This window comes from Oryctolagus cuniculus, chromosome 13 (assembly GCF_051225735.1).
Source record: "Oryctolagus cuniculus isolate XC-2025 breed Fujian yellow rabbit chromosome 13, ASM5122573v1, whole genome shotgun sequence".
Lineage (NCBI taxonomy): Eukaryota > Metazoa > Chordata > Mammalia > Lagomorpha > Leporidae > Oryctolagus > Oryctolagus cuniculus.
In genome coordinates this window covers 24,015,229-24,087,317 of record NC_142879.1, presented here as the reverse complement: position 1 = coordinate 24,087,317, position 72,089 = coordinate 24,015,229, and positions in this window count along the sequence as shown.

The following is a 72,089-nucleotide window of genomic DNA, read 5'->3' as shown; positions in this document are numbered from 1 at the left end:
TGGCCGCCATGACCGGTGTGCTACGGCCGGCGCACCGCGCTGATCCGAAGGCAGGAGCCAGGTGCTTCTACTGGTCTCCCATGGGGTGCAGGGCCCAAGCACTTGGGCCATCCTCCACTGCACTCCCTGGCCACAGCAGAGAGCTGGCCTGGAAGAGGGGCAACCGGGACAGAATCCGGCGCCCTGACCGGGACTAGAACCCGGTGTGCCGGCGCTGCAAGGCGGAGGATTAGCCTAGTGAGCCGCGGTGCCGGCTGCTTTTACATAGTTTAAAAGCATGCAAGGTTAAAGAATACATTGTTTAGGAATAAGAATATATGTCATGAAATAATGAAGACGAGCAAGGGGTACATAATGGAAAGTGCAGGGAAGTGGTCTCTAGTAAAACAGGGAAATGGGTGTGATTGGTGCTACCTACAGACAGCTTCAAGTCTTAGTCTTTCTTAAACTAGGATGTGCACAGGTGGATGTATAACAAACGTACACAAGACACATGTTATTATGAAAAACTTAAAGATTTCAAAACGTTTTGCATCAAAATATACTTATCTTTTAATTTTAATTTTCCATAAACTTTTTGAAATATCTCTGTGTGTGTATACATATAAATTTATATCCACTCAATAATGAATATAAAATGAAAATATATATTCTAATTTGTCTCTTGGAAACATTTATTGACTTTCTGGTATTCACAATGATTCTGAAAGTGGGAAATCTGTCTGAATCCCACTTCAGAGAACAACTTAACAAAAATATGCATGCTGCACTCAGTTCTCCTCTCTCAGCCTATTTCCCTGTCCACCTCACAGCCTTTGCTCTTCCTTGTCAACCTAGAGTTCTATGACAGAGAACTTGGGCACTTTCAGGAAAAATGATAGAATTAACTTTTTTTTTTTTATTTGACAGGTAGAGTTACAGACAGTGAGAGAAAGAGAAAGGTCTTCCTTCCGTTGGTTCACCCCCTAAATGGCTGCTATGGCCGGCGCTGCACCGATCTGAAGCCAGGAGCCAGGTACTTCTTTCTGGTCTCCCAGGTGGTTTCAGGGTCCCAAGCACTTGGGACATCCTCCACTGCCCTCCTGAGCCACAGCAGAGAGCTGGACTGAAGAGGAGCAACTGGGACTAGAACCCAGTGCCCATATGGGATGCTGGCACTGCAGGCAGAGGAACCAAGTGAGCCATGGCGCTGGCCCCTAGAATTAACTTTGAAATTAATTTAACTTATTCTCTTCAAGTGTTTCTTTTGAAGCATGTCTGTTTTCAAGGCCCTTACTAGTGGTTGGCTTTTTAAAATTATTATTATTATTATTATTTGATAGGCAGAGTGTACAGTGAGAGAGAGAGAGACAGAAAGAAAGGTCTTCCTTTTCTGTTGGTTCACCCCTCAATGGCCGCACGCTAATCTGAAGCCAGGAGCCAGGTGCTTCTCCTGGTCTCCCATGCGGGTGCAGGGCCCAAGCACTTGGGCCATCCTCCACTGCCTTCCCGGGCCATAGCACAGAGCTGGATTGGAAGAGGAGCGACTGGGACTAGAACCCGGGGTGTCGGCGCTGCAGGCGGAGGATTAGCCTATTGTGCCGTGGCGCTGGCCAACTAGTGGTTGGCTCTTGATATGAACTGGCCAATCAGCATTTGAATTCTCATATTGGGGTTGAGCCTTTTAACCTCAAAGTATACTCCTTAGTGTGGGGAGCAACTCAGACTAGACTGTTAACTCGAATTAAGACTTATTCTATGCATCTGCTCTCCCACAATATGGCGCTGGGAGAGGAGGAAACAGCTTCTACACAGCTGCCTCCAGTTCAACCAATAAACAGCAGGACCTGCTCCTGATTGGAGGAGGGCAGCGTACTCGGCGTGTGGGTAGCAGAGTTGGGATTGGTGGAAGAGGACTATAAAGGAGGAGAGAGACAACATGCACCAGGAACATCTATCTGAAGGAACACCTGAGCAGCCCCCAAGAGAGCCGGCCGGCGGTGTGCCGCTCCCCCGCGGAAGTGGGGAAAGTGGCAGGGGGAACTGCCCTTCCATGGAGGTGGAAGGGACGGTAGCCAACCCGGGAAGAACCAGCAGCAAACCCGGGGAGGGCCGAGCAGACAAAAGAACAGCGCAGGGTCCTGTGTCGTTCCTCCACGAAGACGGGGAGCGACATAATGGTGCCGTGACTCGGATATGAAGCCTAGGCAGGGTCTAGTGTCGTTACTCCGTGAAGAGGGGGAGCGACACTTAGCACCTTAAGAGATTTTCTTAATGTCTGGTCTCAATGGAGGAATGTCTACATAGCAAGTAGGGAGGTGATAAAGAAGTTGTATTATTTGAAACATTCTAAGGTTGAAAAAGTTCAAGTTATCACTAAGTATCCCTATTTCATAGATAAGGAAATGTAGGGTAATAGAGAATATAACGGCTTTGTTTTGGGTAAAACATGGAAGAGGACTGGTCTCAGAGTATGCTGACAGTAGATGTCTTTCCCTGAAATAGGGTCAATATAGGTCATCCAAGTTTATGTCTTTGTAGTGATTCTCCCTGCCCCCCAACCCTCTCCCATCCGCATCTCTCACTGTGTGTTCAAAAATAAATAGAGGACCCACAATGGCATGCACCCTGCTTGGGCACGAGGTGGTCTGCTGCTACAGATGGTGGTGCAAAGGAAACAGCAGTGGGGCCAGGTGATAGGAGACTGTGAAGGGTGAGAAAAGAGGACCGCTCAATCTCAACTCTTCTTTTTTATTTTATTTATTTATTTATTTTTTATTTTTTATTTTTTTATTTTTGACAGGCAGAGTGGATAGTGAGAGAGAGAGACAGAGAGAAAGGTCTTCCTTTTGCCGTTGGTTCACCCTCCAATGGCCGCTGCGGCCGGCGCACCACGCTGATCTGATGGCAGGAGCCAGGTGCTTCTCCTGGTCTCCCATGGGGTGCAGGGCCCAAGCACTTGGGCCATCCTCCACTGCACTCCCTGGCCACAGCAGAGAGCTGGCCTGGAAGAGGGGCAACCGGGACAGAATCCGGCGCCCCGACTGGGACTAGAACCCGGTGTGCCGGCGCTGCAAGGCGGAGGATTAGCCTAGTGAGCCACGGCGCCGGCCTCGACTCTTCTTTTAACTTCTCCATCAAGGAGCACAACCTTCAAATGAAAAGGAATAGAACAAACATTGCTAAGGAAGAATCAAATCCCCAGAAAGGCTCGGGGTGTAACACAGAGAACCTTGATACTCTAGAAAAGTCAAGGTCTCAGGTTCAGCAAACCACTGGAGCTCTGAAAGAACGTGTGTTGCTGCTTACCAAGAGGTTGTCCTGCGTCTAGGACCAAAAATATCTTCTACCCACGCTCAGGAAGAGGGAGAACTACTTCACTCGGGCACACGAGGGAAAAGCAGGTGTGGTAAGCTGACAGCAAGCTGAATATGAATCAGGCGTATAATAAGAGACGTCGGAATGACTTATGCAATCTTTGGCTGTGCTGCTTTTCGTATGATGCAGAGACGAAGAAAGTTTCGTCCCATTCTGCTTACTTCTGGCATTTTAAGTACAACATTGATAAACGGGAATGTGCTCAAAGGAGATTAACTGCTGGAGTACTGGAGGACAATGCCCCAGGAGGAACACATGCTAGCTGTGTCACTCATCACGGGCACAGACAAGTCTGAGCCATGAGGCCGGGGCCCAACAGCTGCCTTCCAACATTTCAAGGCTTGGAAAGTACGAGTCAAGGGACTTCTTCTGCATAGCTACAGAGGACAAAATCGAGAACCGTATTTAGAAAATACAGGGAAAGAAATGCCATTCAACATAGGAAATCTAGCAGTATCCTGGATTTACATGATGTTGTATAATCCACAAGAATTCTCACGGGCATCACTTTTTAGGATGAACTCCCAGGCAGTGTGTGACAGGATGAGCTACCAGACATGTCATGAATCACACTAGACTAGAAGAACTTGGACTGTGAATCAGCCTAGAGGTGCTTCCAAGACAGCTTCTAAATTGAGGGGAACACAAGCAATAGAACTTTCCATTCATCCTTGTCTGTCTCACTTTGTACTTTTCAAGGAGGAGAAAAGTGAATAGAGGAGACTTTGTTCACCATATGGGGAACTAGTTGAGTTAGGCATCTCCACCCTTCACGTAACTCAAGGGGATATTGTCTGCCTCGCTCTGACTGGGACTTTCTGCATTGAGTAGGAAGATGGGCCGCATGAGCTTGAGGTCCTGTCTAACAATTCTGTGAAAGCAGTGTTCGGCTCTATGATCAGCTTGGAGGAAGTGGTTTTCGCTCTCGGGGCCTCAATTATCTTTCCTATTACTTGAGCGTAATGGACTCTGTGATCTTTAAGATTTTTAAAGAACTCATATTCTGCAATTATAAAATTTTATGAAAGCTTTGTGGAATTATAAAAGCTTTGTGGAATTATAAAAGCTTTGTGGAAATGTCATTCTTCCACATTCTATCAAAAAATAATTGATCCTAAGTTCTGCTCCTGGGGAGATCATGATAGAATACACTTTCTGAATCTTTCCAAAACTCCTCCGGAAAACCAAATAGAAAGTTAGCAGAGTGTGAGAAAGTATGAAAAGTCTTCAAAAAAAGTTCATGCAAATGCATATTATGAAAAAACTATGCATGGATTTCAACCTTTTTGCACCAAAACAATTTCTTAATTCCATTTCCCCATGAACTTTCTGCAAACTCTTTATATGTATGAACTGTGTATTTTAAAATGTTAGGTGGAAGCCCCTCTGAACCCTAGAGTGTGGGTAGCATATAGCAACGGTATCTACAGCTATGATGTGGAAGTGGCAATTGAACGTGGCAGGGAGATTGGGTGGTTCAGATGATGAGAGGTAGGAGAGATAGGGAAAGGCAATGATGAGCTCAAGGGAAAACCTGTGACAAGTAATATATGCTGTGGAACCCAAGATCACCTAAACGTCCCTTTGAGAGAAGATGGACTTAACCTAGCATGAAAACCTGGGCAAGCCTGAGAGTACCTGTGAAGCTAAAAGTTGTTAAGTGCATGATTTGCAGGTGATAACTAACAAAAGCTTGCACATTGCATCGCCAGGAGAGCCAGCAGTGCTGGAACAGAGCAAACCCTGGTGATGTCCTGAAGATCCAGCCAACCTCTCCTTACAGAAATGCCGAGTCTGATCCCAGGGGAAAAATTGCCAGAAGCAGGTGAATTGAGCAGGGCAGTCACCCTGGACAGTGGAGGTGGTGGATTCGTCGACTTTTCATGACTATGACAGTACCTGAGACAGGCTGCTGGGGTTTGGGTATTAGCTTGTGAATCTCCAAAAGGTGCATGATTAATGACTTGGTCCCCGAGTGGCACTACTGGGAGGTGGTGGAATCTTTAGGAGGTGGGGCCTAGTGGGAGGTGCTTCCGTCACTGGGGACATGTCCTCAGAGGGGATGGTGGAACCCTGATCTCTCTCTGTGACTTCCTGTTTGGTGATGTAAGCTCTCCACCATGCACATGCCCCTGCTGTGATACAGCTGCAGCAGGGAAGCTGTCAGAACTGGACCAATGCATGTGTCTTGCCCTTGAACTTCCAAAACTGTGTTAAGTAAACATTTTCTCTTTATAAAATTAACTTCTGTAGGTATTTCATTATAGCAATGTAAAGCGGGCCAACAATGTAAAGCATTATAAAGTAAAGAGGTTTATTTAGCTCTCAGTTCTGGAGGTTCAAGGGCATGGCCCCTCGTCAGCTCAGCTTTCATAAGGATCTCTTGGCTGATGGCAGTGGCAGGAGCAAGAGATCACGTTGGCAGCCAGGAAGCCAGTGAGGAACTATAGGCCCACAGCTGCGTCCAAAGCCATGCTCCCGGCTGACCTGAGGACCTCCCTGGAGGCTCCATGTCTCAATGGCCCCACCTCATACTGAGGACCAAGCCTGCAACACATGAAACTGCAAGGGACGAACCACACCCAGACCACTGCAGATGCTAAGGGCTTCGAAGAGAGGCTGCTGAGCCCAAAGGCATCAGATCCCAGGAAGTAGGATAACCACAGAGGGAACGAAAAGGAGAGCCCTGGGAAACACAGGGCTAAGGCGGCACGCCTCCCTGGCCAGGCTTAGGACCAGCAGACAGGTGGGAAGTATTCTGAGTCCTTCCCAATAACCAGAGAAGAGGAAGTGTGGGCTTGAAAGCTGAGAGAGCTGATCTAGTTCACCCTCTGGCCCCATCGACCCCCGGAACACCCTCTCAATAGTGCAGGAAAAGTCATCTCATTTAAACATGGAGGCACAGACATGGTATAGACTGATATAATACAAAGTTATTATAAGAAAACGAGCTAACAATGAAACAAACAACCCTAGGGATAACACAGAAAAATGTGGACACGAAGCAGAGGGTAACTGTAACACGCCAGTGCAAAACGAGAGAAAAGAAATTAAGGAGACAATAGACGCTGAAAGAGTAATATAAATCAGAAGTAGAAGAGACCGTAAAACAGCCAGTGGCTAGGAACTGAGGAATCACAGAACTCCGGAAAGAGTTATTAAAAAAAATAACAATAGCAACTTAGAACTCAAACATGTAGGAGTACCTGGGAGAAAATACAGTATGGAAAATACACTGTGAAAACCAGAAGACAGAAAAGGAAATCAAACAGAAATAAGAGAAAGGGATTTCAGAGAAAATGAGAGCTAAGAAGACAGGCAAAGATAATTTCTAAAAATAATGAAAAGTACAAAAAAGGGCCTAACAAAGAAGTCCCTGCTGCAAGAAAACCAGAGCTAAAACTGCATCAGGAAGGTTCCTGAAGACGCTTCCCCATCTGCACATTGATTTACCTGGAGCATCGGCCCCTCCCAGTCAGCACCCAGGGACTCCCAGGGAAACGACTGCACTTGCAGATCCGGAAGACACACCCTTCAGCATTTAGACAAGGGCTCACCCACTGTAAGGGGGAATCAGACTGGAGTCTGACTTCTCAACGGCGACATTTTCCGTTAGAAAGCGGGAGAAATATCTTTAAAGACTCGAAGATGACAGGAGTCCAGGTCCTTCTGAGCTGCCGCAGAATAAAGAGTGGGAGATCGCACCCGGGGGATCTCAGGGGATGGCGCTCGCCCGGCGCCTCCCGAAAAGCTGCTCCAGACAAGCAGGGAATCATCCAGAAGCTTCACTGATGTCCTCGGGGGTGAGCACGAATATATTTACCTGTGGAGTAATGACTTACAATGGGAGAAAAGGGGAGTAATGTTGATGACATGCTCTGACGATATCAAGTGATGAAACTAACAAAGCTGGAAAGGAAGCAAGCGAGCGAGTGAGGACTCGGACGCACGAGGTGGGCGTGAGAGGATACCAGTGGAGGCTGACATTAGAAGTGGCTGAGCTTGGGCTTCCTTTTTTTTTTTTTAAGATTTATTTTGTTTTATATATGAAAAACAGAGCTACAAAGAGAGGTAGAGACAGAGAGAGAGGTCTTCCATCCGCTGATTCACTCCCCAGATGGCCACAATGGCTGGAGCTGTGCTGATCCAGAGCCAGGAGCCTCCTCCGGGTCTTCCACGTGGGTGCAGGGGCCCAAGCACTTGGCCCATCTTCCACTGCTTTCCCAGATAGCAGAGAGCTGGATTGGAAGAGGAGCAGCGGGGACTAGAACCGGCGCCCATATGGGATGCTGGTGCTTCAGGCCAGGGCTTTAACCCGCTGCACCACAGCGCCGGTCCTGAGCTTCCTTAAAATGTATCATGACTGCTAGCGACAAGCTGGGGAGTGGAGGGAGAGAGGGGAGAGGACCCACAGAAAAAGTAAACAGCTAAAAATGAAAACACCACAAGATTACAGAAATGATTATTAGTTGAGATAATTATAAAGTAATTGCCAGAACATAAATGAAAACCTTTGTAAATATCAAAAGAAACAAATATAAGACAAATCACAAAGCAAAGGGATTTAGAAGTATATTGTGGGGGCCAGCACCGTGGCTCACTTGGTTAATCCTCTGCCTGCGGCGCCGGCATCCCACATGGGCGCCAGTTCTAGTCCTGGTTGCTCCTCTTCCAGTCCAGCTCTCTGCTGTGGCCCGGGAGGGCAGTGGAGGGCGGCCCAAGTGCTTGGGCCCCTGCACCCACATGGGAGACCAGGAAGAAGCTCCTGGCTCCTGGCTTCAGACTGGCGCAGCGCCAGCCGTGGCAGCCATTTGGGGGGCTGAACCAATGGAAGGAAGACCTTTCTTTCTCTCTCACTGTCTATAATTCTACCTGTCAAATAAAAAAATTTAAAAAAGTGTATTGTGTCTGTGTACAGACATCAAAAGTTACAGATATACAGTTTGGTTCACATATGGAATTAGCATTTTTGTAGGTCATAAACAATACACTATTGGCAATTTCACACAGTTTAACAAAGAACTAACTTCTAAAACAATCTGGAATAAATGGGAGAAAATATTGGTTATATCAATAAATGTGAATGGACTTATTTATAAAAGAAAAAAATTTCACATCTTGACAAAAACAAAATCCAACTCCAGGCTATTACGTAAGACATACAGGAAAAAACTGTGACTCAGAAAGGCTAAGAATAGAGATAGAGAAGCACCAGTCAAGTAAAACAGCAAGCAGCGGACATGAACTAAGCGTCAGAAAAAGATATAACCGTGCCAACCAACGTGGAAGGAGATGAAGGCCACTTTATAAATCTAAAGAGCACATGGCGGACGGCACCGCGGCTCACTAGGCTAATCCTCCGCCTTGCGGCGCCGGCACACCGGGTTCTAGTCCCGGTCAGGGCGCCGGATTCTGTCCCGGTTGCCCCTCTTCCAGGCCAGCTCTCTGCTGTGGCCAGGGAGTGCAGTGGAGGATGGCCCAAGTGCTTGGGCCCTGCACCCCATGGGAGACCAGGAGAAGCACCTGGCTCCTGCCTTCAGATCAGCACGGTGCGCCGGCTGCAGCGCGCCAGCCGTGGCGGCCATTGGAGGGTGAACCAATGGCAAAGGAAGACCTGTCTCTCTGTCTCTCTCTCTCTCTCACTATCCACTCTGCCTGTCAAAAAACAAAACAAAACAAAAAACCAAAAAAAAAAACAACCAAACAAACAAACAAAACAAAGACAAAGGTATTTAATAAGTGTTGAGAATAAGAACCGTGGAGCGCACTTTCGACCTAGTGGTTAAGACATGGGTTAGGAAGCCACATCTCATGTTGCAGTACCTGAACTCAGTTCCTGGTTCTGGCTCCTGATTCTGCTAGCTTCCTGCTAATGGAGACCATGGGAGGCACTGATGATGGCGCAAACATTTTGGCTTCTGTCACCCAGCTGGGAGATCTGGATTGAGTTCCTAGTTCCTGGCTTCTACTCAGCCCAGCCCAGGCCATTGCAAAATTTGGATAGTGAGCTAGCTAACGGTGGCTCTCTCTGCATCTGTCTCTGTCTCCCTCTCTCTCCCTTTAAATGAATAAATAAATAAATAAATGTAAATTGAGTTTCGGTTAAGTTGGGATGAAAAATATTAGCATCAATAAAACTTACAAAAAGAAATCAATGAGGTATAGATACAGCTGCATATTAAACTCTGAATAAAAAGAATGTACATGTATATAAAAGGTTATGCTTTCTTTTGAAGTGTATTTGTGCCACTTATAGACATTTACCATATATTAATACACAGAAAAAAACAGTTAATTTCTGAAAATAGAAATAATAAACCAGGTTTTTAAACCAAAAATGCAGTTAAATCAGAAATGATCAAAACTGGTTTTTTGTGTGTGTGATTACATTGTCTGCCTTTTAAAAAAGGAGGGAGAGAGAGAGAGTGAATGCTCCTGTTCATTGGTTTACTCCCCGCAGTTGGTGTTGGGCATTTGGAGTAAGGAGTCAGAAACTCAGAGTCTCTCAAGTGAGTGGCAAGAGCCCAGTCATTGCAACCATCACTGCTGCCTCCTCCTGGCTAAGCTAGCAGGAAGCTGGAGTCAGGAGCCAGGGCTGGAGAACGAACCCAGCCGCTCTAGCGTGGGAGGTGGGCGTCGTAACTGATGTCTTAACAGCTGGACCAAATGCCTGTTCTAAACCCTTCATTAAGAATCTTGGCTGGATGGCCAGTGCCACGGCTCACTAGGCTAATCCTCTGCCTGCGGCTCCAGCACCCAGGGTTCTAGTCCCAGTTGGGGCACCGGTTCTGTCCGGGTTGCTCCTCTTCCAGGCCAGCTCTCTGCTGTGGCCTGGGAAGGCAGTGGAGGATGGCCCAGGTGCTTGGGCCCTGCACCCGCATGGGAGACCAGGAGGAAGTGCCTGGTTCCTGGCTTCGGATTGGCACAGCGCACCAGCCATAGCGGCCACTTGGAGGGTGAACCAACGGAAGGAAGGCCTTTCTCTCTGTATCTCTCTATCTCTAATTCTGCCTGTCAAAAAAAAAAAAAAAATCTTGGCAGGGAGGGGCGGCGCTGTGCCATAGAGAGTGAGGACACCGCCTGCAGTGCTGGCATCCCGGCATCCCATATGGGTGCTGGTACGAGTCCCGGCTGCTCCACTTCCCATCCAGTTCTCTGCTATGGCCTGGGAAGGCAGTAGAAGATGGCCCAAGGTCTTGGGCCCCTGCATCTGTGTGGGAGACCCCGGGGGCAGCTCCTGGCTCCTGCCTTTGGATTGGCCCAGCTCTGGCCATTGTGGCCATGAAAGTCAACCAGTGGATCTCTACCTATCTCTTAGTCTCTGGCTCTCTGTATCTCTTTAATTTATTAATTAAATAAATCTTTAAAGAAAAATCTTGGGTGACAGATAAAAAATTATAGAATTTATAGAAACATATGTATTTATAATAAGGAAAATATTACATAATTTGAAAACTCAAAGATAACTAGTCAAAAAACTGCTACAGACAATAACAGAAGTTAGCAAAATATTAGTAGCACAATCGCTACTAACAGAAATTAATAATGTTGTTAAACATAAACCATAACTAGTTAGAGATTTTAATAGAGAAGGCAACTCTATAATAACAACCACCACCACAAATAACTAGGCATGAACTTAACACAATGTGCAAAACTTATATCTAGAAAACTTTCATTCCTTTTTAAAATATATAAAAGTACATATGAAGTATTTTATCTATTTAAAAGGAGGGGGGTGCAGAGAGTGAGTGAGTTCTCCCATCTGCTAGCTTACTCCTGAGATGCCCCAACAGGTGGGGTGCCCTGGGCCAAGCCAGAAGCCAGGAGTTGGGAATTCAAGGCAGGTCTCCCACATGAGTGGCAGAGAGCCAGCACTTCTTGCTCCCAGGGTGTGCATAGGAGGGAAGCTGGAATCAGGAGTGGAGCTGGGAAATGAACCAGGCACCATGTTATGGGACGTGTACACTCCAATCAGGGTGTTCCCTATGGTACCAAAACCCTGTCCTTTGCCCTCACTTTTTAATTGGGTAAATTGATGCTGGATGAGGTAGAGTTTTGCCCAACATCATGAAGCTAATAAAATTCTGATGAAACCAGAATTTTGACTTTGAATTCTTGGCTTCTAGAATAATTAGTGGCTCATTTTCCACCTTTGAGGATATTCTAAACTGGATCGCTTGACTTTGCTTCTAGAATCCTTTCCTCAGGAAACCGTGTCTTCCTCCCTATCGAAGACCCTCAAAATTCTACCCATCTTTCATGGTGTGGATATTAACTTCTTGATCCCTGGATATGTATATGCAATTTTTCTCTCCTTTGGGCCAGCAGAGGATTTCCTATGTGTTTCAGAGAACTTGGGTTCTGTTATTCTATGTCTGTCTGTCTTAATGCAGAGCCTGTATCTTACTCACCTTTCTGAACCTTCCAAGTTGCAAGAACAGTGACACACAGTAGGGATAATCCTTATTTTTTTTTTTTAAGATTTATTTATTTACTCGAGAGGCATAGTTACAGACAGACAGAGGAAGAGACAGAGAAAGAGTCTTCCATCCGCTGGTTCACTCCCCAGTTGGCCGCAACGGCTGGAGCTGAGCCAGTCCGAAGCCAGGAGCCAGGAGCTTCCTCGAGGTCTCCCACGTGGGTGCAGGGGCCCAAGGTGTTGGGCCATCTTCTACTGCTTTCCCAGGCCACAGCAGAAAGTTGGATTGGAAGTGAAGCAGCTGGGACTTGAACCAGTGCCCATATGGGATGCTGGCACTACAGGCGGCCACTTTACCCGCTATGCCACAGCGCGGGCCCCAGTATGGATAATCCTTAACAAGTGTTTCAGGAACCATATAGAATTCTGCTTAACACAATTTAAAGACTTCTCTTCTTCCTGAAAGAGATCTTATTTTTAAAATGAACTCACATGGTTAATAGAAACTGTTTTTAATAAGCAGATTCATGTAAAGGATAAAGTAAAATAATACAGCTAACAGTGATAATCGGTGACACAATAGCCGTGGTACTCTCGTAGCCTTGCATCATAAGGCTCTTCCTCTCCGGTTATAATAATTCATGTATCAGCCTCATTTATTTTTCCAACCTGCCTTTAGCCAAGCAAAGGGTTATTAAGAATGGAGACTTAAGAAAGACAACTTTGGACGCACAGTTGTGTTTAGGTGCCAGCTCCTCCACTTGTTTGAACAAATTATTTTATCTCCTGAAATATCAGTCACGTCTTTACAAAACTGAGATAACAAAATGACACAACCTGTAAGTTTATTGTGAAGGCTCCATTAGATTAAGCAGGTAAAGCTCTTGGCACAGCATCTGGTGTGTAGTAAGCACTCATTAAATGGTATCAGCTTTTCCTTAAGACAATGAAATAACTGAAGTAGACTAATTTATTATTATTTTTTTTTGACAGGCAGAGTTAGACAGTGAGAGAGAGACAGAGAGAAAGGTCTTCCTTTTCCGCTGGTTCACCCCCCAAAATGGCCGCTATGGCTGGTGCTGCACCGATCCGAAGGCAGGAGCCAGGTGCTTCCTCCTGGTCTCCCATGGGGTGCAGGGCCCAAGCACCTGGGCCATCCTCCACTGCACTCCTGGGCCACAGCAGAGAGCTGGCCTGGAAGAGGGGCAACCGGGACAGAATCCAGCGCCCCGACCGGGACTAGAACCCTGGGTGCCGGCGCCGCAGGCGGAGGATTAGCCAAGTAAGCCGTGGTGCCGGCCAGACAACTTTATAAAGAAAAGAGGTTTATTTTGGCTGATATTGCTGGAAATAACAACATCTCAGTGCCTTGTTGCTGGCAGAGGCTTGAGGCAGTACAGAGAAGCAAATGGCAAGGTTGTATGCAAACCCCCCCCCCCATGACCTAATCCAATCTAATCACTTCCCAAAGACCTCCACCTTTAAACACTATGATTGGACTAAGTTCCCACCCTCCAGTCCCATTATTGAAAGACTTTTGAGACTAAACTCCCAAGTTCCAAGGACATATTTATTCTTCAGCAGTAATTTTTCTTATAAGTAAAAAGAATGAGAAGAAGGTGACGTAAGACTCAACCAAGATGAATAAGTGACTCGCTTATGACATAGTGACATGTAACTAGAACTTGAATTTTGCTCGTGGGATACCCTCGTTATCTCTCAACCTCCCCCCATTCCTCTGCCCCTTATTGTCCTTTAGCCACTGCAGGCCCTACACAATGAAGATTTGGGCTGGACTTCGGCCTCAGTTCCTGGGAGATGACTTGTGCGTTTGGAATTCCCTAAGTGGTAGGACTGTGTTCCCTATTTGCGGCGTACCCTGACAGGTATGCGTATGAGATGATTCATGGTGGGGCCTTTGTGGTAAGCATCAGGATAGTCTTCTCAGACCAATCATGAGATCAGAGGGTTGGGGCTTTGAGCCACCTTGATATAGGCCAACCCCCAGGGTGAGGAACAGGTTGGGAAATTGAGTCACATGGCCAGTGGTTCAGTCAACCATGCCTCCGTAATACAAGCAGTGGCCACAGAAGCTCAGCTGTGTGTCCTTGGTTGCTGGTACCCAGCACTGGCTCCCAGCTGTGTGTCAGCAGGGCGGTGCGTTCCTGCTCCATGGGGAGAGAACCAAGGAATCCCCACATTTAGGATCCTCCCTGCATTCCTGTGTGTGGGTCTCCCTTTGGCTGGTTCTGATTGACAACTTGTGTCCTTTGACTATAATGCAACTGTAATCACAAATGCAATACTTACCTGAGTTCCCAGTTTTTTTAGCACATGGCGGAAGCCTAAGGAACAGTGAGAACCCCTGAATCTGCAGCCAGTTGATCAGACGTGAGGAAGGATTGCAAAACGTGCAGCTGCTCTCTGAAGTGAGGAGTTGCTGTGGGGGACTTTGCCCAGCGTGGGGACACTGGAGGCAGGTTCCTCACAGCCCCTTCCCCACAGAACCACAACAGGGAGACCAGGCACACAGTCTGCAGGGTGAGGGCCCAAGGGAGCTGTGTTTAGAGTTGATAGTATTCTTATTTCCTGTGGTTCCTTTTGCATGCAGGGCTCTCAGTGGCCCTGTGCATCTGATCATTTAGGTAACAACCTCATAGAAATGGAAGAAAAAACAACTCTGCACAACCATTCATATCTGGTATGAACCGAACAGACTCTTTCTTTCCGGAATCTTTCTGTCCAATCCCCAAACAAATTAATTCATCTACACAGAGGAAGAAGGCAAGTCGGGGCCTCTGTTAGGGCCACAAGGGGGCCGAGGGGCCGGGGCCGGGGGGAGGTGCACGGGGACAGTTGGAGTGCATATGTTGTGGCTCTTGGCACCATGCTGGGGGAATAGCTCTCTTGCCAAGGGTATGGAAACCATAATTAGCACCCTGGAGCGACTCAGGGCTTCAGACTCACCCAAATCTATTTGCAGCGTTCCACAACTTAGTGAGAACAGCCTCTCTCGCATTGAGGTAGCTGCCTCCCCTCTGCTGTCGGCTCTGTTGGCCCTAATGTATTTAGACAGATTCTTCTTCCGTAAGGCAGAGCCCAAGTTCATTAGAATCATGCGTTCTGCTTCAAAACCTCCCTTAATCTCCCTAGGTGCTCTTTGGGCTTTTCCAGTTGTATTCACTGACCTTGGACGTGGGTATTTAGGAACAATGCTAATGTTCTTAAATTGCTTTGCAGTCTTCTCTCCTGGATTACACCGGCAGGCAGGAGCAAGAAATACCAATTAAGTCCCAAGAGTCATTTTACAAATGCTGTTTCCTTAAACTAGGGAATGTCTAGCTGTGAACCCAAATGAAAAGGAAGCAGGATGGGGCTGTGATGTGTTATGCATGTTGACTTTTCTCTTTCAGAGATCTAATCTCTTGGAGTGGGCATTAGGTAATGCTTTCAATGTGGTGTGAGGGCCAAATAGAAAAAAAAAAAAAAGACACTTCATACATTTTGGATAATAACGTGTTGGGGCTTTGATAATACTCATCTTAAAAGGGTATTTGTTATTCATTATGTGCGGAGCCCTTCAGCGGTCTGCTTTCCATTAACCCTCTCTGAGCAGGCAGTGGTCCTTCTAAAACCTTTTTGGAAGGAAGGCCAGCCTCAGCCTGGATCTTGAAGTTGCCTGGATCTTGGGGGACCTGTGGCGCTGTAGGGTACTCATGCTAGGTACTAATGTTAGCGGCCTCCAGGAGGAAAACTAAATGGCTTGGAGACAAAAGTGCAAACAGATAGTTTGCTGTTCATCTCATGTTTTGCACCGTGTGAATATATTACCAATTGAAAGCACAGATAAAAATACGTAACTTTGCAAAGGTAAGAACACTGATGTAGCTGTTAGGAAAACAGCATGGCCATTTTTCAAAACGTGAAACACAGGCTGACCGTATGGTGCAGCAGTCACACTTCTGAGTGTGTCTCCAAACAAGCTGAAGGCAGAGACTCAAATAAGTATTTGTGTGCCACGCCCATGTTTCCAACAGCACTATTCACAATAGCCAAACAGTTGAAGCAACCCAACTTTTAAGTGTCCACTGATGGATGAGGAAAAAATGTGATATTTACATGAAACGGCAGAGTTCACAGCCTTGGACGGGAAGGAGATTGTGTCAAAAGTTACAGCATGGCTAAACCTTGACAACGTGATGTTACGTGGAGGAAGCCAGTTGCAGAAGAACAGAGTGTGGTTCTCCTTTTAAGAGACATCCAGGGTGGTCACATTCACAGATTCAGAAAGCAGAGTGGTGATTGCCAGGGGCTGGGGAGAGGAGAATGGGGAGTTAGTGTTTAACCGGCACAGAGATTCCGCTTGGGACAGATGAAGTGCAGGAGATAAAGGGTGGTGCACAGCAGGGTGAATGGGCTTGATGTCTCAGAACCACCCCCTTAAGAATGATACATTTCTTTTTTTTTTTTTTTTTTTTTTTTTTTTTGACAGGCAGAGTGGACAGTGAGAGAGAGAGACAGAGAGAAAAGTCTTCCTTTGCCGTTGGTTCACCCTCCAATGGCCGCCGCGGCCGGCGCACCGCGCTGATCCGATGGCAGGAGCCAGGAGCCAGGTGCTTTTCCTGGTCTCCCATGGGGTGCAGGGCCCAAGCACCTGGGCCATCCTCCACTGCACTCCCTGGCCACAGCAGAGGGCTGGCCTGGTAGAGGGGCAACCGGGACAGAATCCGGTGTGCCGGCGCTGCTAGGCAGAAGATTAGCCTAGTGAGCCACGCCGCAGGCCCAGAATGATACATTTTACACTGTACCACAACAAAAGAAGAAAGCAAAAAACCCCATCTGTGGTCCTTCTCACTGATGGCTACAATCGCATTCCCCATGTTGGCCACATCTTGGGAAGCGTTCATGGTCTGTCCCTCTTCTCTCCCTGAGCCTTCAGCAAATGCAGCTCCCGGTGAGGGGGACCAAGCACTCTGACTGGAGGTGAAGCTGCAGTAGGGGTAATCGCTGAATGAATGCGAGTGTGGGTGTGGGAGTGCACAGTCATCATCCCGGAAGGAGATCCTTGCAAAGAAGGCCTGGATGGAGGTGTCTGCAGGGCCAGTCTGCTGTCGAGTCCTAGCATGGACTTCATCCCCAGTTGCTTCCAGTCCCCAAATCTATGAACTTTGCTCCTCAGTCCAAGTGATTCTTCCACTGGTTTTCATATTGCTGTATACGTGTGAGGTGAGCTCAGAGACTTTGCATCTCTATCCTGGGTGGTCCCTTTTGTGGCGACTCTATTGAGAATGCTGGACAAGAAGCATATTCTGACACCAGTTCTGTGCCATCGATCGGATTTCCTGAAATTCAGCTCAATCCTGACACTTCCCAGAGTTAGCATCAGGGCCAGCAAGTTCAAGGGCGTGACCCCCAACATTGTTGCCCTTTCTTCAGCTGCCAGCTGCAAGTGAGGTCTCAGGCTACCCACATGTCTGTCCAGTGCTACAAATTTGGTGTTTTTTTTTTTTTTGAAGATTTTTTTTTATTTATTTGAAATACAGAGTTACAGAGACAGGTAGAGACAGAGAGAGAGGTCTTCCATCCACTGGTTCATTCCCCAGATGGTTACAACAGCCGAAGCCAGGAGCCAGGAGCTTCTTCCGGGTCTCGCACGTGGGAGCAGGGTCCCAAGGACTTGGGCTGTTTTTTACTGCTTTCCAAGGCCATAGCAGAGAGCTAGATGGAAGGAGCAGCAGCCGGGACTAGAACCAACGCCCATATGGGATGCTGGCGCTTCAGGCCAGGGCTTTAACCCGCTGCGCCACAGCGCCGGCCCCCAGATTTAGGGTTTTGCACAACCCCCTCAGGGTTGATCACCTGTTAGAATAACTCACTGAGAAAAGCACCATGTGTACCACTACAGATGAAGACGTACAGGGGGCAAGTCCACGAGGGTCTTGAAGGCGGGAACTTCTTTCCCCATGGAGACAGGTGCATCACCCTCCCTGTCCTTGATCAGTTTTTAGGTGGGGTTTCTTTAAGGGGACGTGTTGGGTCACACCATTTATCATGTGGTTGAATTCAGTATTCCAGGCCCTCCTCTCCCATGGTGTTTGGGGATGGGCTTGTCATTTCCAACTTGCTAAATTATGTGCTTGATCTTTCTGGAAGGCCCAGCCCCTCCCAGGAAACAATCTAAGAGCCCACCATGAGTCATTTTGTTGGCGTCAGCTCAGACGTGTTCAGAAGTGCCTTCTTGGAAATACCACGACACTCCTATCACTTGGGGAATCCCAAGGAGTTTTGACATTCAGAGCCTGCAACTGAGGTCAAAGGCTTGCTGGGTTTGCTATGCTATCACCGCTCTGTCTTACGCCTGAATTCTTTCTTGCGTGAAGACAAGAACCCCACAGGTTCCACGGCGGTAACAGTATCACCGAGGCAATAACTTGATCTTGATTTCTCTGGCTAAGGCTTGCATAATGGCCATAAAGTTGGCTATATTCTATCAAGGACAGAGAAGACATCACTTTTTTCCAGCCCTCAACAAAGGCATGTCAAAAAAAGCAAGGCCTTAGCAAAGCCCCACTTTGCCGTTGGTTTGAGATCTGTACGCTAAAATGTAGTGCATCTCTATCCTTTGTCTCCTCGGCTAATGACCAGCCATGGGATACGGATAAGATGTCCCTAAATTCAGGCCTTTGAGTCTGTATTCCTGCTGGTGAGCTCTCGGATCACCTTCCCTCTGATCCCTCTTTAAACATCAAGCAACTGTTTAATGCAACGTTTTCGTCTGTTCTTTTTCCTTTTTCTTGGTCAGTGGATTAGCCAAGATTGATTTTTCTGCATGGCTGGGGAAGGCCTAAGGTTAAAAGATAAAAAGGTAGATTCCTTTTAAATGTAATTTAGATTTTTCCCCCTGGCATTAGATCTGATATCAACCACAGAATCACCTCAATGGTCCAAAACACCTGGGCCCCAACCACAGCTGCAGGGACAGGGCAGACCTGAGTTTCCAGCAAACTGGCCATGACGTGCCCAATCTCTTTGTCTGTGTCTCTCCTTGTGTTGTGTGTGTCTCTCTCCCTTTCTGCCTCATCCCATTTTTTACTCTCTCCCACCCTTTTTTTTTTCTCTGAGTCTGCTTGCAAAATGCAGCTAGATGACACCCGTGTTTATTCCACCCTATTGTTCTTTCAGGTCAGTGTGTATTTATTTTTTACAAACTGAAGAGCTCAAGGGAGGGCTATTCTTGGGTCTAGCAGATGACAAACAGAACCGATCAGTTCAGTCAGCACGCCAGTCAGTTTAGCAGACAGCACTGGCATGAATGTGCTGTGGGCAAAGCAGCTACCTGGTGGACTTGGCTTCTCCCTCTGTGCCAAGATTCTCTTTGGCAGCCAGTCAGCCTTGACCAAATGCTGTGCCAGGTGGGATCCATACTGGCTCCAGCCCTGGGTGGCCTTCTGTCTCCACTCCCCCTTACCTTGCACATCATTGAACCTTCTGTGTCCAGTGTCAGTGGGTTGCCTTGTAAATGCCATCTTGTAAGGGCTGGAGACTCTTGAGAGCCTGAGGCAGGTGGAGGGGACAATGATGGGAAGATGTGATGTGATGCTGTCATAGCCCGAGAATTAGAGGAGGAAGGGGACTGGGAACTGATCTGCAATGAATGGGGCTAAGCAGGGAGAGAATACCTGAGAAGATTTGCGTAGGAACCTGAGAGCAGGGCCGTTTCAGGCTGAGCGGTGCTTAGTGTGGTAGCTTGGGAAGATTCTCACACTGTGTTCCGCACACCATCTGGAAAGATCTCAAAGCTTATGGCCCCAGGAGGGGAAGAGCTAACGTCACAAAATCACGTTTATGGAGGATGTGGGGGCAAGAGACAGGAGTCCATGCTCTGCTTCCCATTTTTCGTTCTTCTTTGCCTTCTCTCTCGCCTTCCTCCATCCCTCTCTCTTTCTGTCTTCCCTACTTTCTTCATTCAGTCACTGCTAAGATTGTAAGGGGCACTGCAGTAATATTTACATGTGTCTTAGCCGCACTCAGAGTCAAATTCAAAGAGCTGGCTTCAATGCAGCCAGCCAGGGAGAAAGCTTCTAAATGCCAAGAGAGGATTTCAAGGGCCTCCACCAGCAGGGCGTCAGTGGGAGGAGGGGGAGACGAAACCAGTGAAACTACATCAAAGGAACAAAACAGACACCACTACACAAGGAATCAGGAAATAGAAAGACACCTTTAGACAAATTACATACAAGAAGGAAGAACTGGAGAAGTGAGAAGACAGAAAACTCAGAATCAGTCAAGATTGTCCTAGTTGTGTGCAACAGGAGTGCACCTTGTACAAACATAAGTGAAGTGGGAGTTTCCTGGCTGCCTCTTGGAACAAGCCCAGGATTGCACTGGCTCAGGGGTGTCGCTCCCCCTCTTCGCGGAGGAACGACACAGGACCCTGCGCTGTTCTTTCGTCTGCTCGGCCCTCCCCGGGTTTGCTGCTGGTTCTTCCCGGGTTGGCTACTATCCCTTCCACCTCCGTGGAAGGGCAGTTCCCCCTGGCCACATTCCCCACTTCCGCAGGGGAGCGGCACACCGCCGGCCGGCTCTCCTCGGGGGCTGCACAGGTGTTCCTTCAGCTAGATGTTCCCCTTAGATGTTCCCGGTGCATGCCGTCTCTCTCCTCCTTTATAGTCCTCCTCCGCCAATCCCAACTCGGCTGCCCACACGCCGAGTACGCTGCTCTCCTCCAATCAGGAGCAAGTCCTACAGTTAATTGGTTGAACTGGAGGCAGCTGTGCGGAAGCTGTTTACTTCTCTCCCAGCGCCATATTGTGGGAGAGCAGATGCATAGAATAAGTCTTAATTCCAGTAACTCAGTCTAGTCCGGTTGCTCCCCACAAGGGGCTCGGCGCTCTCTCTTCCCTTCTCTGCAGAGAGATAACCCACACCCCCACTAGCATTTCCAGACTAAAACTCTTTCTCCTTAAGACCAAGAGAAGTTCAGGGTGGGCCCCCACAGCATGAGACTGGGCTCCCCTCCTTCTTTGCACCAAGCTCACCTCTGGAGCCAGGAGTGGGTACAGCCCCACTCAGAGGACGAAGTCTGAGTGTGAACAAGGGATGATTCTGGTAGGGAAAATGGAGTCTTCTTTATGGAAGAGGGATGATGTTGGCAGGCAAAAACAACAGATGTCCACCCCAGATGCCATCAAGAAGCTGAAGCCATGAGAACGCACTGGGTCCATTTATGCACCTGTCTCTGAATGCACGAGGAGTGGTCAGCGCTACATGCGGGCTCAGGGCTGTGGTGACAGCTGCACAGACCACATTCTCTATGAGGTTTCTTATTTGCTAAGTGGTCCAGGCCCTCCGCGACCTGCTGCCTGGTGCTCTTGGGAGAAACTTGCCCTTCCCAGGCCTGATCCAGCTTGAGAGGATCCGCTGTCTTCTCTGGCCCACATCCCGCCCAGCTCTGGCATTCTGTCTTCACGCTGCCTTGACCCCTCCCTGCACATCTCTCTACCCCTGCTTCTCTACCTGAGCCGTGCGTTCGTCACGAAGGATCTTCCTCACTGGCGTCCTGGCCACCGCCTCCACTGAAAGAGGCCCCCCTCTTAGGCACACAGGCTGTGAGTGCGAGTTCAGCCAAGTGGCCCAGCACAACATGATGAAAAAGGAAAGTGAAGAGAGGAAGGAAGGGGATAAGTTACATTTACCAACATTTCCAAAAGCAGAAAGGCCACTTAGGGGGGAAACAGGCTTTATTGCAACAGCTCAAAGAAGCAGTGGTCTCACCCGTATGCCAGTGGCTGACAAAGAAAACCCACACGTGCCAGAACAGAATGAGAAAGAAGCCGGCAGGATCAGGCATTGAGATGGCTCATTATCAGAGCTCCGGCTCCATGCCATTGAGATCGAGCCTGGCAGGGCACAGTGGCCGCTGTCAGTGGAAAGGAAAAAAAAAATCACTCAGACTGATGCTCCCCCATAACTGGGAATTTGCCTAAATGAACAAATCAAGGCGGATGTAATTGTTGGCGGGGATTGCCACCCAGGTACAGCAAAGCGTGCAATTGCTTAAGCGTTCTGCACGGCTTTCCACGTGTCGCCCTGCCCTCCCCTTTCTTTCTCTAAACTAACTGTGATTGTTTAATGACATTGATGGGAAATAGACTTGTGACATTTTCAATGACACTTATGACAGAACTGTCAGCTGCTGACGGCTCACTGACAGCCCCACAGGGAATTCATCAGTGCAGATGCTTTTTTGATTTGCTCATTTAATGTCACAAATAAGCTCTTAACAGCTGACCACACACAGTCTCTCCCCTTCACCCTCCCCTTGCTCTCCCCAGGGACAGTTTGGGCGTTGGGTTGGCTGGGTGGGGTGTGGGGTTAGATTAGGGGGATACTTGGCAGGGGCTCACCTGTGGGGACGATCTGGAAATTCCCCGGGGGGAGTTTGCATCTGAGCAGAGTCCAAGTTTAGTTTGCTCACTCACCACTTGTTTCAGGAAGCTTTCAAGGGGGAAGAGCTAACCTGTTGGGACTGATGCTAATAAGGATAGAAAGCTAAGGAAGCAGGGAGCTATCTTTAGCTGGGTAATGGGGAGTGAACGGGGCCGCCCAGAGCCGTCCTAAGATACGCGTGCACTCCGTTCTGCCTGGAACTCCCACACTCTCTGCTGGGTAGACATCTGTTAATTGCTTTCTGTCGGACTTCACTTTGACATTTGGAGAAATGGAAGGAGACTACCTAACCATTTTTTTCCTAAATGAAGTCTCTCTGGCGTTTTGGAGCCAGGGAGGAAAGGTGGTGAGGTGAGTTTGAAGCTTGCCCTCTGGTCAGTTTGCTAAAACCTCAACACAGTGTGCCCAAGGCACTTTGACCTGGATTTTACTGAAAACCCCGTATGGGGCTTCAGATAGAGTCACTGAGGTTTTTTCTTCCACTGTGCATCGGCCTGTGGTCCACTTAATCAGAACACACGCCTTTCTGTCTACCCACATCCCATGCATTTTACTAACCTTGTAAGCAGGTTCTTAAAAAGTAATAAAATGAACTTTCCATCTTACAACAATGTTCATCTCGTTGTGTACACATCAATGGTTTCCTGATGAGGCAGCTCCTGCCACTTAGAGCAGGGGGCTAAAAATCAAGCCTCAAGGGGTCAAGGTGGCTGTTTCACTGGTCCATGATCTCAATCAGGCACCTAAGTTTGTGCCTCCGGGTATTCAATTGCATTTGAGTAGGTTGACCTATGTGGTGTAGTGTGACTGGTGGTCACTAGGTGGCAACAAAGAACCAGCTGGCCTGATTATTGGATGTAGGTAGTGACTGACAGGCGAAATAGGCTTGCCTTCTGTTATAATCAACTTATTGGATGTTAACCACCTGGCAGGTACCATCATAAGTGCTGCTTGCACATTTACATATTTATATTTGCAAATTCTGAGTCTTACAGAGGTTAAGGAACTAACTTGCCCAAGGTCACGTACCTGGCAGTTGGCAGAACTGAAATTTAGCTCTAATGACAAACGCTGTGTTCTTGGACACTGTGCTCTCCCACGCCCTTAAGGAAATATCCCTTTCATCTGGAGAAGAAGCTAAATGGCCAAAATGAACGCCTTGTTCTCTCTGCGCACTGAAGCTTCCTTCAGCTCCGTAGGATGAGGGGAAAAGGCCAAAGGCACAAACTTATCAAGCTACAAAGAATCTTAGAGTTGGAAAGTTCTCCACTCCTAGTGCAGCCTCCAGTCCAGTACGGGATCCTCTGTGGCCATGAAAGAGGAGCACACAGGCTCTGCCAGAAGGCTGGTGGGGTCAGGCTACTATGCCACTTCCTTTCCAGGAAGACAACTCCAGAGGGAGGGGACAAGGGCAGTTCACAGCCCCCACCCATCAATGCAATTCTAGAGAGCAGGGTGAGTGTGGCGGCTGATTTTATATCTCCTTGACTGGGCCCTGGGGAACCGCTATGTGTGGTCCAACACCACGCTGGGTGCTTCTAAGTGCAGTTGACATTGGGATCCACAGCCGAGTCAGGCAGCCTGTTCTCTCTGGCGTGAACCGAGACTCAGCCAGTCAGGTGAAGGTCTGCACAGAGCCAAGGAGCTGGTCCTCCCGGGAGAGGGATGTCCTCCTTCCGCGCCGCCTTTGAGCAGGGACAGTTGTTTCCTGCTTTTGGATTCAGCGTGGGGCACTGACTCTTCCGGGCCTCTCTCTTGTGTTCACACTAGAACTTGTGCCGTCAGCTCTCCAGAGCCTCCAGCCTACCCACTGCAGATCTCGGAACTTAAGCTCCCTAACTGAATGAGCCAATTCCTTGTGATAATTATCTCTGTACAGTGGCTATGTGTGTGTATGTGTATACATATATCTACATACATATAAATGTTTACATCCATATGTGTGTACATATATATACATTCAAAATGGAATTAAAACATAAGTTTATTTTAATGTTACAATTTTTAAATCCATGCATAGTTTTTTATACTGCATGTTTTCTGTGAACTTTTTGAAGATCCCTTATCCATTGAGTATATACGTATCTGTGCGTATGTATGTATGTATATGTATCCATGGAGAATATGTAGTATTTCTACTGTGTGTGTGTATTTTAAAGATATACATGGTATCCTATGTTTATTATTTCCACTGTGCGAAATTGCTGGACATCCTTCCAGGTTAGCTGCCTGGATGAGCCTCACGCTGGTGAATTGGCACAGCTGAGTCCAAAACTTCATTATTTATTTGATCATTATCCCTTTGGCAGGCATTAGATCATCGCAGTGGTTAGGTTTACAAACACTGCTTCGCCAGACAGCTTAGAGAGAACCTCTTTTTGCACGTGTGTGGGTGGCATTCACTGGCTGTATTGTCTTCCTGGGATCCCACAGTAAGATGAGATGCCAGCTGAGATCTGTCGAAGGATTTGTAAGTGTCAAGCACTGAGATAGACACGTGTCCAGCAAACCTTCAGCCACACATTTTCATCCCCCATTGTGTAGATGAGGAAACCGAGGTGTAAAGAGGAAAGGTGAGTTGGGCCTGAAGCACTGGAGTTTGTGCTACGGTCAGTCCCCTGTGCTGGGTCCGTTGGCCCTCACTGTGCTCTGAATCTCTTGAGGGCAGGAGCTGTGTGCCATAATGTTTGCATCCTACTATGTCCTGATTGCACAGTGCTTCTCAATAAAACCTGATTGTTATTTGGGAGACAAATTAGCACTATCATCTTAACTAGCAGGATGTTTTATTTAGGTATTTTAGCAACAGTAAGCAGACACTAGCATCCTAGAGTAGCTGGTTAAAATATTATTAGAAGTTAATTCATATTTTAGCAGATAATTCCTAATTAATTTGCTGTAGTTATCTTGTTAAATGTCAATTAAATCTCTCCACATCCCTTACAGGTTTCTGCTATTCATAAAATGTAATTACGCAGCTATTGCTCATGTACTCTTTATTGCTTATACAATCTACCAGTTAAGTACAAGTCAAAAAGATTTATCTCTCAAGTTCTTAGTCACGTCACAAAATGTTCTAATTAATAATCAATAAGATATTTGCATAATCAATTGGGGAAAGCCTTCTAGTCGGGTGGTGGCCTGCAGCTGGCCTGGCTGAGGGGGCTGCTTGGCTGTCCTGCAGCAGTGCTGATTCCTTTAGGGCACAGAGGACTTCCGGGCTGAGACCAGGACTGAGCTCAGGTGAACCTGCTGGGGAACCCTGACGTCCCTGGTTTCTTAACACTCTGGAACCGAAGTGTCTCCCCGGATTAGAGCCTGCGGGATAGGGATTGTCGCTGACACAGGCTCAGGTGAGCACTAATAAGTTTGTTTGCCTAAAGGGTTTCATTTTTTTAACCTGAGCCTTCATGTCACCTGGTACAGACACTTGATCCAGTCCTTTCAGGTTGGCTGGGACCAACGCAGTATTTTTGCAGGCAAATGGGGTTAGAATTCAGTTAGGTTAAAAATCCTGGATTTCAGATTTTGCCCCTCCCTCTCCTCCTTGGCACTGATTTTTTTTTAATTTAAAAATGTTTTAAAGAAATCTTTTATTTAATGAATAAGAACTACATAGGTACAGCTTTAGGAATATAGTGGTTTTCCCCCCATACCCGCCTTCCCACCCCGACTCTTGTCCCACCTCCTACTCCCTCTCCCATCCCATTCTTCATTAAGATTTGTTTTTAATTAACTTTATATACAGAGTACCAACTCTATACTAAGTACAGATTTCAATAATTTGCACCTAGACATATACACGAAGTATAAAGTACTGTTTGAAAGCAAGTTTTACAGTGAATTCTCATAGTACAGCTCATTAAGGACAGAGGTCCTACATGGTGAGAGTGCACAGCTTGGCACTGATTTTTTAGCTGGAGAGGAAGATGGGGTCCCCCACCGTGGCACCATCTGGACAGAGGTTGTCCTAAACTGCCATCTTTTGAGACGTAGAGTGACTGTGTGGCTGCACCCCACCACTGATGTTCTGTCGTCCCCTGCCTACATCAGCCTTTTTCACTGAAGAGCTTTTAGTTTTGCAGTAGCTCCCACCATGCAGGATAATATTTTTTAAAGAATTTTTTATCTTTATTTTTATTTATTTGAAAGGCAGGGAGATCATGAGAGAGGGATCTTTCATCTGCTGGCTCACTTCTTAAATTTCTGCAACTTCAGTTGGGACTGAGCCAGACTGAAGCCAGGAGCTGGACATGGAACCCAGGTCTCTCATGTGGGCGGTGGGGACCCAAGTATTTGATCCTTCATCTGTTGCCTCCCAGGTGCACGTTGGCGGGAAGCTGGAATTGGAGGAAGAACTGGGTCCCATACCCAGGCACTCTGATAGGGGATGTTGGTGTCCCAAGCACCTCCCAAATGACATCTTAATCTCTGTGTCAAATACCTGCTCTGTTTTTCAAAAATACATATTTGTTTTTGTTTGCTTGAAATGGAGGGAAAGGGGGTGGGGAGAGAGAGATTTCATAGGGCTAATCTTGATTTTGCTTGTCTGACTCCCAAGTTCTAGTGCATCCATCAGTCCTTCCTCAATCCTCTCATGCTCTTGGAGATCCCTGGGTTCTGGGTCTTTCTGTGACCCTAGGAAGATGGAGGGCAGTCCAAGGTCCTCATTCTGCCCCCAGTGTATTCTTACAGCCTCTCTGCTTTGTTGCTTGTGTACCCTGAGGCACAAGAGTGATGGAAGGGATGCTGGAGACTGAATCCTGGTGCACCCAGCCGGACACAGGTCTTCTGTCTCTGACCCCAGAGAATCAGCAGTTCTTGTTCTGCTCCCCTCTTACAGATTTTCCTGGGGGTGGCAGACGTAGGACTCAGAGACTGAGCCATGCCTACCCTTCCTGGATTCCCTCAGACTCTTCTCCTGCTCACTTCTTTGCACATCGGGGAGACAGTGGGGCAGAGAGAGTTCTACGTACATGAATCCCTGTTCTTAGTATTCCGCTGTCCACTGGAAATCTCAGCACTTTGTCTTACAGGTTTATAATGTGGCATCTTCATGCTATAGTTCTGGGGTTGTACTAGAGATCTTCAGAAAGTTCATGGAAATGTCTATTATGAAAAAACAGTATCAGGATTTGAATTTTTTTGTACTAAAACTTATCTTTTCACTCCTTTTTCCATCGACTTTTTAAAAAAAAATTTTAATGTTTTTTATTTTTTGACAGGCAGAGTGGACAGTGAGAGAGAGAGAGACAGAGAGAAAGGTCTTCTTTTGCCGTTGGTTCACCCTCCAAGTGGCTGCTACGGCTGGCGCATTGCAGCCAGTGTGCTGTGCCGATCCGAAGCCAGGAGCCAGGTGCTTCCTTCTGGTCTCCCATGTGGGTGCAGGGCCCAAGGACTTGGGCCATCCTCCACTGCCCTCCCGGGCCACAGCAGAGAACTGGACCGGAAGAGGAGCAACCGGGACAGAAGCTGGTGCCCCGACCGGGATTAGAACCTGGTGTGCCGGCACTGCAGGCGGAGGATTAGCCTAGTGAGCCACAGTGCCGGCCCCATCAACTTTTGAAGTTCCCTTGTAGGTCACCTCTTGTCAACAGCTGGAGCAGGGACAGTCCAAGGCAATAGAGAAAACACCACACCAGGTAGCTGCTCAGAGTGTCACCCTGCCACCCCACTGTGATGTCAGAACCAAGGTAGGGGACACTTTAAAGAGGACCAGCTTGGGCAGGGGGCCAGATTCCAGAGGGTTCGTTGTAGTGAGAATTGGCGGCTGTGCCGCACATTTGTCTGGCCTAAAGTCAGGATGGATAAGTGACTCCTCAAAGGGATGCTCAGCCTCTGGAAAGTTTCCTATCAAGCAAAAAAAAGCACTTCTCAGATTTGTTTTTTATTACGATTCTCCGGATTCCTTTAAAAATAAGTCTATATGCTTGGGGCTGAGACCCGCACGTTCTAGTTTTCAGAGAAGTGGTGGAGAAAAGGGATTTAAAGTAAAATCCCATCATTGAGCTACACATTGCAGCCAGTAAAAGAAAATGGTATTTTGATTTGGGAGACGGTGCCTGCTCCACATGACACGTGAGCCCCTGAATGAATGCCTGTCTTCACACAGCACGCGAGAGCGGCTGCTCTCAGATCAGCACACGTCTTATCACCTTACTGGGGAGACCGTGGCTTGTCATTTTTTACTACACGTCTGTCCCTTTTGGTTGTCAACAACAAGGAGCTCTACCCCTTCGCTCCTGCGGTTCTTCCTCCTGGCTGTTATCACTGGGGGATCGCTTTGTGAGCAGACAGGAATGCTTCTTCTATCGGGGGTGATAGGCATGAGGCGAGACAGGGTGTGTGTGGCTCACCAAGCATGGATGGGGTGCCCATCAGTGCAGCCCGGCACCCCGGGGACCAGCATGGACACCCCTCTGAAGGTCACGTGGCCCATCTTCTGTCTTCAGGCCACACACTCATCAACTCATCCAAGACAGGTCCCTTCCCTCACCTTGACAGTCCCCAAGGAAGTACACTCAGCTAGCTCCCTGTAGGACCATGACGCGCCTTACAGTGGGAACGCTTTCTGTGTCATCAAAAACTTCCTTGCTCCTCACGAGGCAGGCAGAGGTTGTTTCCCGTGCCTCCTCTCCCTCCTCCAGTCTTTAATGTACCCTTAGTTCTGTCCTGCAAAGTTGCTAGGCGCACTTCTTTTTCTAAGATGTTGGTTCCTTGCAAGATGACCCCTACACAAAGAGAGATATGCTTAACACAGACTGTTGAATGGCTAACAATGACATTTCAGGAGCCTCTCTAAAGGAGATTGGGGTTTGGGTGAATTGTGCCCACATCCTTCAAGGAGCGTCGTGCATATTAGAGCAGCCATGACCACTGAGTCAAGGTAGCCAGCACAGACATCGGGAGACCTGCAGCCATGTGGCTCTCCCTAGGAGTTGTGCCACATGGGTCAACTTGTTAAACTACCCGAGACTCATTTCCCCTATCTGTACAATGGGGTTATCAGCCTGCTCCACAGACTGTCACGAGGGTTAGGTGAGAGGATGGGCGTGGCACCCCTTGCACAGGGCCCTGCAGGTGGATATGGAGCTTAATACCAGCTGCCTGTTCTTATCATCCCTGGCTACTTTTTATGTATCTAATTGAAAGCCTTTCAGACAGGCTCATGGTGCACCAAAAAGGGCCACTGGGGTGCCACTGCTCTTTCTACTAATCTATTTGGTCAATATTATTGCATGGCCAACAAATACCTTTGCCTCTCCCCAGAGCCACATAGCCTGGAGAGCAGGGAGAGGGGGAGGCTCAGGGAGTGGGCGGCCCCCTGGAGCGTGACGAGAGCAGACAGTCAGCCGAGCATGAGCAGGGACAGCTCCCCATCCATCCCCATCATCCCCTGAGCTCTGCGTGGTTCTCATGAAGCAGCAGAGGTGTCGGCAACAGCTGTGGGTTGGGTTGCACATGCACACACTCCTCACCTCCCTGTTTTGTATTTCCCAGGACTGACCTGTCTGCAGCCTTTTTCGTTCTGTCAACAGAGATTTGCTCAGTATGCAGTCATGGAGATAGACAAGTCATGATTTGGTGAAACCTGGAAGGATTATGAACTGTAGCAAAAATAGCCAACGACGGGATAGCTAAGGCATATTTCCCTTCCCCTTGATATCAGAGGGAATGTGCATCCTCAAGCATAGCAGAAATAATCACCTCCCCTCTCTGTTTCCCCCTTTTATGGGTTTTATTGGTATAGTAACATTATTCAACTAGGCTCTTCCATCTCCCAAGCCAAGTTCTTCTGCATCTGTGTTTATACTGATGCTATTCAAACAATGATCCTCCACTTCCCCTGTCAGTTCCCATCGGGCATTTCCCATATTATGCACTTATTTAAACAAAAATCAGCCTCTCTGGGTACATTTCTTTCCCATCTGTTTCTCCCCTGTCCCACACTACCGATTCTCATTTCAAAGCAACATTGTAATCTCATTTATGGGTTTTCTCTCTTGTTTTCCTGAGTTTCTTCTATAGCGTTCAGAGTGGGAAGGCGGTGGTGGGAAAACACACGGGTTTTAGAGTGATAGTGAGGATGGCGCTTCTTACTCTAATGTCTCTACAACGATTCTTACCCATGTCTGAGAGGGGTGAGATCTCAACAGTGAGTACACTTTATACTTGTAGGGTGCTTTATAGTTAGTGTTTTAAAGCGCTTTCGCTAAGTATCACTTTAGGGAGTTTGGAAGCAGCAAAGATATAGCTTGTGACGCTGATCATTTTAAAGATCTGTGAATCCGGGCAATGTGCTGAAGCCTGGACGTCCAGGTGTTTGCATTGGTCAACCTTCCCCTAGATAAGGGGGGCTGACGGAGACACTGCTACTTGTCCATTAAAATCAGCGTGTGGGCGGGGCGGGGCGGGTGGGGATTCTTATTTTATGAAACAATGGAGTGCTGAGTCTGCCTTGAATGCGAATGCATTTTTGGCTGAATAATGTTTTCTTTTAGCTGCTGTTCATTTAGAGACGGTGTTTGCTGTTTGCCAGGCACAGGAAGACCTGTTAGAAACACTCAGATCTGCTCTCCACTGGGGTCTGTGCAGCTCTTCCCACACCGATGTACCAGGACCATGAGAGAGAATTTCCTCCCGTAATCCGCCCACAGAGGGTACGGATTCCTCCTTCCTCTGCCAGCCTCACCTGGATGAAAGACCCAGCGCCTCCTGCGTGCTCCTGAGGCCAGCTGTGGGAGATCGGCTGAGATTTTTGAAGAAAAATAGGCCTTTTTAGGCTTTGAAGAAATATCCGTGGAACCCACATTCTGGGAGACGACTTCCAGAGGTCACCGACTCCTGAGTGGCGGTGCTAACGCAGCTCTTAGAAATGGGCCATGTTATCTTGCTCTGAGAAGCCTGATGAGCCGGTTAATATTATCTCACCGAGCCCCTATCCTTGGACTGAGAGCTGCTTTTTTGACTTAGGGGTCTTTTTCAAGGACTCGAGGACTTTGTTAGGATCTACCCCGTGTGGAAAATCTTTAGGTTTCCCACACCTTTAGTGATATTTCTGCCTAAGCCCAGTGCTTCCTGTGGCCTTGAAGTTGAGTCCTGATGGGGCTCCCAAGCCTGCTGAGCCAGGCTCTACTTTCTCCTGGCTGAGAAAACAAGATGTTTCCACTTTTCTTCTGTGATGGTTTTATAAGCAGGGAAGAGTCTGTATGTCTCTTTTACAGTTCATTATGACTGAGGAACCTTATTTAGTCAAAGGAAATGGCCCCCTGGGGAATTGTTACAATTTACAAGGAGGAAAATCTTTTGGGGTGGAAAACATGCTCTGAGTGTTGCAGACACCAGGATCAGAACCCTTGAAACTGCTCCTGGGTAGGATTTCCCATGAGTAAATGGTCTTGCTTGTCTTAACCCACTGCCTGTGAATTTTACAGCCCCTTGGTGTCTGCTCTCTTGTCCTTGTGTTCTGTTTTCCTCAGGTAGGTTGCCTACGATTTCAGTTCCTAGAACGGATAGTTTCTAAACATTGGGAGATCCAAGGATAAGATGCACTGCCTTGAATTGGAGTCACTGGAAATTACTGCACACTGCTTCAGAGAGGCTGGGTCAGCGCTTAGCCTCCAGCAGGAGATAGGGCCCTACTTGCTAGGGGAAGCCAGCATCCGTGTGCTGATAAGTGCATCATCCCATCCAGTTTACCATAGACGAGACCCTTATAGTCACTGCTGTCAAGGGCTTCACTTCCCACATCTTCTTCTACTCCTGTAGTCCATCCTGGCTTGAAATGGCCTCTTCTGGAGCCTTCAAAGTGTGTAATCTTGGTAGCTCATAGTACTTCTTTCTTCTTTAAATTTTTAAAAATTATTTATGTGTTTGAAAGAGTTGCAGAGAGAGGTAGAGGGAGAGAGAGAGAGAAAGAGAGACACAGAGAGATATCTTCCATCTGCTGGTTCACTCCCCAAGTGGCCACAATGGCCAGGCTCAGACAAGCTGAAGCCAGGAGACAGGACCTCTTCCAGGTCTCTCACATGGGTGCAGGGGCCCAAGCACTTGAGCTGTCCTCTGCTGCATTCTCAGTTGCATTATCAGGGAGCTGGATCAGAAGTGGAGCAGCCAGGTCTCGAACCAGCACCCATATGGAATGCTGGCATTGTGGGTGGTGGCTTAACCCACTATGCCACAGTGCTGGCCCCTAAAATGAGATTCTCAATGTTGGTTGGGCCAAATTATAATGAAGAATATTTGCCACCATTCTGAGCTACAGAAAGTTTGTCCAGCTGCCTGTTCAGATTGCCCCTGGTTATCTCAAAGGTGCCCCACACTGAACGCAGGAGCATTTGCTTGGCACCCACAACTGGTCCTCTCCTAGTCTTTCCTATGGCTGTGAAAGGCACCATGGGCCATGCAGTTGTAGTGCAGAAACCTGAGAGTGATTTTGGACACTTCTCCCTCACTCATCATGCGACATCCTCTTTGCTTTACTTCCCAAGTGTCTCTCAATTTCTGTTTCCAAAGCCACTTCCTGTTCCCAGGGGCCAGGCCCTCTCACCTGGAATACCAGTGTAGTCTTTGCTGGTCTCTCTGCATCTCCCTCTGGGCCTCCAGTCTGTGCCAAGGCACAAGCGCCCACATGCTGCCCATTCAACCCTTCCATCGCCTCCATCACTCTGGGTAAAGATGGGAGCCTCCGCAGAGACTTGTGGGCAAACTTTCTCCATAGAAGGCATAATACTAAGTGTTTTAGGCTTTGTGTGTTGGGTGGTCTCAGTGGTAATTACTTACCTCCACTACTATTACTCAAAAGCAGCCATCCATAGTACCAAAACAAATGAGCATGCCTGTGTTCCGCTAAATATTTATGAAAACAGCAGACTGGGTCTGGCCTCGGGCTGTAGTTGGCTGACCCCTGGTCTGGTCCATGGTGACCACTCTAGTTCCATCTCTCTCTGCTGCTCTCTGCCGTGCTCTGCCCACACTAACCTGGTTGTACCACTTGGCCGCACCCCCTTCTGCTCCAGGCCTTTGTTCAGGCTGGTCTTCCTGCATCGTCCAGGAATGTAGGTAGTCTTTTCTCCTTTCTTCTTTACCAACTTTATTCGTACTGCTCCTTCACTTATCGCCTGGATATGATGCCTGAGCCGAGTCCCCGGCTCAATACTCTACAGACATCCTATCCTTTGCCTTCACAGCACTTTGTGAGATGCATCTGCAGGATTAACATCCGACTGTACATTCAACAAAGACAAGTCCCATTGCCCCGTGGCTCCAGTATCTTCCTGTTACAGCATCGGCACATAGTAGGCATTGCCAATGAATGAGTCACAGATGAAAAATTCCAAAGACAGAATGCATAGCTGCGAACAGGGATTGGAGGGGTAGATGAAGGGCCGACTCGATGTCAGGGTTAAGGTAGAAATTGTTAAGTTGTTAGAAATTCCCCCAGAAACAAAGGTACCGCTTTGCTCTCAAGCCCTTAGACATGTACATAGCGTTTGATTTCACAGTCTTACTTCTTGAAACTTCCTTGAGGAAAAAACCATGGATTGTATAAAGATTTATGTACAGATATTTTCATCATACCTGAAAAGTTGGTTAATTATAAACACATTGTAAACCATGTAAATGTCCAAAAGGTCACAGGAAATGAGTCAAATAAATTCATCCAGTGAAACCATTTACTATGCAGGTGTTAGGAATAATCCTTTAACATAGTGTTTACGGAGCACAGAGGGTTCTTAGGGCAGTGAAACTGTTCTGAAAGATACCATAACAGTGGATACAAGTCATCATAAACTCATCCATACTCATAGGAGCACAACACCTAGAGAGACTCTGAGACTGTGGGTGATGAGCACGTGTCAGTGCAGAGCCATCAGCCGGAACACATGTACCACTAGGGTGGGGGTGTTGGTAACGGGAGCCTACGCATGTTGCGGGGCAGGGTGTACACAGGAATTCTCTGTACCTTTCACTTAACTTTTGCTGTGAACCTTAAAATACTCTAGAAAACCCGTCTATTAAAAACATAAAGTACAAAGTAAGTTATATTGAATGATTTAAAATGATTACAGTATATCATTCAGTCAAGGCCAGCTACATAATTTTCAGGGCCCAGTGGAAAATGAAAATACAGGACTTGAAGCAGGAAAAAAAATTACCTTTCCTTTCATCCATGGCCTCCTGTTTAACTTGACATCGTCTTTTTAAATTGTTATTTAATGTTGTTCTAAGTGAATAAAAATTAAATTTTAAATTATTAGCACAGATTGTACCATTCGTCTTTCCATTGTATAATGCAAGTTTAAAATGCAAATAAAACCAGTTAACTCATTTGCAGAATCACCAAAAGTATACAGTTCCTATTTCTAAGTTCTTACCCACACATGGATTTCCTTCTTGCCAGAGCTGCATACATGCGCCACAAGATGAACCCAGCTGTTTTTATTTCACTTATCAGTGCCCATGCAATCTCTCACCGCTCTCTGCTTTAGGTGTATTGATGAGTAAGGAAGAACTGAAAGAGGGAGCTGTAGGTTGCCCTGTTTCTCTCTCTCCCTCTACAGCATCATTTCGAGTGGATGGCTAACCCGGGGCAATGACCTGAGTAAGAAAGGAGAGGATAGGGTGTCTAGGAACACGAAGGTCTTTCTTAGGACACCATTGCCTTCTTCCTGCATTGGAAGCAAATTCAGGTTCTAATGGAAGCTAGGGCCTCTCGGAAGGGTCAGCATCCAGTTGTAGGTGTAACACTCTGGCCTTGTGTTTGCTTTCAGTCTAAGGAAAATCTCATTAGAATTCTGTACTCGTGGAACGCTGTGAGCATCCTAGGCAAATGGGACAGCAAAGAGGCGTCCCTCATGGATCTCCTCTGCTCACACACGTGCCCTGTCACAAAACACGCGTTGGAAGATAGCATTAAGAATTTCATGTTCGCAACACCAGCGCATGAAACCCAGCACAAGCCACATGCTCATGAAGCCAGCTCTGCATGAAGTGGAAAATCATCACCTTTGGATCTCAATTTTGCTTTGCAAGTATGGCACACACACATACACACACACGCACACACAGGAATCTAAAAGGACTGGAAGGAGACAAACTAAAATGTCCATACCAGCTATTCCTAGGTTGTATGAATGACTTCTGATTTTTTGCTTTGTGTTCTGCTGTGCTTTCTACAGTAACCCCGACTCACTGTAAGAATTAAAAATGGTGTGTTTGTAAGACGATGACTCAGGAAGTCCTCCCTTACACAGTCACAATGAGGAGAAGACCAACTGACGGCCACGCAGCACCTCCCCCACCTTGTACATCTTCAAGGCAGGGCCAGTTTCAGGTCACCACTTGGAAGTGCTTTCTCTCCCATGCCCATCAGGATGCGGACAGAGGGTGTCGGATGGCAGGTGGCTTTGCAGTTTGGTGCAGTTCTTTAAGATAGCACCATTTATTGCTGGGACAGTTTAAACACTCAAAATTATGTCACCTTCTAGTCTTTGCCAGTAGTATCATTATTTGATATGGAAACGATGAGCCCTGTTAGCGTGGTGGTTTTGATTTTTAAATGCGCTTCAGCAGCCAGCTTGCTCCACTGGAGTATTTATCTTGCTTATCCAAACACTTTCTTCTCGAGCCACAGTGAGAGAACCGCACGGATTATGTTCAAGTGGGTGTCCTATCTTCCTCATTCATGTTTCCCGTTTTCTGATGGATGGGGTTGGCTCGGTCAATATTCATAGCCCAAAGGAAGTAGGAAGTGAGCTCTGATCGTCCAGATTTCACTACCGGTCATTCTGCATCATTCATCCTTTGTATCCAAGGCAACTCAAGCAGCCTCCAACATAGTAGATGCTCAGTAAATACCCGGTATATGAGTGAACCAGTGGCTATGGGGCTGCATAAATGAATGAATGAAGTGAGTAACTCCCAAGCAGCATGCTCCAGAGAGGCAGAATTGACTTTAATTCAGGATAAAATAGAAAATGACATCCGTGCATGGCTGTGTTTGGACAATAGCACCAGACACTCAGCTCAAAAATTGTCTACCAAGTGGTCAGAATGTCAACAACAAAAAGATTCATTCTTTTAGGTTAAATCATTTCTGAAATCTTTTAAAATGTAAAAATCCACAGGAGAAAGTAACACCTGCACCCTTTATTCCCCAGTACCATTTAGCTTATCGGTTAACTAGTGTTTGCCTGTGAAACTAGGGAGAAGGGAGGGCCAGGCATCCCCTCAGGTGCCATACAGGGCAGACTGATGTGTGCTTCAGGTTAGCAGAAAAGTAGCATGCACACTCTGGAAACTAGGGAAAAAAGAGGAACTAAATATGGGGCACAAAAGGGAAGCAAAATGTTGAGAAGAGAAGAAATTAAATAAATTTAAATAATTTTTACTTGTTTCATATTTTTCCTCCAACTGGCTCTCCTTTTGATGAACTGGAGATGCTCCAGCTGGCCTTCATAAGATCCTGGCCTCCAAGTGAATGTATCCCATTCACTCTATGTTTAGTGACTTAAGGGGTGAGGGATGGGGTTGCTAAGTGGAAGGTTAAAGGGATTATTTTATTTTTTGTTTGTTTGACAGGCAGAGTGGACAGTGAGAGAGAGAGACAGAGAGACAGGTCTTCCTTTTCCGTTGGTTCACCCTCCAATGGCCGCTGCGGCCGGTGCACTGTGCTGATCCGAAGCCAGGAGCCAGGTGCCTCCCCCAGGTCTCCCATGCTGGTGCAGCTCCCAAGCACTTGGGCCATCCTCCACTACACTCTCGGGCCACAGCAGAGAGCTGGTCTGGAAGAGGAGCAACTGGGACAGAATCTCGCGCCCTGACCGGGACTAGAACGTGGGGTGCCGGCGCCACAGGCGGAGGATTAGCCAAGTGAGCCAGGATGCCAGCCAGTTAAAGGGATTATATAGCGCTTGCAGGGATTTAACCCAGACCATCAAGATGGCGTCTTGGTACCTGATCTAGGCATTCAAAGAGGGTATGAGGTCCCAGATCTGATCCCTGTGATTTCTAGCACAGAGTAAGAAGGAGAATCAGAATAGAATAGAATCAGATGGGATGGATTTGAATTGAAAGGGGTATGGCCATCTTTTTACAAAGAGAATGTATGATATCAGCCACATCACTGGCTTGTGAGCTCATCAGTTAATTGTAAGAGTTAAATATCCTGAGACTAAATCTTAAGGAACACCAGACATTTAAAGCAGTAAGACAAATTAGCTGTCTATAAGATTTAGGTTCAGGAAAATCTAGGTTATTAATGGATGTTGGCTATGTGGCAATTAAATAATGTTCCCCTCCTTCAATTTGTGTTTGCCTAATGCACAAATTGGCTGGGCAGCATTACCAAGATTTCATGATGAAGAGAAGTTTGAATTCCAAGAAACAAGTCACCCACCTCCTCCAGCCCATGTTCCTGCCAAGCCTAGTCCAGCCTCTAAAGCCATAAAAGGTCAAAAAGAGAGGGGCGGGGGAGGGAGGAAGTAAAATGTGCTGTAATTTTCTTCAGACTATCAGACTAGATTAGAGCTAGGCACCTTGCATGTAGATGGCCTAACATGCAAAAAAAAAAAAAAAAAAAAAAGGAATTTAGGTAGCAACAAATAAACTGGATCGAAGGCTAATTTCAGCGCCTTGCCATTGTGTCAGTGGAGCGAAAGCCAAGACAGAGTTAACTGAGTTGATTGGCACCCTTGTCTCTCCTCCAGGACTTATTCTACATGACTCCTTTCTCTCCCTTTCCTCGCGCAAACACACCTGCCCAACACTCATGCTTCATTGATTCAAAATTCAGGGTTATCATCGCCCTACAGGTGTCATATGATCAGATAGCTCTGCTTGTCTCTTCAGGGCACAGGCAGGCACTATCAGGTGCTCGCTGGAACAAGCCACCTCTTAGTCACACACATTTCACAAAATTCCTTCAGGCATTCATTTTCTGGATGCATTATTTCAGGGCGCTCCTTTCTGTCTCCCCTCAACTCCCACCAACTCCTTGTCTGAATTTCTCAAGACAGCTTGTGGCAAAACTTTGAAGAAAGCGAAGTTCTGTCGGAGCTGCCCTGCCTGTCCCTCCACCCTTCTCCCTCTGTGGTGTCCCTGTGAGTCACTGAGTGTCCTCAAGCTTCCCCCATCTCGCATCAGCAGCTGCTCTGGAAGGGACTTGTGTCCTTTACTTATACTTCAGTGTGGTGGTGCTGTCATCTCTGGCATTTGGACTTCAAGTCCTACTTGAAATCTTAGTTTTGTCCCCAAAGTCCTTTCAATCACTAGTGATGAGACAGAGAGGAAGGTTCCCTGTGGCGCTGAATTGGACCTCCCCAGATAGTGTCCCTCAAAGGGTGGCTTCAGGACTCTGCACCCAGAAGCACCTTGCACACTGATTACATGTGCAATTGGCTGGATCGATTCTTCTCTCAGAAACTGCTGATTAAGACTTGCTGGGGGTGACTCTAGAACTCTACCCTTGAATAAAACACCCTGATAACTGAGAAACCCAACAAAGAAATGACTCCTGATCCTGGGACAATCAGAACTGTGCTTGTCCAACCCTCTAGCTTCCTATGGCCACCCATCCCCACTTCCGCATTCTCCAAATGTGACATCAGTCCAGAGCCACTGCATGAATTACCTAGGATCGTACAACCAGTGAGCAGAGGAGAAAGCACTGGAAAGAAGCTTTCTGACAGCAGTACTGGGACTTGGGTCCCTGCGCCTCAAAACGAATTGAGGACAAGAGTGGCGTCAGTCAAGAGCCTACTCATAATAAAGTGACTGTTGAAAACCTAAAAAGAAAACAACATCTTTAAGACTCTTCAGGTGGTAGCTCTGCACTGTTTGAATGATCAGGAAAGTATTCTTAGACCTAACGTGGAGACTTCAGGCAGAAATTCCAGCTTCCAACTCAGCGTTGAGAAGTTCTACAACAGTCCTCCGTCACATTGTCTGATTCTCATGGCTCAGCAGGTCCCATCAGGGTGAAATCCTGAGCCTCTTGATTTTACAGATTCCTTTACCTTCATCTACATAAGAATATTTGCTTAGGATAGCAGAAGGAAGCTGATGGAATATACTTAAGACTGGAAGAGCTGGGGCAGGAGTTGTTAGTGGGTTAAGATGCTGCATCCTGTATCAGTGCGCCTGGGATCAAGTCCTGGCTCTTCCACTCTGATCCAGGTTTCTGCTAACATACCTGGGAGGCAAGCAGGTGTTGGTCCAAGTACTTGGGTCTTTGCCACCAGGAAGGAGACTCTGATGTAGTTCCTGGCTAAAAAATAGAAAGGCTATGGGGCCTATGCTGCGGCATGGCAGGTAAAGCCACTGCCTGCGACACTGGCATCCCAAATGGGTGCTGGTTCATGCCCCAGCTGTTCCACTGCTGATCCAGATCTTTGCTATGGCCTGGGGAAGCAGCAGAAGATGGCCCAAGTCCTTGGGCCCTTGCACCCATGTGGGAGACCTGGAAGGAGCTTCTGGCTTTGGAACGGCCTGGCTCCAGCCATTGCGGTCATTTGGGAAGTGAACCAGTGAATGGAAGATCTCTCTCTCTCTCTAACTATTTTTCAAATGAATAAAAAAGCAAATCTTAAAAACTAGAATCTTATTGTATGTTCTCTCTGGGGTTGAATTTGCTACTGTGTTTGTTCTTTTCAACACTAAGAACATTTATTTAGTGTCTATGATGTACTAAGCACCTGCAAGTCATTGAAAGTGGACACAAATAGCAATACGATAGGATTTGTGCTCTCAGGATTACACGCAGGCCAACTTAAAGCACTAATGAATGGCAAGGGAGTTGAGCCAAAAACGTAACCAGAACACCTGGCAAAGCAAAGCTCCGAAAGGCAAGGGGTGAGGAATCCACCGAGGAGATGGTATTGGAGCTTAGAGGGATTAAGAGGGCTTCCAGGATGGCCAGGAGGGAGGAGGGCAGTGTGCCGTGGGAGCCCAGGCGTGCAGCTGAGAAAGGCTGTCAGCTCACTGTGGGCAGTGGCGTCTTCTATCCCTACAAAACCCTGGCATCCTGCCTCAGCTTGGAACAGTGGGTGGCCCCTAATTCTGATCTGGTTGACTCTAATCTCTATTTCCTGTGCACATATAGCGCTTTGCCACACACACACTGTAGATAAGAGATCCTATCTGACTGGTCCCTTACTCTCATAGCAGAAATTATTAATTGCTTTCTCCTCTGCACCCTTATATTGCTTTATCTTTTACGTTACAATTGTCCTTGCCAAACTCTATAGGGGTTAAATACCTAGGAGTCTCTCTGTTGACCAGGACCTGAACTTCCTCAGGGTTGCTAACTCCATCTCCAACATCTTTCAACCTGCGGTGCCCAGAACAGTGCACGGTGGCAATAATGACAGGAAGCGTCCACTGAACCCAATTGAACAGAAGCCAGGAACTGCTGGCTCCAGCGCTGGCAGCTTGAGTGATCTGATGAAAAGCCCAGACTCCATGCTGGTGAGGACTGGGAGCAAGGGAAGAAATTGAATTTGAATAATTGAATTTTAAGAAGCAGGCATATGCTTCGGCTGTAACCTCCCCACACCAGACAGCACAGCCCAGATGCAAGTCCAAATGCATTATGTATTTAATGTGTCTCCCGGGGTTGGCATCTGAGATAATAGGAAGAGAAGGCAGGGATTATAATCAAAGTGGCAACATCTGAAGACATTTAGCCGGTGGTGAAAGGTCAGGGTGTATCTAGCTATTTAGTCGACCTTGTGTTAGAGAAGAGTGGGTATGGGTGAGAGGTGCGCGAGTGCGTGCGTGTGTGTGCGCGTGTACAATGTAGAGAGAGAAGAAATTAAGAAGCAGGATCAGGATCTCTCTTCTTGGGGTTCCAGGAGTTGGATGTCAATTTTGATCACTGGTGTTGAAATTGGGGAAAAATAAAAGTATTTTTCCAGGGAGACTGCATTGGTTGTCAGCATCTCCTGATGTGAGGGAAAGAGAACATGGGATTTCATGGCGAGGGAACGGAATTACCAGGAATTGAGAGGATATCTAACACCTGCCGTGGACCAGATATTTTACCTTCATAAACACACCACAACCAAGCTATAAGTGAGGCATCAGTCCCTGCATTTCTAGTAAGGGAAACTGGAAGATCAGAGAGGTTGAGTAACACCTTTAATATTACGCTACTGAGGCCGGCGCCGCAGCTCACTAGGCTAATCCTCTGCCTTGCGGCGCCGGCACACCGGGTTCTAGTCTCGGTTGGGGCGCCGGATTCTGTCCCGGTTGCCCCTCTTCCAGGCCAGCTCTCTGCTGTGGCCAGGGAGTGCAGTGGAGGATGGCCCAAGTGCTTGGGCCCTGCACCCCATGGGAGACCAGGAGAAGCACCTGGCTCCTGCCATCGGATCAGCGTGGTGCACCAGCCACGGCGGCCATTGGAGGGTGAACCAACTGCAGAAGGAAGACCTTTCTCTGTCTCTCTCTCTCTCACCGTCCACTCTGCCTGTCAAAAAAAAAAAAAAAAAATTACACCACTGAGAAGAGGCGGGGCTGGGATCCAAATCCAGGTTTGACCGATGCCAAAGACCATGATTTTATCACAACCCTCCCTTGTCTTCCTGGATTGTAAGTTCTGCAAATAGGCTATCAAACTTTCCTGAAGTGTGCTTTGGCATAGACATTTGAGTGGCAGAGGGGAAGGCGGTCGGGTACGAGTGTGGTGTGTCGTTGCTGTTGGCAGGGGCAGGAATGGCCCAGTGAGCTCTGCAGGCCTCACGTGCATGTGTGGCAACCTTGTGACTGGGCCCGGTTCCTTGGTGGTGGCCGCTGTCCCAGAGGAGCTAAACCCCGCCCTCCAGACTTCAAACACAGGACGGGCTAGAGGGAAGGTGAGACCCAGGACGTGAAGGGCAGGTGAAATTGTAGCTCTGGACATCACAGTCCAGCTCCACAATCCTTTAATAAAGGGCTTTAGTTTTACAGACATGGGAACTGGGGCCTAGAGAATGTATCTTAAAAAGACAAAATTGGGGGCACTCTATTGTGCCAGCAGTTAAGTTTCTGGTTAGGGCACCTGCATCCCACGTTGCGTTTAATTCTCCATCTAGCTCCTGGCGACAGCTTCCTAGTTATGCAGACCCTGGGCGGGGGGCAGCAGTGATGGCTCGGCTGCCACCCATGTGGGCCACCTGGATTGAGTTCCCCTGCTCCTGGGTCGGGATCCCACCCAACCCCAGCTGTTGCAGGCATTTGGGGAATGTACAAGTTCCCTTCCTCTCAAATGTATAAATAGAAGTTTTTACAAAGGTAAGTGAATCCGTGTGATTCTTCTAGAACCCCAGTCAGCACCTGTTCAACTCAAGGACATTTCTGCTCCCCCAGGAGCACAGCACTCTCAGCATTTTTAAAAGATATATCTATTTATTAAAAGATGTATTTATTGAAAGCCAGAGTTACAGAGGTGAAAGCGGAGGCAGAGAGAGACAGAGATATCTTCCACCTCCTGGTTCACTCCCCAGATGGCCACATCAACCGGGGCTGGGCCAGGCTGAAGCCAGGAGCCAGGAGCCTCATCCTGATCTCCCACATGGGTGCAGGGGCCCAAGGACTTGGGCCATTTTCCACTGCTTTCCCGGGTCATTTGCAAGGAGCTGGGTTGTAAGTGGAGCAGCCTGGACTTGAGCTGGTACCGTATGGGATGTTGGTGTTGCAGGCAGTGGGTTTATGCACTATGCCACAACGTTAACCCCACTCTTTTCATTTTTAGTAGAGCCTTTCTTTCAAATAGTTCTCAAATCCAAGAAATCAATAAGGTCTTCACATATTACCCCTCCTTGAGGGTCATATTTTTTAAAAATCTAAGTATATCCCACTGAATAATAATATATTCTCATTACAAAAATTTTAGAACATAAAATACACAGGAGAAAAAATTATTTGTTCTTCCATCCAGATATAACTATTCTTTATATTTTAATGGAACTTTCTTTCTAGTCCTTTTTAAAAAATTCATTCTAATTTCATTTTGCATTATAAAACCATTTGGTAAAATTTTAATTTATTTATTGGAGAGAGAGAGAGAGAGAGAGAGCGAGCTTGCATTTGCTGGTTCAGTTCCCAAATGGCCACAGTGATTAGGGCTGGACTGGACTGGGCTGAGGCCTAAGCCTGGAGTCAGGAATTCAGTCCAGGTCTCCCCCATTACTTGAGTCATCACAGTGCCTCCCAGGGTACACCTGAGCAAGAATGCTGGGGCCGGGATTCGAATCCTGGTGCTCCCATGTAGGATTACAGCATCATAGCCTAGGACAGCTATCAGGCTAGGAGTGGGCAGGCTTAGCCACCCCTATCAATATACTTGAATAGGAGAGTTTGGAAATGAATTTCAGGCATGTTGAACAAGTGCTTGCCTTGAGGAATGCATACAGTGTCTGCGTGTGTGTGTGTGTGTGTGTGTGTGTGTGTAGGGGTGGGAGAAGTCGGGACAGTGAAACTGAGGGGATTATAACATCCTCGACCCAGCACCTCTTAACCCCATGCATGGAGGGGCAAGAGAGAGCCAGCAGCCCCCCTTTTGGGTGTTACTCAGACAGGAAGCGTGTGATCAAATAGTGGCTATATAGTCACGATGTCTATTTCTGTTGTCTTCACTGCTCAGAAAAAAAGAAGCAATAAATAGAAACCATATATATATGTGTGTGTGTGTGTGTGTGTGTGTGTGTATCTCACTTGAGAGGAGTTGGCCTCCTGTGGGAACTCATCAATGCCATCTTGTCACTGGTCAAAGACGGAGCGATTGAGAGATCAGGAGTGGAGTGGCGACGGCGGCAGCTTTCTCAGTCCGGGAAAAAGCAAAGTGGCTCTGGCAGGAAAGTAGAATCCCTTAGGTGTCAGGGCCAGCTGCGGGAGCACGCGCCCCTGATCACACAGCGAGCGCGAGCATCTCTCGCTGGCTGCGCCGCGTCGCGCTCTGACAATTCTGCAGCCTTGCGCAGCAGTCAGCTGTCTCTCACCCTTTCCCGCACACAAAGGAGTGCTGCTGTGTGCTTCCAGCCTTTGCTGGGCGGCGGTGAGGTCGTGCTGCTCACGGCCCCCATTGGCCAAAGCTGCCCATGGCTGTCTGGGGCTCCAGACATTTTTAAGATCAAAATCAGGGGGAAAATATCAAACCGTTTTTTGAAGCTGCTGCTCCAGCTGCCTTTGGAGTGCCGGGTCTCCTCCCCACCCACAGCCCCAGGCTAGGTCTGACCCAGGCTTTTATGCACTTACACTCCGGATCGTTTCCAAAAATATACATCCACTTCAACAAAAGTCACGTGTGCCAGTGTCCCCTCGCAGAAGGAGACTGCGGGTTGCTCCAAGTCCTCGCGCTCGGAGATGGATGTGGGGGTGGGGCATGCAGATGCAGGTCACTTGGACAGGCTTTTGAGTCTTCTCTCATCTCAGGTAGAATGCCCCCTGTGGGTAGAATGGTATCCTCCGGGTAGAAGGGTGTCCTCTGGGTAGAATGCCCCCTCGGGGTAGAATGGTGTCCTCTGGGTAGAATGTTGTCCTCTGGTAGAATGGCGTTTTCTGGGTAGAATGCCCCCTGTGGGTAGAATGGTATCCTCCGGGTAGAAGGGTGCCCTCTGGGTAGAGTGGTGCTCTCTGGGTAGAGTGGTGTTCTCTGGGTAGAAGGGTATCCTCTGGGTAGAGTGGTGCTCTCTGGGTAGAGTGGTGTTCTCTGGGTAGAATGGTGTCCTCTGGGTAGAATGGTGTTCTCTGGGTAGAGTGGTGTTCTCTGGGTAGAATGGTGTCTTTTGGGTAGAATGGTGTCTTCCAGGTAGAATGTTGTCTTCTGGGTAGAATGGTGCTCTCTGGGTGGAATGGTGTCCTTCTGGGTAGAATGGTGTCCTTCTGGGCAGAATGGTGTTCTCTGGGTAGAATGGTGTCTTCTGGGTAGAATGGTGTCCTCTGGGTAGAATGGGCATCCTCTGGGTAGAATGCTCCCTCAGGGTAGAATGGTGTTCTCAGGGTAGAATGCCCCCTGTGGGTAGAATGATGTCTTCTGGGTAGAATGGCGTCTTATGTGTAGAGTGGTGCTCTCTGGTTAGAATGGTGTCCTTCTGGGTAGAATGGCATCTTATGGGAAGAATGGTGTTCTCTGGGCAGAATGGTGTCTTCTGGGTAGAATGGCATCTTTTGGGTAGAATGGCATCCTCTGGGTAGAATGTTGTCCTCAGAGTAGAATGTTGTCCTCTGGGTAGAGTGGTGCCCTCTGGGTAGAATGTCATCTTCTGGGTAGAGTGGTGCCCTCTGGGTAGAATGTCATCTTCTGGGTAGACTGGTGTTCTCTGGGTAGAATGGCCCCTCTGAGTAGAATGCCCACTCTCCTGGGAGGATGATCTCCTTTGGCAGCCCCCCGTCAGAATCTCTATGGTCCGAGGTTGTAGGTGGAGTCCAGGACTCCCAGGTAACAGATAGGTAATAATTATGGTGCCCCATTCACCACTGGCGTGGCCTTGGGTGAGTTATCTGAACTTTCTGAGCCTCGATTTCCCCACCGGTAACTTGGGATGAATGATTCCTCTCAGCAGGATTGATGAGAATGAGGTTAGGAGCCTATGCTGGAAGCCCAGTGCAGGAAGCACATGGCCCACGGTGGATGGGACCCGGTCGTTTATTTCCAAGTCTGCATCTCCCTCCTAGTTCCCAGCTTTGGGAGTGGGAACCCATCAACTCATGCAGGCAGAATAAAACATCCAATGAAGAGCGAAGCTGAGCCCTAGGAGTTGTGGCCCACGAGCGGGGGGCACAGTCCTGCACCGCCCTGGGGTCTTGGTGTCCCCTGAGAGTCCCCCCAGCACAACCAGCTGACACCTGAACTCCCTTCATTACGATTCCCGTATCTGATCAACAGGACAGACTCTCTGCTGAAGAAAAAGCCCCCAGAGGGCCAAGGCCACAGCAGGTGTTCGCCCCAGCGTGTAACTTACAGATACGGGTAGAAAACAAATGTGGTGTCGAAAGCTCAGAAAATCACAGTGAGACTTGAGACGAACTTTCTTTGAGATCTTCCGGAGTGTTTTTTTTTTTCTTTTTCTTTTAACAGGGAGGAATCTAAAGGCCAGCAGCTTTGTGGTGCTACCAAGTGGGGGAAGCAGAGCAGGAGGCAGGAGACCGTAGGACAATGCCTGCCGGTCATCTGCAAACAGTCTTGCCTAGACTTCACAAAGGGAGTTTTAGATCCACATCTGCTCTCTGCGGTCATGAAGAAACCCGATGCCAGCAGTGTGAACAGTTTGTCCCTGGGTTAAGAAGTTTTGGGGGTCATTTTGACGTTGGACAGTTTTGTCTCTTCGGCTTCCCTGGGGATCCAGAGCGGGAGTCCATTTTCCGCACACTGGGTCTACACATGTGCCCTCGTCTGTGCCACAGGCTGTATGAGCATCCTCAGAGGTGGGCTCGCCTGTACGTTGTGGTCAGAGTGACAGCCGTTCCGGGAAGCACTCACCTGCATGTTGGTGCTACAGATGCCAGCTCACGAGCTCACGAGGAGCAAAGCAAGTGACGCATCTGCTGTGGCACACTCCTCCCTTCCGCCCCCTTCCCATAACTTCCCCCCTGGAAATGGGAGATAGTCCGTGCAGAAGAATTTTCCCAGATGGTCCTTGAAACTTACCTTCTGCCTGTTTTCATTTCCTAAATGTCCTGAGTCCAGGACATAGAAGAGTGAGGGACTCCAAAAATTCCCTGGGGGCTGGCCACGCCCATTAGCAAGACAGAGTTGGGATGTGCATTTGATCTGGCGGATAGACGCTGGCTAAGCGCCGGGATCCCATATCAGAGTGTCTGGGTACAACACCTGCCTCTGGCTCCTGACTCCTGTATCCTGCTGATGCAGACTCGGGGAGGCAACACTGATGGCTCAAGTGAGTAGGTTTCTTCCACCTTTGTGGGAAACCTGGATGGAGTTCCTAGCTCTTGGCTCGGGCCTCAGCCAGCCTATGGCCAGTATACTGGGCATTTGGAGAGTAAACCAACAGGTGGATCACCCTCTGTCTCTCTTTCTCCCTCTCAAAACCAAAGACAAAATAAGACTTTGAACAAGCAAATCAAAACAATTTAAAAAGACAGCGAAGTCACCAAGTCAGCCGTGGTTATGGAGCACATGCCTGGAGGATGTCAGTTATATGACGTGGGTGCGAGTGTGGCCATCTGTTCTGTGTGATGATGGTGTCAGGGGGCCAGGGACTGAGGATTACTAGAGAATCTAGAACAGTCACTGGCAACTGGGGTTACACGATTTGCACAGCAGTGAGACAGCAAGTGAATGGGGCAGGACTGGAGAGTGCTGTAGCAACTGCAGAGGGTGCCTGGCATGGTCAGTGGCTTCCTACAAGGAGCTGGACCAGGCTGCCTGGCATGGACATCCACCAGTGCCTCTTCAGGTCTGTGAAAGCGTGGTTAGGATCAAGACGGTTGAAGGAGGGTAGGAGGAGAGGTGGAGTATGCCAGGAGAGGAGATTCCCCGATGCACGAGATGGGAATCGTCTCGGTGCCCACGGACAGCAGGGCTGTATCCAGAGCCCCGGTCTGGATGGATTGATTCTAAAGCAGTGAGAGTTGAGACTGGATGGGGCTGAGTGTGAAGTTGCTTGAACTCCAGTAGGGTAACGTAGACTTGACCTGTTATACAAAGAGCAAAGAGTGCTTGGTGACTCAGTAAATATTGATTCCGGGCTCCCTTGGGGCCAGGCACTGTTCTGCTCACGGAGGTGAAAGTGATTAGGAATGCAGTGGACTGACAGAAGCATGGACCTTGCAGTGGGCTTGGGTAGGGTCTTACGTAAACCAGGAGAGGCGCTCCTGAGGGTGAAGACCTGGGCCTACCTGGTGAGCACAGGGACAAAGAGGAAGAGCAGAAATCTAGAAATACAGCCCCTCCCGACGGAGGAGTCGCCAGGTCTTGGAGTAGACTGGTGGACTTGAGTCTCCTCATCATTCGCCTGTACTGAGATCAACCAAGAAAAAAAAAAGACCCTGGGCTGAAAGGCAGAGGTTCTGAGCCACTGAACCCATCACTACGCTGCGCAGCACCTTGTAGAAAAGCACACCACACTACATGGCCTGGGCTGCAGAGAGCAGCACTGACAGGTGTGCACTTGGTGACGCCCGCTGCAACCCAGGATGCTCATTGTCCCCTGCCCTGATTGGAAGTGTGTGTACATGTGTGTATGTGCATGTATGCATATGTGTGTGTGTGTGTGTGTGCTGCTGGCGCCTAGTGTTTTATGCTTGGGAGAACCCACGGAGGCAAAGAGGATGGACAAGAATCCAGGATTAATTTGTCCCTCACTCATTCAACCCACGCTGATCAGGGAATCAGCTGCAAAGCGGCAGCGACTGTGTGTTGCTAAGTGAGGCTGATCTTGTCTCTAGGGGCAGTGGGATTCCGGGTTCACTTCTTCTCTGGAACGGCCTCACATCCGGCATGTTCGGCCCCAGTGGGATTGGGTTTGGGCTCAAGAAATGGACCTATAGGGGCGAAAAAAAAAAAAGAGAAGGGGCCACTCGTGAGGGCTGGGGGACTCAGGAACACCCCCTGGAGGGTAGGAGCTGTGATGAGGACATGAGGAAGATGGAGTCAGGTGGACAGGGTGAAAGCCCTCCAGGACGAGAAAGCCGCGGGAGCAGGGAGGTGAGGACAGAGTTGGCTTCCGGGAGGCAGTCACCTGGTGCATCAGGATTCCTTGTCCATGACTCGTACGTTCAGCACATGTGGTCTGTGTCTCTTTTGCAAGCCCCTCTGTCCCCCGAGTGGCGGCAAAGAGATGCATGCTTAATCTACCGTGGTTTAAAACTTGATTTGCTCGGTTACTTTCAACATTCTCTGAAGGTGAGACTCAGCATGGGACTAGGACTCAGTCTCATCCATGCTGCCCTGCTCTTTTCTGAGAGGGTACCTGGGGTGTGGTAGGGAGTCATGGGAGTCCCCCTCGGCTTTAGGACAGCACAGTGAAAGGCCGTTTGCATTGTCCTCAATTCCCTCTGCTTGCTGGCAGCTCTGGTGGCCGCTGGTGATGGAGCCAGCGGCTGGTGTCACTGTCGGGTTTGGAAAGGTCAGTCCGTAGCCCTTCCTGACTCGCCCCCACCCGAGTCCTGGCCTGTGTGACAGAAGCTCCCACTCTGTCTCCGCCGTGGCTTCCATCTTCACATCTGACCTCTGCTGTGGGTCTCTCTCCCCTTGTCATAGCGGGTCCCAGGGCCAGCCTGCCCCGCACACTGCTGAGGCGGAGGATGGAGTCCCTTCTTGGTCACTAAAAACCAAGGAGCCAGGACCAAATCACACAGACCAAGTGCACACAGCCCTGGGGGTCAAGCCCAGCTCCCCTCTCCCATCTCTGTCCTCTCTCTCTCTCTGCTTCCTTTCCCTAGTTCCCCTCAAAGTCTTTGCAAAGCAGCCCCCTTCCTCCACAGAGCAGTGAGCTACACAGCTTGGCTCCAGAGCTTGGGAGACTTGCATGAGCTGTGACTTTTAGGCTGAATTAAAAACGGCCAGGAAGAAATTCAGAAAGATCACATCTCAAGACAACCTCTCTTGTCTGGATGCAAATTCTTTTTTTTTTCTAAGGAGACTAGCCGACTCTTAAATCTTTGCATTTCTTCTGTTAAAAAATTAAAAAAAAAATCTGTCCTCATTGTCCTCTAGGGCAAGATGGATTCTTCAGACTCCAGAAAAAGTATAAGATGCAGAAGAGCAGCACATTACAGGTGTCCTAGGGGTGTTGCTTTTCAAAGGAGACCCCGCCGTTCTGCAGCCAAAGCACCCCAGACGTGGAAGAAGCTCAGGGAGGCGCTCGGGGCCACGCGGCTCGTGGGCACAGACTGGGAACTGCGAGGGTGGCCGTGGCTTTCGGATCTCCTGTTCTCGCTGCTGCATCTTGGGGACATGGAAGGCCACTGGGGGAGCCCAGGGAACCAGGATCAGGTGGGAAGAGCAGGATTGGAAAGGAGGGAGAGGAACTGAGAAAGGGATGGGGGGTAGCAGGGGTCTATGGAAGATCTGGGGAAGCGCAGGGGGAGTGGAATAGAAGCTTAGGGCCAGTTGCGGGAGGAGATGTCTTTCAGGTATCCCCGCCCCTCCCTGCCTGTGGGGGGAGGGGGGCTGCCTCCTGGGTGGAAGCCTTTGGAGGGGACACCTCCTGGCCTCCAGCCCTGGGGCTCCTGCTAATGAGCAGCTCAGGGAGGTCCACATCAAGCGTCTGAAGCTCCCCAGGTTTGGCGACCCTCACGTCCTGCTAAGGGGCCCTCCCTACCCCTCTGCATTCCCAGGGATGGCCCTGGTAGTGACTGTGTGTTTCTCACCGGGGAGGCAGCGCTATATAAATGCTAAACAGACAGGCTGCACCTGTCCCTGGATAAACAGCCCGCCAGCTCCTGCTGTCAGTTCTGTGCTTTTCATGAACACCGACGCGTCTCCCGAGGAAGGCAAACACGTTTGTGTGGCCGCTCCGTTTCTTTTTGCCGTTTACCCTCAATCCTCATCGTTGTTATTGTTGCCTTTCTTTTTTGGTATTATTGATTCCTTTTTGTCCAGGAGGATTTTATGGTTTCTGGTTTTAATTTCCCAAATTTGTATTCAGCAAATGAGATGCTTTTCCTCTGATTTTTTTTTTTAAAGATTTATTCATTTGTTTGAGAGGCAGAGTTAGAGGCAGAGAAAGGGAGAGACAGAGAGAGGTCTTCCATCCACTGGTTCACTCCCCACATGGCTGCAACAGCTGGAGCTGGGCTGATCAGGAGCTAGGAGCTTCTTGGTCTCCTACATGGGTTACAAGGACTTGGGCCATCTTCCACTGCTTTCCCAGACCATTAGCAGAGAGCTGGATTGGAAGAGGAGCAGCCGGGACTGGAACTGGCACCCATATGGGATGCCGGTGCCAGAGGCAGAGGCTTAGGCTACTTTGCCACAGCTCCGGCCCTCTTCCTCCGATTGCTCTTCCCAAACAGCGAGACTCACCAGCGTGTGCACAAGCACCGTGTCGCTCACCCATTCCACCTGCACTCGGATGAAATCAATTCCCATCTCAATTCCACCACCGCCTTGCTGTGTGACCTTGGGTGTGTGACTTGGCCTCTCTGAGTCCTGGTCATCTCACCGGCACAGTGGGCATCCTGACAGCCCTGCCCTGCTTAGAGCGAAGGCTGGCAGGAGGAGTAAATCGGATAACTTATAGGAAGACTTGAGGGAGGTATTGATTTTCAGATGAGCAATTTCAGGTGCAGAGAAGCTAAGTGGTATACTCGGAGAGCTGGAAGCCCCTGAGCAACAGAGGCCAGCATCGCCACACGTCTCTGTCAGCAAGCACCTGACCCGCTGCCCACCGCTCCCAGCGAGGCCTGAGCCTTGGACAGGCGGCCGTGAGTGCCAGCATCACAAGGCACAGGAGCAGCTCGTGTTGATTACCACTGTGCGTCGGCCTCTCTCACGCTCACGACCACCCCATAAGGATGGCAGTATCACATGCGTCTCATGGAGACTCAATCATTTCCCCAGGATCGCGTGACTGGCAGGCAGCATCCCCTGAGTCTCTACGCAGACGGACTGCAGAACCAGGGTCGTCAGCCAGCACCCACCCGGCCTCTCTCATTACACACCCGTGCCAGGGCGGGCCACGGCATGTCAGAGCAGACTTTTGTCCGAATCAGCCCCAGGAGAGGCCGGGAACCTTTCCAATACAACCGAGGAGGAGGAGAGGCTGGGGGCAGGAGTGCTGGGTCGTTTCCGCCTGGCACGCCCAAGGTCCACCCCGGTGCTGACGTCGCCACAGCAGTGAGTCTCAAACTTGAACTTGCATCAGAATCCCCTGGGTGGACCTGTTACAACAGGGAGGGCCAGACCCCACCCAGAATTTCCTTTCCATACATCTGGGCTAGGAATGGACTGTCCTAGCACATTCCCAGGGGAGGTGGCTGCGGCTGGCCAGGGACCGCATTTTCGGAAGCAAGACCTAGAAAACAGGAAATGATGTCACAGGACACCCTCAATGCCAGGGCTACCTGGCAACAGAGTGTGCAGCCTCAGTGTGAGGAGGGTGTTGGACCTCGGGCATGCCTGGCGACGCGGAAGGGCCGTTCAGTGGGTCCCTGTGAGTTTGTTAAGCACCCAGGGGTGACCTCCCTGGGCAGAACTGCTGCACGCCGGGCTCCTTGGAGCTGGTTTTTGTCATGCAGAGCCAGCTGCCCTCAGCACCCGCTGCAGACTAAGTAAACAAGCAGCCACTGCGGCCCCAGAGGCAGTGACCGAGCCCCCAGCCCTCCCAGACAGCACCTTTCCTCCAGCGACCGCTGTTTTGTTCTGCTGCTGCCTTCTCATCGCCTTGTACTGACAATAGTCGTAAATAACCGCAGTGCTGTGGAGAAATCATTTTAACAGCAGAGAGTCAAATAAATACATTAGACCTGACAGCTTCACTACGCCGAGTCCATTTGTATGTGGTGGCCAGCTGTGTCCCGCGCCCTGTGGGGAACGCAGGGACCACCAGAGGGCGCGCTGAGCTCATTTTGAACAAGACCCACGCAGGTGCCTGCTCAAACCCATGCCGAGCGCCGAGGCTCTTGGCTCTGCTAAAACAAAGGATTCAGAGCCCGAATAGCATGGAGAAGTAGTGCCGACTTCTGCTCCACTCACTACCCACCCTTTCAAAGGGTAAAGGTTTTGCCTCAACTCAGGGGGTTGGGGCTATAGTTGGTTTGAGTTGCTGAGACCTGCGTCTGGTCCCTGGGGTGGCAGAGCCACCAAGAACTCACTCAGGTGCCACCCACATGCACCCTAGTCCCACCTGGACATCAGAGCTTTTCCCTCTGTGCCTGGGCTTTGAGCAATTGTAGCTTCTGCCTAGCTCTGCTGATTTGATCTCTTTGGAGTTTCTAAGCCTGCTTCTCTAATGCCCAGCACTGTTCCTCTGCCTCTTTCCCCTCCTGTAGCTGGGACCCAAGGCACCCTGGATTTCAGGCTGTGCAAGCTTTCCGTCACCAGGATGGCAGTGTAGACTCTGCTACCGTCTCTCTCTGGGCAGGGGAACAGGCCGGGGTCCATCCATAGGGTCTGGTGGACTTCCCTCTTCACTGGACACCAGTGAGCGGGTGAGGGGCTGTCAGTCCCAGCCAGTGTGGAAGCTGCTGGAAGCTGGGGCTGGGGCTGGAGTGGGCGAGTGTGGGGTTTCCATCCTCTCAGAGCTGGGTCTGCAGAAGGGGCACCAATGACCCTAACCAGATGCCCGGATGCTAACTGGTGGGGGGTGGGGTGGGGGTACTCTTGCTTCCCAGACGTGAGTCTCCTTGTCAGCGTTAATTCAATCTCACTCACTCCTAGACCTCCAGGACCCAGCCCAATGTCGCTACACCACAGTGCTTGATTAGAGGGGACACACTTTGGGAGCACTTAGTAGCTGACTTTGAGTCTCTGGACATGAGGTGAATATTTCATATTCTCCAAAGGGAGTTTAGACCATAACAGGTCAGCTCTAAAGAAATACTTCCTGACAATAAAGTTATTAGATGTTATAATGAATTCCAAACAGAATTGTTGTCGTCTCGTGGGAGCACACTGGGTCAGACTGTGTTATTGACTTCTGGAAGCTGGCAATATTTCTCTACTGCTTTGAACCGAGTCCGCGGTGGAGTGGGCGCCCATGGGACTCTCGCACTTTTCTTTTGTCTAGGATGTGGCCCTGTCTCCATCTGTAGGCTGCCTCACCCCGACACTCCCTTGCATGATATTGGTTGAGGACTTGGCATCTGACCCAAGCCAGTTCAGACATCATTGTCCTTAGCAGATTGTTCCAGCTATCCAAACCTGTGCCACCCAAAATTCCCTGGGAATTTTGGCATGGAAATCCTTAAGAAGCCAACCTGTCTTTGGATTCACGGATGGCAAAACTCAACATGGGGATCCAGCCGTGCTTCTTGTCTTGAGGACAAAGAGAAGCGGAAGAGCCTGTCTCTGCACAGCACAGAGGCACACCATGCATCCGTGGGGGGGGAGAGGAGAGAGGAGCCGAAGTCTGTGATGTGTGGATTTTCGGACAATGAACAGTGTGCACGTCTCTGCTTCCAGCTGTGTTTCTGGTACTTAGGACATCCCTGCTTTTTTAAAAGTATGGCTGGATGGATGTGTTCCTATCTCTGTCCGAGTCTCCCGAACTCCTTTAGTGTTTCTACTTAAGAACACAAGCAGCCCCCACACCCGAGTGTGGAGAGTCACAAGCGGATGGGCTTGGCTAACTGTAGCATGTCCGACAGCTGACAGCAAGACCCCAGCCAGCTCCGGAGCTCCAGCTTCTGAGAGTCTGCCTCAGCGTCCGTCCTCACCGGAAGCGAGCTGTGCAGTTCTGTGCATTTGTGCGGCATGCGTGTCCTGCTCCGTGCCTGGAATCCCGCAGACCCCTTGAGCTCCTGCAGCCATTTCCGAGAGGGCCCCTCCTCTGCAGCTGTCCTGAGAGTCAGTAGCCACAATTACTCGCTCCACTTGCACTTTGTCCAGTCCTCTTGGGATGTGTCTTTCTGCGCTGGGATTGCACACTTGAACCCTGCACAAGGTCACGGCCATCTTAAGGGTGGAAGCTATGCTGTGGTTGCACAGCTCCTGACACATTCTAAACACAGAAGGAGTGTGTGTGTAGGAAGCATGAGGCTTGTGCTCCTGCCCAGAAGCAGAGGTAGACCCTGAAGGGGCCCCTAGACCCATATTCTCAAGGAAGGGATGGTGACGCGGACGTAGGGAGCAAGGCTGTGCCAGCAACAGAGTGCACACAGCCTAGTGAGCAGCTCCATTGCTTCTTTTCCTTATCCTCATGTAACTTTCACCCTTCCTGCAACACACACGTGGACACACACACACGCACGCACACACACGCACGCACATACACACGCACACCCTTTGCCCTTTCCTCCTGCCACCCCAGCCCTCTCCCTGAGCTTACAGCTAGCGGAATGCACTTCACTGTCTTCCAAGCTATTACCTTCAGATCTTTCTCCCAGCTCTAATCGCCAAAGGGAGCCCTTCCATTCCAAGGCAAAAGAGAAAGAAACAGGAGGGAGAGGGGCAGACAGGAGGGGAGAGCGAAAAGTAATATCCAATTTTGACATTTTGTTCTTTGCCACTCAAACTTCCGGAGGCAGCAGCCGTACAATTTGTATGTTTTGTATCGTGTCTGCTTCCTTGTGGGAGTTTCATAAATTGATGATGATAACAGAGCACATTTCTTTTAAGTCCTTAGACATTGAGTCTTTATTGCTTTATAAAGTCTGCTCGGGGCACAGATGAAATGAAACTGGTGAGATTTGGCTCTGTCCATTCTGCAAATTCCATCACAGAAATTGCACCTGCTATGCACCTTGCATCTGGAAGTAGCAAGTCACATGGTGCGAGGCCAGTGCACGGAGGCCCAGGGTAGAGAGTGACCCTGGGAGCTGAAGGAGGCTCAGCTCGGTGGCTGGTTGGAGAGGAGGGACTTGATGAAAGAGCAGTCCAGAGAAGCAGCTGTGGTTTTCTAGAACCATCCCGTTCCATTAGCATTTTTAGAAAGTTATGCAAAATTCATTTCCCTTCAGCCTGATAATAAAATATATGCAATATGTAAATACCAGCTTCTAATGTGGAAGTCGGAACACTCACCTGCACTACTTAATTTCTGAGATGCAGTGAATCTCCCTATCCCACCCCACCCCCACACAGCTGGATAACTGCATTAATAAGATATTACACTGATGGACAGACTCACTCCTCGAGCCAATATATTTCTGGCTTTTATGCTGATTTCATGAAATACAAATGTGTGTCACTTGTGTCTACACCAGAAAACAATGAGTTCTGCAGTATGTCTCTTGCCTCTGTGGAGTTGGGCGACAGACCAAAGAAAAACCTCTGCTCGTTAAGGAAGGGAGTCAGACCTTTTCAGACCGAGTCATAAAACCCTGAGACAGAGGAAAATGGTCTCAGACAAGTGGATTTTCCATTTTCTTACCCGCCTTCGATCCCATGTATATATGGGATGTACTGTCTTGCTAAATGAACTCATTTGTGGCTAAATGCCTGTTGGCTGTGGGCAAATGACAAGAGGTAGCTGGTTTCCCTTTGAGAGGAGAGAACAGAACAGAGCTGGTGTGGTGTTGCCAGGCCGAACATAGAAATGCACACGGTGGTATCTGGCCCAATGGCTTTGGGCTTTCAGCTGTCAGCCTTCCAATACAGGTGCAGTTTCAAGTCCCAGAGAGGTTTGGAGAAGGTGAGCCTACCATTTGTTGAATACCTTAAAGTACTGTCGCTGAATTCCTGTGTGGCAGCTGTTCTCCTGTGGAGTGGACACAAATGGATCTGCAGGACAGTTGTACAGGCATTGTCCGCCCAGGCCTTCAAGGTGCACGAAGGCTGGGCTTGGTGTGCCTCCACTCACCAAAAAAAGATCCCGCATGCAAAAGAGTTTGCCAGCCCCACGGTGCTTTCTGTAAACCACAAAACACAGTACACATAGGGGTTTGCTGTTGCCAGTGCAGTGATTATGAATCCCTGTAGGGCAGACATTGCAGCCGGCAGACCTGGGGTGCTTTCAGACGGAGCAAGTTGGGCTTGAAATCAGAAATGAGCTGGAGATTTACTGATTTTATTACAGGAATAAATGCTTGGAGACAGGGGGATCGTTTGTGACTGCCGTGCATAGCTCACTCGGAAAAATGCACATCGCGTTGCCTGCCATCTAGTGGCAAGAGAATAAATTTGCAATTCCCTCAAGTCCCTAGGAAATGACTTACAGATTGTCTCGGCGAAGGGCTGGCATAAGGAATGAGGAGCTGTTGCTGGGAGCCGACGGTGCAAAGAGTGACAGGGGCTGGCTGTCATCGCCGCCTCTGCCAGCCCAGGGGTGTGACCTCAGACATGGTTTTAGCTTTCCCTGGCATCTCCTCTGTGTGAATCCTAGAACCCTGTGGGTCGTTTAGACATTAAATAAGAATAACAACAGAAATGATCCGCATGATGATGACAATATTAAGAAGCATAAACAGTTGTAATCATAAGACCAGATTGCTTCCCCTGTTCCTTTCCAGGCTCTGATTAGTAAGCATTCCGAGGACTGAAAAGGGAAAAGGGGGTGCCCAAGAGGTTGCAACCAGAATATAAAAACCTGCCTTTCCTAAATGCTTCCCTCCAGGAGAGGGCACTGCATGGTGATGCTGCCTGGGGTTCTGCCTTCACTGCCCTCTCCGTCCATGGGGCAAACATTTGTCCAGGGATACACCCTGCTGTTGGCCACTACCTGCCAGGTGCTGCCTTGCCTCCCAGGCCGTGGACTCAGCAAGTGCAGCATTTATGAGCTCCCAAGGAAGAGTCTGAGTAATCACTTGTGCTATAATAAGAAATAAATATTTGGTCTTTGTCCCTGGTCCCTGGCACAGAGCTCCTAAAACTCTTCTAATTTCCTGAGTGGTGAGAGCATCATTGGTCATTCTAACTAGCTCCCTTCAACCATACCTGAGTGCATGCTAACGAGGCAGCTACTGGTGGCCCTGGAGAGCTTCCGGACAGGTGGGCCGCTGGCCGCCAGAATAACCATCCATGTGATTAGAGGGCTGGGACCTCCAGCCTCCATCCGCAGCCTCCGTCCAGGGAGGGGAGAGGAGATACAGAAAGCATTCAATCATCCTTGGTCAGTGATTTTATCTACTTGTTGGAACTTCCACAAAAACTAAACTCTGAATGCCTGGGTGTAAGGTGATATACCCCAACACCACGGGGACAGAAGCTCTTGTATTGGGGACCCCACTGGACACTGTCCTATGTCCTTCTTCATACTGTTCACTTGGATACTTTATGATAAACTGGTCAATGTAAGAACTTGTGTCCTTGAGCTTTGCTAAGCCATTCTGGAAAATTATTGAACCCAAGCAAATGAGAAGCTAACTTACATCCAGTTGGTCAAACAGGTGACACTTAGGACTTGCTCTTGACACCTGAAGTGGGGGTGATGTTGTAAGTGAGCCCTCAACCTATGGAGTCTGCACTAAATCCCAGTTGTATTACTGTCAAGATTTACTGCCAGAATTGACTTGGATTAAAGGACACCCAGTACCACCACACCCATTTTACAGATGGAGAAATAGAGAATTCGAGAAGTAAAGAAGTTAGGAAGTGATGGAAACAAGATCCAAACCCACGTTGGCCACACCTCATATTTGCACTTCTGCCCCTGTCTGTCTTAAACCAACTAGCAAATATCAGAATCTTGGTATAGGTAACTTTAAACATCACCGAATTCAATTGTTCATTCCGAGACAGAAGTTCCTTCTGCAGCTGTGGTTTCCTAAGTTGGACCTTTCTCCATTGTATGAAAGGAGAGGAAGGAGCAATAAAAAGCCAGGGAAAGTTGGAATTGGACTTGAATTTTCAAGAAGCCTGGAGGAAGACAGGTAGGAAGGCACAAGGTTGCACAGGAAACTGCCTTCCAGAAACTGTCAGGTCAGTTTTTTGAGGAACGTTAATATCTTTTTTTAATGAATCCTCATGTTCAGATACACCAAGAGCCAATAGCACATATGCTTGTTGTTTGGGCCAAAGTTAAGCAAAGCCTTAACTGGCCTGATTTTTGCACTTCCTTTTTTTTTTTTTTTTTTTTTTTTTTTTACAGGCAGAGTGCACAGTGAGAGAGAGAGACAAAGAGAAAGGTCTTCCTTTGCTGTTGGTTCACCCTCCAATGGCCGCTGCGGCCGGCGTGCTGCGGCCGGCGCACCGCGCAGACCCGAAGGCAGGAGCCAGGTGCTTCTCCTGGTCTCCCATGGGGAGCAGGGCCCAAGCATTGGGCCATCCTCCACTGCACTCCCGGGCCACAGCAGAGAGCTGGCCTGGAAGAGGGGCAACCGGGACAGAATCTGGCGCCCCAACCGGGACTAGAACCTGGTGTGCCGGTGCCGGTAGGCAGAGGATTAGCCTATTGAGCCACGGCGCCAGCCCTGCACTTCCATTAACTGACGGCGAGGAGCAGGGCAATGCCTTTTACTCACTGACTGATCTCACAGACACAGAGAACTGCAGCTGCTTCTCTGAGGCTTGGTGGACTGTTGGAAAAATACAGAAAAATATAGCAGCCAGAAGTGCCCGTGCAGAGGATGGCGCTCCGAGATGTGAGTGGGGAACCACTTGCTGGCTCTCTGGCTGAGGGCCCCTGAGTCCATGGAATGGGATCCCTGGATCATCCCTCCTTGTGTGTGGAAGTGGCGCTGGCTCCATGCTGGGCCTCTGGCTTTCTGGAAGTGAACTTGCAATTATTAGAAACCTGGGTGTCTATATGTAGCTAAAGTCTGTGTTTCCCATGAAAGTAAAAACATTTAGCTGACCAAATGAAGCCACTCTAGACTATTCTAAAAGCAAATGTCCTTTAGCTATTTTGTGTCTGATGTTTGTCTTCTTGTGTATTCTCTCTTATCTGGGGACTTTGTGGATTTTCTAAAAATCAATACAAGAGGCTGAAAGGAAGTTAGCACGAACTACCCGTAAAAGCTACATTAAAAACAGAGCAAGAGAGAAAGAGAGGAAAACAGTCCATCAATCAGTGCAAATCTGTGTGCCTCGCCCTGTTGGGTACTAAGAGAATATACAAAACAATGGCAAGGTCAGCTGGGACAGACCTCACAGACATCAGAGGAGATAACATGACCAAGAAGCTCATATCATGGGCTTTGATCAAAAGGACCTGGGTTTGAGTACTAGCTTTGCCACTTCATCACTGCATGACCGTTCCTTAAACACTCTGAACCTCATTTTTCTCATCTGTTAACTGGGCATGAAAAAAAATCTCATCATTCATGATGAGAGTCAGTTGCTAGTACATGACATTTATTAGTATATCCAATGTGACAGGTGCCAAATAAACACTATAGCAAAGTGCTTATGAGTGTGAACTTTTATGACCTCCTACAGATGGAAATTTGTGCATATAATAAACTACCACAAATAAGTTAAAAAAAAAACTATAGGCTATTCTCAATTCATATTACAAAGGCTTGCACTCCAAGTATATACAGAATTCCTCTAATTAAAAGCCACAATTTATCTTTAAGTATTTCAGTTGGATATGAAATTATGCAGAGAATATGAATAAAGAATTCACACATAGAAATGAGGAAAATAAAAGAAATACAAATGACTCTTTTGAACATAGAAGATAACTAATATTATTCATAGTAGATAAATGCAAGTTCAAATTAAATTGATACTTGTTTCAAACTCGTGTTTGAAAGCTTGACGCACTGTAGTGGTGGGTGTGAGGCAAACATCTCCATTGTACAGTGTGGGTAAGCAATCTGGCAAAAATAGATCACAATTACAAACACATATAGTACATCCTTGACTCTGCAATTCTACTTCTAGAAATTTATTCTGTAGCTGTCACCTCACAAAGGATACATCTATATCACAACATCATCCATATCAAAGGATTAAAAATTATCTGCATAGCCTTTAGTGGGTGACTCCTTAAATGAATTATGGTAGGTCTGTATAATGTGATGCAATGCATCCACAAATACATTATCAAGGCTCTTAAAACTGTCTCTAGGATTTGTTAAGTGAAATATATCATGCCATACATGCATATTTGCTTATATATATGTATACATGTGTTTACTATACATGGATATACTCTCCACCTATGAATGCACCATATACATACAGCCTTCTGTATCCAAGGATTCAGTCAACTGAAGATAGAAAATATTCAGAGTAGAAATTCCAGAGAGTTCTGCACATTCCAGCTTGAAGTTGCCCCCCACGGGGCACTATGCTGAATCTACAGGAAAGGAATGATTGCTGTGCAGACTTGCCCTGCTGCGGCCTCCTGCCACTCGCAGAGCCTGTCTCCCTCCTGCACCTGTCGTTGGAGAGTGGCTCACCTTGCATCTTGTTTGTGTACCAGGTGGTTAGGCCTAGGATGGTTGTGTCTGTAATGAACATGTTCAGGCCTTTTTTCCTTGTCATTATTTCCTAAACAAAGCAATAAAACAACTACTTACAAAGCATTTGTGTCGTATTAGGTCTTGTAAGTAGTCTGGGGATGATTTAATGTATATGGGAGGATGTGCACAAGGTCTGTGCGACAACTCTGCCAAGTTTATATAAGGGACTGGAGCACACACAGATGTTGGCATCTTTGGGAGTCCTGGACCCAGTCCCTCACGGATGTTGAGGGATCGCTATATCAGTTTTGCTATAGATGTTGCCATTTCATTTGCATGTTTTTGCTTAGCACATCTGAAATATACTTAAGAAACGGATAGCATTAGCTCTTTCCAGGGGGAGGTATGGGATGGTTAGCAGAAAGGCTTGGAAAAAGATGCCATCATTGTGCCTGTACATTTTGAATTCTGCAAAAGCATGATTGATTTCCAAAGTCAGAGGGCATTGGTCAGATAAATATTCTAATTTTTCTTTTGGAAAGATTGTTCAAGAACTCTGCGGCCCATGTATTCATTAATTTGGCAAATAGTTGCAGAGCGCTGCTCCGTACCAGGCATCATTCAGGCACCAGGGGACAGACCATGGTGACTAAGATGTTTATGGTACTTCCAGGGTGCCAGACCCTGTTGAGGTGTCCTGCTTACACTAACTCTAAACACGGTAACCATTGTTATCATTGCCAAGTAACAGGTGAGGAAATTGAGGGTCAGAGTGGCCCGAAGCCAACAGGTAATAAGTGGCTACCTTGGGCTTCGGAGCCAGGTGATCTGTCTCTAGGGTCTGTGATCTTGCAGAATTCCAGGATGTCCTTCTTAGGGCCCAGTGGAAAATGAAGATCAAGGCTCCTTTGTTCAAAAAGTTTTAAAGAATTTCAAGCTATCAACAGCAGAACATTTGACCATGTGCAAGCATTTGGCCCTTCTGAGCATGGGGGCCTGGCCAACTTCAGAGGTCACGTACCCATGAACGTGGCCCCTGCTCGACACTCCATTGCCTTTCAGGGCAAAGGGGCCTTGGTTCTCAAGGGGCTGACATTGACATTGGAAAGGGAAGGTGGGTAATACTAAGAAAATAAAGAGGACTTCAGTATGTGCCAAGAGGGACATTCCAGTGTGATCTGATGCAGAGTGCCAGGAAGCGGTGGGGTCCTGCAGCGTGGAGAGCTGTTTGACTTTGTTAAATTGGCATACTCCTAACTCATTTGACTATACGGTGTTTCATCTAATTCAGTGCAGTATGTTTAACTTTTTTCTCCAGTACTCTCACTGTCCTGTGGACCAGAGTTCTGGCAGGCTCATTTTGGACAACTGTGATCTGAATGATCCCTCTTCGTCCATAGACGAGGAAGGAAGGGCCCAGAAAGGACACAGGGCTTGGTCAATGTCACATAAGGATGGTTGACACCAAGACCGCATCCCATATTCCTTAGTAACCCTCCAGTGTTCTCTCCATAACCATGGTACTGCTAACTTATTCCATGTTCACTCACATTTCTGTAGCCAGAGAGATTTCATGAAGACCCGGGAAGTGTTTGGCTGTAATTTACAAGTGATACCGGTTTCATTTTGTATTATCCAATCACTGCAGAATATTCTTCTCATCATCTGGCAAGACCTTATCCCTTTCAACCCTTCTCCTCCTCCTCCTCCTCCTTCTAATTGTTTTTAATTCTAGGCCATGTGTATACCTGTGTTTTCTGGAAGGCAAGTCAATGTTATACTTGATAGCATCTTGAGAATTTGCTTCCAAAATAATAGGTTCCTTTAAACAATGACTGGATCTGTTAAAGAAAGAGGGCAATCTTTGCATCTGAAACTACTGGCTTTGTCTTGTTTTGTGTGTGTGTACTGGAGTGGAGAGCAGGAATATAGGCATGTGTTTACAGAATGCTGAATTCATTCACTGTTAAAAGGACACATATAGAAATTGTGCCATAGGCCCTTCAGGTTGTTGAGATAGTGACATTTTAAAAATGTTCCTCTTATCTTCAGTTTTGCCTCAGATAAATAAGATGCTTTCAGAATAAATTGTTCACAGCCCTCTGCTTCTGGGTAAAGGGGTCGGCTTTTGGCTTTTATTGCATTTAGATCAACTTTTTGATGGAAATAGTGATTTTTCTTGACTTTATTTTATGAATTTTCTTGTTTGTATTGACCAACTCACCCAGCTGTTCTGGACTCATGTGAACTCAGGGTCAAAGTGCTGATGCAGCTCAAGAATTGTAGAAAATTAATTTTGATAATGGCAGTGAAAGGAATGAGACCCTAAGTCTGAATCTGTGCTTGGGAGGCTAAAAGTGATCAATTTCCCAGACCCTAATTAAAACGAGCCACCAAACACAACAGCGGTAGAAAATCCAGGCCATTTCCATGTGATGAATGTGACCAGCCTGCAAATTTCTTCTTGCTGGGCACAGAGATTCCGCGTGCAACCGCAGTGGAACAGAACCCTTTACTGGTCATTCGCACTGGGTAATACACACACATCTACTCACTGCTCAGAACCTGCCCCTCCTCCCCCTCTACCCCGAGCCTGGCATCTGCAGAAATTAAACCAGTAAAACTAGAAAGGAAGACTGAGTAGATGTAGGAGGGTATCCCTCTTTCATATAGACTTGAGTTGTGAAAATCTGTTTGGAAGCCATCTGCTTTTAAATTGAATCCTAGCTTTCCATCAATTAGCACTATAATTTCCGTTGTAACGTAGGTTGACTTCTGATTGATCTTCAATTAACACTAGTTCTTCATCATTTATTTTATTTCATGTTCCCGTTTCCCCTCCCAGACACAGGGAAGTTGCCCAGTGACCTTCCTGGTTGTGAAATGCTGATAGCTCTTTAGGATGAAAATAATCCACCTTCTTCCCCCCTCCCCTCCGTCTCTCTGAGTTAGGCAGAACTCAGGCAATGCAGTCGGTTTCATTCTAATTTCCAAAAGCATCAGGGAAACCTGGAGGATGACCTCATCAAATGCAAATATGGCTTTGCTTCTTTCTTTGCTGCTGCTGCTGCTTTTTTTGCTGTACCTATTTAGATTTGGAAATCTTCACAAAAGAAGTCACAAAACGCAAGAGCTCCAAAAATGGCCCTTGTAAACCTTAAGGAGGTTGGAGGTTGTGCGGACTGATCTGGCGTCTGTCCTAGGACGTGAGCTCTCAGGGTTGAAAGGAGTCTCAGGAGTCCTGCGGCTCACCCCCACCTCGGGAGGGCCCGTCAGCATCCCCGCCCGATGGTGGCCTTTCTTTCCTCATGGCCGCTGTGGACACAGAGCAAGAACCTCCAGATGCAGCGGAATAATGTTTACCTGCCGATGGTTCTTCCCAGGTGAGAAGGAAATGTGTCATCGACGTGTGGCTCAGGATTGCATAGCGCTGTGGTGCGTCAGTCCCCTTTCCTTTTGCAAGCAGCATTCATAAAGATGGTTGCATCCTCATGGCGCCGGACAGCGAGCACTGCCCAGTAACCAGGGTCTCCACGGCGAGTCGGAGAACAGGGACGGACATGCACAGGCCGTGCAGGGCTCATCTCTCCTCTGTGTATAACATTGTATGGGTTCTTTAATGAAAGGGGATGGACATTTTAATAAAGGGGAGGGATATTCCTGGCTTTTCTGGGGTGTAAGTGGAGATCTCCCCGAATCTAGCTGCTGCCCCTGGTATGGCTGATGTCTCCTGTCAAGGCAGCTGGTGGGTGTGTCACTTAACATGCTAATGTATTACCATGAGTGTATAATGAGCTGTAGGTCAGTCTAGGTCAGCTTTGGCCCACTACACAGGTATGAACTTGGCCCAGGGTCTGTTTATCTCCAGAACTGCAAGAGGAGTCAAACCTGTATCCTATAGCTCTTGAGATAATAGGAACGACCTACTCCCTCTGCCTTTTTGTCTCACTAACATATGTCATCTTATCCTATAGGGAGTATTTTCTTCAGGAAAAAAAAAACCTAGTTTTACAATGGCTATCATTATGGAAATAAGATTTGCTTGACAATTATTTCTGCAACGGTCTGCCTACTGGAAGCTTTTTGTATCATTAAGTAAGAGATAGTTTTTGTCATGAAAAAATATATGACATTCCCTCCCCATTATCTTCTGTTTTTGTTATTATATGCATCGCTGCTTTTATTAGTGTGCTGTGGTGAAGGTAGGACAGCAGGGCTATCGTAATAGTTAGACCAAGTCATGTTTGCTGCTATAATAAACATCCAAAATTTCAGTGGCTTCAACAGTGAAAACTTACCTCTCTCCCATGTCACAGATGAATGTGCACATTTTCCCCTGGATGGTGTCCCATGTCATAGTCCCATTGTTCTTCAGGGACTTGAAATTGCCTTCATTCAGTTAGCATGTGAGGACAAAGACAGGAGGGAGGATCCAGTGTGGGAGTTTGCATGGCCTCAAGTGGCGTTCATCATTTATTCGTGCATTGCATTGACCGCCCCCAGTTATGGCACTGCTAGGAGTCAGCCCGGGAGGAAATTCTGCCACAGTTACAGTTACTGGTAGTTGTTGCTTCATCTCTGTACCCTGGAGACCTCTATGTCCACAGTAGTTTCCAGATGTCTATTGTGTGTTTGCTCTTTTTTTTTAAATATTTATTATTTGAGAGGCAGTTACACACAGAGAGAGGACAAGACTGAGAGAGAGAGGTCTTCCATCCACTGACTTACTCACCAAATGGTTGCAATGGCTAGAGCTGAACTAAGTTAGGAGCAAGGAGAATCTTTTGGGTCTCCCACAAGGGTGCAGGGGTCCAAGCATTTGGGCCATCTTCTGCTGCTTTCTCAGACCATCTACAGGGAGGTGGATCAGAAGAGGAGTAGCCAGGACTTGAACCGGTGTCTATATGGGATGTCAGCATCTCAGGCAGAGGCTTAACCTACTATGCCCCTTGTGTTTGCTCTTGAACTTCTCTGGAAAATACACGAAGAGGAACACATGGTTCTTGTTAAATTCCTGAGTGGATACAGGAATATATGGGGCCCCAATCACTCCTTTCTGCAGTGACCCCTGGGGGAGCTTCTCTGAATTGAGGAGGAGGAGTCCAAGAAAGAAAACAGCTGCAGGATAGACCTTGCCTCACCTTGGGCCCATGCCTTTCCTTTGGAGAACCGCACAAGACCACAGGTGCCACCAGAGGGCGCCGCAGGCACGGTGGCGGAACTCACCACCTACCGTCTCCAGGGACTCGCACCATCTGTTGGTGGTGTGAGTAGTGTGGAAGAGGTCCCTGGCAAGACTGGTCTCCCTGAAAAGAGAGACTAAGGAGTTCTTAGAAGAAAACATGCAGGCTGGTAAATGTGGGGTGGGAGCACCTCAACCAAACAGCAGAGAATGTGGCCCAAATTGGGCCTCACAATGAGGGGTGGATTTCCAACACCTCACAGGAAGAATCTAGTTTTTCTCTGCCTTGGACACCTCGCCCAGGTCAGCTTCCTTTCCCCCAAGTCAGCTTTCTCCCCCCAGGTTTACTACCTGTCTTGTCTTACCATTCATTGGGTAGGTGAGAGTTATGGTGTCATATCTTTAGCCTAAAGATGGATAATTCTTTTTTTTTAAGATTTATTTATTTGGGCCAGCGCCACGGCTCACTAGGCTAATCCTCTGCCTGTGGCGCCGGCACACCGGGTTCTAGTCCCAGTTGGGATGACGGATTCTGTCCCGGTTGCTCCTCTTCCAATCCAGCTCTCTGCTGTGGCCTGGGAGGGCAGTGGAGGATGGCCCAAGTGCTTGGGCCCTGCACCCCATGGGAGACCAGGAGGAAGCACCTGGCTCCTGGCCTTGGATCAGCGCAGTGCTCCGGCCGCAACGCACTGGCCATAGCGGCCACTTGGGGGGTGAACCAACAGAAAAAGGAATACCTTTCTCTCTGTCTCTCTCTCACTGTCTAACTCTGCCTGTCAAAAAAAAAAAAAGATTTATTTATTTGAAAGTCAGATTTACACAGAGAGAGGAGAGGCAGAGAGAGAGAGAGAGAGAGAGGGAGAGAGACAGAGAGGTCTTCCATTCGATGGTTCACTCCCCAATTGGCCGCAATGGCTGGAGCTGCACCGATCCAAAGCCAGGAGCCAGGAGCTTCTTCTGGGTCTCCCACGTGGGTGCAAGGGCCCAAGGACTTGGGCCATCTTCTACTGCTTTCCCAGACCACAGCAGAGAGCTGGACAGGAAGTAGAGCAGCCGGGTCTTGAACTGGTGCCCATATAGGATGCCAGCGCTTCAGGCCAGGGCATTAACCCACTGCGCCACAGTGCCAGCCCTGGATAATTCTTTTTAATTAGTAGCTATTTTTTATCAGGGTAAAAGTACGTAACAGATGTCATTTTAACCATTACTTTTATGGTTCTCTGATGTTATATTCATTAACAATGTGGTAGAACCATTGCCAGTAACAGACAGGTGACTCATTATTAAAACACGGAGGTAGAAAATTCTAGAAAAGTCATTTCCATGTCTGTTGTGGGACTGTGCACCAGTTATGGCAAATGCTAGCACCCAGCCTGCAGAGACGCTCTATCAGCACTGATGAAGCCGCTAGAAGGTTCTTACCGTCCTTTCCACCTTGCTGAGATTGCTAACATCCAACAAATCTGAGTGAGCTCCCAGGATAATCTCCGCGAGGCTCTCGTGGAAAGCCCCATGGGATTAAAAGAAACTGCATGTTCCCGATTCTTCTTCCTTGAACACTCGCGTGTCAGCCTCTAACAGGACCACAGCAAAGTGTCGCTTACTTGATGACCCCAACAACTGAAACGTGGCCGAGCACAAGAGAGCGATTGAGGGAGAGCCCTCGAGATGAAAAGAGATGCCACTCACCCACATCAGCAGTCAGATAGGAGAGATTAACCAGCCCCAGAAGGCCTGCAAGTCGCAAGAGCACACACTCGGTTCTCTTTCCGCGGCTCGGGCAGTCGAAAGTTGGCTCTGCTGGGAACCCTAGGGTGACAAGGATACAGAAACAAGAAGGGGCACGTGCTTCTACTGTCAATCCCCTTGTTGGGTCGCTGTGTTCATTTACCAAAACCCATGCCTTTAAGTCAGCTTAAATTTGTCTCATTGATTAGTAGGGCCTGTGCTTTGGAGGTCAGTATTGGAGAAAGCTCTTCCTCCAACAAACAGCTCAAGTAATTGTGCTAAGTCGCTCTCTCTTTCCTTCTTGCCCAGGATTGGAGCCCTCCACCTGTCCTTCTCTCCTGGCCAAGGCATTCCCACTCCCGGTGACAGGTTGAGTGTGTGCATTTACTTCTCACTCTGACTTCAAACAATTGATCTCCTTTCTTCTTTCCCAAGAGACAGCCAAAGATTGAGCAAGAAACTAATTCCTTGGGGTTTAGTACCAGAATCCGTGGGGAGTTGGTTTGCAAAATCCAGACTTAAATGTTGTTAAATGAGGAGCTTAAGTCGCGGGGTGACGGTGCCAGGGTGTGTGGAGGACGGAGCAGCCACTCAGGCGAGCGACCTGCCGGCCCTGTGAGGTTCGGCCCTCTGCCTGCAGTGCCCGTCTTTGATTGCTGACCCGCGGGAATGGGAGCAGGGGAGGCTGGGTATCGTGCCTGTCACAGTGCCTGAACCACAAAGGACTCTCAATGGCTGATGCAAGTTGGGCTGCAGGTGTGAGGACAAAAGAACAAGACATTAGACCGTGTTGGGGTGGGGGGGTGTCTGGGGGACGTGGTGGGGGTGGGGGAAGGCAGAAAGCTGGGCTGCTGGAGACCCCGTGAGATATGGGAGGGGACCAAGGTCAGTGTGTTTTGGTGTCAAAGGCGATGGAACACCCTGAGCTGGACATGAGGGGAGGGACCTCAGAAACACACGGGGACCCCGTGAGGCTGTGAGGGTTGCATCCCCCTGAATTCCTTGAGTGGAGAATGAGGGCATTTCACTGTCAGAGGGTTTTAAAACGCAGGCTGCTTCCTTGTCTCCCCGCCCCACCCCCGCCATGGGGGTCGAGTGAGGGCCCTGAGCGGATCCCTTCAGAATAATGGAGCCCTGGCGGTAACGAGGCCTTCTTCTCCAAGGACTGATTTGTCTGCGACAAGCGGACGTCGTCAGGTAGCCATTGTGAGGAGTCTGCTCTTCCCTTTAACAATGGCTCTGATGAAGCTGCTAGGAGGTTCTTAACGGGAAGAAAAGCTTCCCAACAGCGGGGGTGGGGTTGGGGTGAGGGGAGGCGGGGGTGGGGGGGCGCTGGAAAGCCCCAGAGCATCGCCCGGGCTCAGGGCGGTGGAGGCGACCAGGGGGGAGGCACGCTCCCTGAATGCCAAGTGCCGCTGGCTGCCCGGTGAAAATGAGCCCCCCAAAAAGGGGGATTAAACAAACGAGAGGAAAGCGAGAGGTCCAGCGTTAAAGCAAGGCTCCCAAGGCTTAGAGCAGGGGGAGCCCGGCTGGCTGGGCATCAGCTGTGGGATTCTGAGTTCTGCAGCCTTCAGCAACTTCCCCTCTGGCCTCTACCGGGGAGTTTTCTTGACCCAGGTCACAGGGAGACGTCTTCTTCAGCTGATGCTGGGAGGAAAAGGAATTCACAGCAGCAGAGTCTGGACGGGACTGCAGGCTCGTGGGTGTTTTCTTTTGTTTTTGTTTGTTTGCTTGTTTGTTTTTGCAGTTTGCAGTTTGCACACACCCAGGTTCAGAAACCATAGATTTTCTGAGGGCTGTTGAATTAGAATGAATTTATTATGCACTTAAATGAGGTAGAGACATCACTGATTTGGATTACTCATTTGATCCCCATCACCTCCTGAGATGTCCGGATTTTTATTTTCCGCACAATGAATGGACTCTCATCAAAATGCCAGTCATTTTGTCCCCTGTTCAAATTTCTTATTGGCTCTTTATCTTTCAGTTGACCCAGTCTCCACCACTCCTCCACCCACAACATTAGGCTTCCATGGTAGACCACCCCCACCTCTCCTGCTTTTTCTCCCACTACTTAGATGCACGCCTCTCTTGCTTTAGTGTAATGGAAGCTGTCTCCTTGAAGTTCTCCAGGCAAGATTCGATTTCACCAACTCTGTACCTTGGTTGGTGGTATTCCTTCCACTTGGAATGTTCTCTCTCTTGCCATCTCCTCTTTTTTTTAAAAAAATATTTATTTTCATTTTTTCAATGGTGGATATATATATGAGGGAAGAAGGGAGGGAAAGAGAGAGAGAGAAAGAGAGAGAGAGAGATATCTTCCGTTTGCTGGCTCAGTCCTCAAATGCCCACAACAGTGGGGGTTGAGCCAAGTCAAAGCTAGGATCCCACTTGGGTGGCAGGGACCCAACCACTGAGCCATCGTTTCTACTTTCCAGAGCATGCATTATCAGGATACTAGAAACAGGAGTGGAGCCAGGACTTGCACCCAGGCAATCCCACATAGGATTTGAATGCCCAAGTAGTGTGTTAACTACTGAGCTGTGCACCGGCCCCCATCTCCTCTTGCTAGTCTCTCCTCTCTTGTAGAAATCCTACGCATCATTCAAAATCACACAAATTCCTCTTCACGACGATATTAGCAAAATGGAGATAGCTTTTCCCTCCCTAGAACTCTTGGAGCACTTTCTTTTCTCTTAAGGGGTTTCTGCTGTTGTGTCCTATATTGTAGTCCTTCGTGGTTTTATCTAACCCTCTCTGATAAATCATGAGCTCCTCAAGGACAGGGTCTGTGTCCTGCTTATCTTTCTTTATCTCTCAGTGGCTAGCATGGAGTTGAGTATTCTTTTTAAAAAGCTGTATTTACTCATTTTTGCTTATTTGGAAGATAGAGAGACCTTCCTCTACTGGTTCACAACCTAAGTGCCTGTAACAACCTGGGCTGGGCTAGGCCTGAACTAGGAGCCCAGAACTCAGTGAAGGTCTCCCACGTGGGTGGCAGGAACCTGAGAATTTGAGCCATTGTCTGCAGCCTCCTAGGGTGTGCATTAGCAAAAAGCTGGAATCCCAACTTAGGCGCTGTGATGTGGGATGCAGGTGTTCTGAGCGGTGCCTTAACTGTCGCAACAAATGTCTGCCCCTCTTTTGCTCTTTCTAGATGGATTTGAAAATCAAATGCGTGGGACACATCTGGATCCTTATGGCTGCACTCTAATGCTGCATGCACGGTCGCATGGGGATAGCATCCCCTGACAGGGATCCTGACCAAGGACCGACTTGTTCATTAGATTTGAATGTGGCTCCTTCCCTGTCATTTCCTTTTCCTCTAAAGTGAGATGGGACAGAGTAATGTGAGATGCAACCTAATCCCACACAGATCCTGTGCCTAGCACCTTGTGAGCTATTTTAATCAATCACTTGTTTTGTTATCAAAGGTTTGCTGCTTGGTGGGCACAAAGACACTCTATGTCATTGGCCTTTTAAAAGTTTAATCCATGTGGCTGGCCAACAAAGGAGGCGGGAGGTATGTTTCAACTCTGTCTCTGCAGACAGAATGAGGAATGTTTACGGGTTGGGTAAGAAAAGCTGGTGAGGCAGCTTCCACTTGGAGGGACCTAGAACTGGGCCATCGATGGTAAAAGTTCAGTAAGATGGGCCCCAGCATAGGCTCTCCCTGACCAATGGGCTCCTCGCTTCTGAAAGAGGTTTAGCATTTCAGGTTCAGTTCCCGCCCTGGTCCCCTTGGTTCTGCAGGTTAGGTTTTTCTTCTGCACCTGCCCAGGTTGCGTGACTTGCAGTCCTTGCCCTGTCCCCTCTGCACTTGTGCAACTAAGCCTTAAGCAGCTCCCAAGGAAGATGAGAACTTAAGAAGTATGAGAGCAGAAGGCTTCGGGGCTTGGAGGACATCAAAAGGAGCGCCAGTGAAAGGGGCAGTTTGATACCAGTTTCATCTTCGCGATGATCCTTTGAAAGAGATTTTATTCCCATTGCATAGTTGAGTAAACCAAAACACAGCATTGTTAGCTAGGATATACAGCCAGCAAAGATTCTAGCTCAGAT